This window comes from Pan paniscus, chromosome 17 (assembly GCF_029289425.2).
Source record: "Pan paniscus chromosome 17, NHGRI_mPanPan1-v2.0_pri, whole genome shotgun sequence".
Lineage (NCBI taxonomy): Eukaryota > Metazoa > Chordata > Mammalia > Primates > Hominidae > Pan > Pan paniscus.
The window spans coordinates 5,310,212-5,382,300 of record NC_073266.2 but is presented as its reverse complement, the minus strand read 5'-3'; positions in this window follow the sequence as shown (position 1 = coordinate 5,382,300).

Here is a 72,089-nt window from a genome sequence, read left to right as displayed (position 1 = left end):
ATGTATTTGGTGTACTTTCAGTTAATATTATATGTACAATATATGAAATAGATTTACTGTGCATTTTGATATTTAATGTACAGTATATAATATATATTTGGTGTACTTTTGATATTTTATGTAAATTATAAAATATATTTTTGGTGTAGTTTTGATATTTTAAATAGAATGTGTAATATATATTTACTGTAATTTTTGATATTTTATTAACAGTATATAATATACATTTTGAGTAATATTTGATATTTTATGTACAGTATATTAAATATAATTACTGCAGTTTTTATAGTTTATTTACAGTATATATAACACATATTTGGTGTACTTTTTGACATTTTATGTATAGTATGTAATATATATTTACTGTACTATTGGATATTTTATTTACAGTATATAAAATATATTTGGTGTACTTTTAGTTAATATTATGTGTACAATATATGAAATATATTTACTGTACTTTTTGATATTTCATGTACTGTATATAATATCTATTTGGTGTACTTTTGATATTTTATGTAAATTATATAATATATATTTGGCGTAGTTTTTGATATTTTACATAGAGTGTGTAATATATATTTACTGTAATTTTAGATTTTTTTTTACGGTATATAGTATACATTTCGTGTAATTTTTGATATTTTATGTACAGTATATTAAATATAATTACTGTAGTTTTTGATTGTTTATTTACAGTATATATAACACATATTTGGTGTACTTTTTGATATTTTATGTACAGTATGTAATATATATTTACTGTACTATTGGATTTTTTTTTACAGTATATAAAATGTATTTGGTGTACTTTTACTTAATATTATATGTACAATATATGAAATATATTTACTGTACTTTTTGATATTTTATGTACTGTATATAATATCTATTTGGTGTACTTTTGATATTTTATGTAAATTATATAATATATATTTGGCGTAGTGTTTGATATTTTACATAGAGTGTGCAATATATATTTAGTGTAATTTTAGATTTTTTTTACGGTATATAGTATACATTTCGTGTAATTTTTGATATTTTATGTACAGTATATTAAATATAATTTGTGTATTTTTTGATTGTTTATTTACAGTATATATAACACATATTTGGTGTACTTCTTGGTATTTTATGTACAGTATGTAATATATATTTACTGTGCTTTTGGACATTTTATTGACATTATATAAAATGTATTTGGTGTACTTTCAGTTAATATTATATGTACAATATATGAAATAGATTTACTGTGCATTTTGATATTTAATGTACAGTATATAATATATATTTGGTGTACTTTTGATATTTTATGTAAATTATAAAATATATTTTTGGTGTAGTTTTGATATTTTAAATAGAATGTGTAATATATATTTACTGTAATTTTTGATATTTTATTAACAGTATATAATATACATTTTGAGTAATTTTTGATATTTTATGTACAGTATATTAAATATAATTACTGTAGTTTTTATAGTTTATTTACAGTATATATAACACATATTTGGTGTACTTTTTGACATTTTATGTACAGTATGTAATATATATTTACTGTACTATTGGATATTTTATTTAGAGTATATAAAATATATTTGGTGTACTTTTAGTTAATATTATATGTACAATATATGAAATATATTTACTGTACTTTTTGATATTTCATGTACTGTATATAATATCTATTTGGTGTACTTTTGATATTTTATGTAAATTATATAATATATATTTGGCGTAGTTTTTGATATTTTACATAGAGTGTGTAATATATATTTACTGTAATTATAGATATTTTTTTTACGGTATATAGTATACATTTCGTGTAATTTTTGATATTTTATGTACAGTATATTAAATATAATTACTGTAGTTTTTGATTGTTTATTTACAGTATATATAACACATATTTGGTGTACTTTTTGATATTTTATGTACAGTATGTAATATATATTTACTGTACTATTGGATATTTTTTTACAGTATATAAAATGTATTTGGTGTACTTTTCCTTAATATTATATGTACAATATATGAAATATATTTACTGTACTTTTTGATATTTTATGTACTGTATATAATATCTATTTGGTGTACTTTTGATATTTTATGTAAATTATATAATATATATTTGGCGTAGTGTTTGATATTTTACATAGAGTGTGCAATATATATTTACTGTAATTTTAGATTTTTTTTACGGTATATAGTATACATTTCGTGTAATTTTTGATATTTTATGTACAGTATATTAAATATAATTAGTGTATTTTTTGATTGTTTATTTACAGTATATATAACACATATTTGGTGTACTTTTTGGTATTTTATGTACAGTATGTAATATATATTTACTGTGCTTTTGGACATTTTATTTACATTATATAAAATGTATTTGGTGTACTTTCAGTAAATATTATATGTACAATATATGGAATAGATTTACTGTGCATTTTGATATTTAATGTACAGTATATAATATATATTTGGTGTACTTTTGATATTTTATGTTAATTATAAAATATAGTTTTGGTGTAGTTTTGATATTTTAAATAGAATGTGTAATATATATTTACTGTAATTTTTGATATTTTATTAACAGTATATAATATACATTTTGAGTAATTTTGGTATTTTATGTACAGTTAATTAAATATAATTACTGTGGTTTTTATAGTTTATTTACAGTATATATAACACATATTTGGTGTACTTTTTGACATTTTATGTACAGTATGTAATATATATTTACTGTACTATTGGATATTTTCTTTACAGTATATAAAATATATTTGGTGTACTTTTAGTTAATATTATATGTACCATATATGAAATATATTTACTGTATTTTTGATATTTCATGTACTGTATATAATATCTATTTGGTATACTTTTGATATTTTATGTAAATTATATAATATATATTTGCCGTAGTTTTTGATATTTTACATAGAGTGTGTAATATATATTTACTGTAATTTTAGATTTTTTTTTACGGTATATAGTATACATTTCGTGTAATTTTTGATATTTTATGTTCAGTATATTAAATATAATTACTGTAGTTTTTGATTGTTTATTTACAGCATTTATAACACACATTTGGTGTACTTTTTGATATTTTACGTACAGTATGTAATATATATTTACTGTACTATTGGATACTTTATTTACAGTATATAAAATGTATTTGGTGTACTTTTAGTTAATATTATATGTACAATATATGAAATATATTTACTGTACTTTTTGATATTTTATGTACTGTATATAATATCTATTTGGTGTACTTTTGATATTTTATGTAAATTATATAATATATATTTGGCGTAGTTTTTGATATTTTACATAGAGTGTGCAACATATATTTACTGTAATTTTAGATATATTTTTTTACGGTATATAGTATACATTTCGTGTAATTTTTGATATTTTATGTACAGTATATTAAATATAATTAGTGAATTTTTTGATTGTTTATTTACAGTATATATAACACATATTTGGTGTACTTTTTGGTATTTTATGTACAGTATGTAATATATATTTACTGTGCTTTTGGACATTTTATTTACATTATATAAAATGTATTTGGTGTACTTTCAGTTAATATTATATGTACAATATATGAAATAGATTTACTGTGCATTTTGATATTTAATGTACAGTATATAATATATATTTGGTGTACTTTTGATATTTTATGTAAATTATAAAATATATTTTTGGTGTAGTTTTGATATTTTAAATAGAATGTGTAATATATATTTACTGTAATTTTTGATATTTAATTAACAGTATATAATATACATTTTGAGTAATTTTTGATATTTTATGTACAGTATATTAAATATAATTACTGTAGTTTTTATAGTTTATTTACAGTACATATAACACATATTTGGTGTACTTTTTGACATTTTATGTACAGTATGTAATATATATTTACTGTACTATTGGATATTTTATTTACAGTATATAAAATATATTTGGTGTACTTTTAGTTAATATTATATGTACAATCTATGAAATATATTTACTGTACTTTTTGGTATTTCATGTAGTGTATATAATATCTGTTTGGTGTACTTTTGATATTTTATGTAAATTATATAATATATATTTTGCGTAGTTTTTGATATTTTACATAGAGTGTGTAATATATATTCACTGTAATTTTAGATTTTTTTTACGGTATATAGTATACATTTCGTGTAATTTTTGATATTTTATGTACAGTATATTAAATATAATTACTGTAGTTTTTGATTATTTACAGTATATATAACACATATTTGGTGTACTTTTTGATATTTTATGTACAGTATGTAATATATATTTACTGTACTATTGGATATTTTATTTACAGTATATAAAATGTATTTGGTGTACTTTTAGTTAATATTATATGTACAATATATGAAATATATTTACTGTACTTTTTGATATTTTATGTACTGTTTATAATATCTATTTGGTGTACTTTTGATATTTTATGTAAATTATGTAATATATATTTGGCGTAGATTGTGATATTTTACATAGAGTGTGCAATATATATTCACTGTAATTTTACATATTTTTTTACGGTATATAGTGTACATTTCGTGTAATTTTTGATATTTTATGTACAGTATATTAAATATAATTAGTGTATTTTTTGATTGTTTATTTACAGTATATATAACACATATTTGGTGTACTTTTTGGTATTTTATGTACAGTATGTAATATATATTTACTGTGCTTTTGGACATTTTATTTACATTATATAAAATGTATTTGGTGTACTTTTAGTTAATATTATAAGTACAATATATGAAATAGATTTACTGTGCATTTTGATATTTAATGTACAGTATATAATATATATTTGGTGTACTTTTGATATTTTATGTAAATTATAAAATATATTTTTGGTGTAGTTTTGATATTTTAAATAGAATGTGTAATATATATTTACTGTAATTTTTGATATTTTATTAGCAGTATACAATATACATTTTGAGTAATTTTTGATATTTTATGTACAGTGTATTAATATAATTACTGTAGTTTTTATAGTATATTTACAGTATATATAACCCATATTTGGTGTACTTTTTGACATTTTATGTACAGTATGCAACATGTATTTACTGTACTATTGGATATTTTATTTACAGTATATAAAATGTATTTGGTGTACTTTTAGTTAATATTATATGTACAATATATGAAATATATTTACTGTACTTTTTGATATTTCATGTACTGTATATACTATCTGTTTGGTGTACTTTTGATATTTTATGTAAATTATATAATATATATTTTGCGTAGTTTTTGATATTTTACGTAGAGTGTGTAATATATATTTACTGTAATTTTAGATTTTTTTTTTACGGTATATAGTATACATTTCGTGTAATTTTTGATATTTTATGTACAGTATATTAAATATAATTACTGTAGTTTTTGATTGTTTATTTACAGTATATACAACACATATTTGGTGTACTTTTTGATATTTTATGTACAGTATGTAATATATATTTACTGTACTATTGGATACTTTATTTACAGTATATAAAATGTATTTGGTGTACTTTTAGTTAATATTATATGTACAATATATGAAATATATTTACTGTACTTTTTGATATTTTATATACTGTATATAATATCTATTTGGTGTACTTTTGATATTTTATGTAAATTATATAATATATATTTGGCGTAGTTCTTGATATTTTACGTAGAGTGTGCAATATATATTTACTGTAATTTTAGTTTTTTTTTTTTACAGTATATAGTATGCATTTCGTGTAATTTTTGATATTTTATGTACAGTATATTAAATATAATTAGTGTATTTTTTGATTGTTTATTTACAGTATATATAACACATATTTGGTGTACTTTTTGGTATTTTATGTACAGTATGTAATATATATTTACTGTGCTTTTGGTCATTTTATGTACATTATATAAAATGTATTTGGTGTACTTTCAGTTAATATTATATGTACAATATATGAAATAGATTTACTGTGCATTTTGATATTTAATGTACAGTATATAATAAATATTTGGTGTACTTTTGATATTTTATGTAAATTATAAAATATATTTTTGGTGTAGTTTTGATATTTTAAATAGAATGTGTAATATATATTTACTGTAATTTTTGATATTTTATTAACAGTATATAATATACATTTTGAGTAATTTTTGATATTTTATGTACAGTATATTAAATATAATTACTGTAGTTTTTATAGTTTATTTACAGTATGTATAACACATATTTGGTGTACTTTTTGACATTTTATGTACAGTATGTAATATATATTTACTGTACTATTGGATATTTTATTTACAGTATATAAAATATATTTGGTGTACTTTTAGTTAATATTATATGTACAATATATGAAATATATTTACTGTACTTTTTGATATTTCATGTACTGTATATAATATCTATTTGGTGTACTTTTGATATTTTATGTAAATTATATAATATATATTTGGCGTAGTTTTTGATATTTTACATAGTGTGTGTAATATATATTTACTGTAATTTTAGATTTTTTTTACGGTATATAGTATACATTTCGTGTAATTTTTGATATTTTATGTACAGTATATTAAATATAATTACTGTAGTTTTTGATTATTTACAGTATATATAACACATATTTGGTGTACTTTTTGATATTTTATGTACAGTATGTAATATATATTTACTGTACTATTGGATATTTTATTTACAGTATATAAAATGTATTTGGTGTACTTTTAGTTAATATTATATGTACAATATATGAAATATATTTACTGTACTTTTTGATATTTTATGTACTGTATATAATATCTATTTGGTGTACTTTGATATTTTATGTAAATTATGTAATATATATTTGGCGTAGTTTTTGATATTTTACATAGAGTGTGCAATATATATTTACTGTAATTTTAGATTTTTTTTACGTTATATAGTGTACATTTCGTGTAATTTTTGATATTTTATGTACAGTATATTAAATATAATTAGTGTATTTTTTGATTGTTTATTCACAGTATATATAACACATATTTGGTGTACTTTTTGGTATTTTATGTACAGTATGTAATATATATTTACTGTGCTTTTGGACATTTTATTTACATTATATAAAATGTATTTGGTGAACTTTTAGTTAATATTATATGTACAATATATGCAATAGATTTACTGTGCATTTTGATATTTAATGTACAGTATATAATATATATTTGGTGTACTTTTGATATTTTATGTAAATTATAAAATATATTTTTGGTGTAGTTTTGATATTTTAAATAGAATGTGTAATATATATTTACTGTAATTTTTGATATTTTATTAGCAGTATACAATATACATTTTGAGTAATTTTTGATATTTTATGTACAGTATATTAAATATAATTACAGTAGTTTTTATAGTATATTTACAGTATATATAACACATATTTGGTGTACTTTTTGACATTTTATGTACAGTATGCAATATATATTTACTGTACTATTGGATATTTTATTTACAGTATATAAAATGTATTTGGTGTACTTTCAGTTAATATTATATGTAGAATATATGAAATATATTTACTGTACTTTTTGATATTTTATGTACTGTATATAATATGTATTCGGTGTACTTTTGATATTTTATGTAAATTATATAATATATATTTGGTGTAGTTTTTGATATTTTACGTAGAGTGTGCAATATATATTTACTGTAATTTTAGATTTTTTTTTTACGGTATATAGTATACATTTCGTGTAATTTTTGATATTTTATGTACAGTATATTAAATATAATTAGTGTATTTTTTGATTGTTTATTTACAGTATATATAAAACATATTTGGTGTACTTTTTGGTCTTTTATGTACAGTATGTAATATATATTTACTGTGCTTTTGGACATTTTATTTACATTATATAAAATGTATTTGGTGTACTTTCAGTTAATATTATATGTACAATATATGAAATAGATTTACTGTGCATTTTGATATTTAATGTACAGTATATAATATATATTTGGTGTACTTTTGATATTTTATGTAAATTATAAACTATATTTTTGGTGTAGTTTTGATATTTTAAATAGAATGTGTAATATATGTTTACTGTAATTTTTGATATTTAATTAACAGTATATAATATACATTTTGTGTAATTTTTGATATTTTATGTACAGTATATTAAATATAATTACTGTAGTTTTTATAGTTTATTTACAGTATATATAACACATATTTGGTGTACTTTTTGACATTTTATGTACAGTATGTAATATATATTTACTGTACTATTGGATATTTTATTTACAGTATATAAAATATATTTGGTGTACTTTTAGTTAATATTATATGTACAATATATGAAATATATTTACTGTACTTTTTGATATTTCATGTACTGTATATAATATCTATTTGGTGTACTTTTGATATTTTATGTAAATTATATAATATATATTTGTCGTAGTTTTTGATATTTTACATAGTGTGTGTAATATATATTTACTGTAATTTTAGATATTTTTTTACGGTATATAGTATACATTACGTGTAATTTTTGATATTTTATGTACAGTATATTAAATATAATTACTGTAGTTTTTGATTATTTACAGTATATATAACACATATTTGGTGTACTTTTTGATATTTTATGTTCAGTATGTAATATATATTTACTGTACTCTTGGATATTTTATTTACAGTATATAAAATGTATTTGGTGTACTTAGTTAATATTATATGTACAATATATGAAATATATTTACTGTACTTTTTGATATTTTATGTACTGTATATAATATCTATTTGGTGTACTTTTGATATTTTATGGAAATTATGTAATATATATTTGGCGTAGTTTTTGATATTTTACATAGAGTGTGCAATATATATTTACTGTAATTTTAGATATTTTTTTACGTTATATAGTGTACATTTCGTGTAATTTTTGATATTTTATGTACAGTATATTAAATATAGTTAGTGTATTTTTTGATTGTTTATTTACAGTATATATAACACATATTTGGTGTACTTTTTGGTATTTTATGTACAGTATGTAATATATATTTACTGTGCTTTTGGACATTTTATTTACATTATATAAAATGTATTTGGTGAACTTTTAGTTAATATTATATGTACAATATATGCAATAGATTTACTGTGCATTTTGATATTTAATGTACAGTATATAATATATATTTGGTGTACTTTTGATATTTTATGTAAATTATAAAATATATTTTTGGTGTAGTTTTGATATTTTAAATAGAATGTGTAATATATATTTACTGTAATTTTTGATATTTTATTAGCAGTATACAATATACATTTTGAGTAATTTTTGATATTTTATGTACAGTATATTAAATATAATTACAGTAATTTTTATAGTATATTTACAGTATATATAACACATATTTGGTGTACTTTTTGACATTTTATGTACAGTATGCAATATATATTTACTGTACTATTGGATATTTTATTTACAGTATATAAAATGTATTTGGTGTACTTTTAGTTAATATTATATGTAGAATATATGAAATATATTTACTGTACTTTTTGATATTTTATGTACTGTATATAATATGTATTTTGTGTACTTTTGATATTTTATGTAAATTATATAATATATATTTGTCGTAGTTTTTGATATTTTACGTAGTGTGCAATATATATTTACTGTAATTTTAGATTTTTTTTTACGGTATATAGTATACATTTCGTGTAATTTTTGATATTTTATGTACAGTATATTAAATATAATTACTGTAGTTTTTATAGTTTATTTACATTATATATAACACATATTTGGTGTACTTTTTGACATTTTATGTACAGTATGTAATATATATTTACTGTACTATTGGATATTTTATTTACAGTATATAAAATGTATTTGGTGTACTTTTAGTTAATATTATATGTACAATATATGAAATATATTTACTGTACTTTTTGATATTTCATGTACTGTATATAATATCTATTTGGTGTACTTTTGATATTTTATGTAAATTATATAATATATATTTGGCGTAGTTTTTGATATTTTACATAGAGTGTGCAATATATATTTACTGTAATTTCAGATATATTTTTACGGTATATAGTATACATTTCGTGTAATTTTTGATATTTTATGTACAGTATATTAAATATAATTACTGTAGTTTTGATTGTTTATTTACAGTATATATAACACATATTTGGTGTACTTTTTGATATTTTATGTACAGTATGTAATATATATTTACTGTACTATTGGATATTTTTTTTACAGTATATAAAATGTATTTGGTGTACTTTTAGTTAATATTATATGTACAATATATGAAATAGATTTAATGTGCATTTTGATATTTAATGTACAGTATATAATATATATTTGGTGTACTTTTGATATTTTATGTAAATTATAAAATATATTTTTGGTTTAGTTTTGATATTTTAAATAGAATGTGTAATATATATTTACTGTAATTTTTGATATTTTATTAACTGTATATAATATACATTTTGAGTAATTTTTGATATTTTATGTACAGTATATTAAATATAATTACTGTAGTTTTTATAGTTTATTTACAGTATATATAACACATATTTGGTGTACTTTTTGACATTTTATGTACAGTATGTAATATATATTTACTGTACTATTGGATATTTTATTTACAGTATATAAAATGTATTTGGTGTACTTTTAGTTAATATTATATGTACAATATATGAAATATATTTAGTGTACTTTTTGATATTTTATGTACTGTATATAATATCTATTTGGTGTACTTTTGATATTTTATGTAAATTATATAATATATATTTGGCGTAGTTTTTGATATTTTACATAGAGTGTGCAATATATATTTACCGTAATTTTAGATTTTTTTTTACGGTATATAGTATACATTTCGTGTAATTTTTGATATTATATGTACAGTATATTAAATATAATTAGTGTATTTTTTGATTGTTTATTTACAGTATATATAACACATATTTGGTGTACTTTTTGGTATTTTATGTACAGTATGTAATATATATTTACTGTGCTTTTGGACATTTTATTTACATTATATAAAATGTATTTGGTGTACTTTCAGTTAATATTATATGTACAATATATGAAATAGATTTACTGTGCATTTTGATATTTAATGTACAGTATATAATATATATTTGGTGTACATTTGATATTTTATGTAAATTATAAAATATATTTTTGGTGTAGTTTTGATATTTTAAATAGAATGTGTAATATATATTTACTGTAATTTTTGATATTTTATTAACAGTATATAATATACATTTTGAGTAATTTTTGATATTTTATGTACAGTATATTAAATATAATTACTGTAGTTTTTATAGTTTATTTACAGTATGTATAACACATATTTGGTGTACTTTTTGACATTTTATGTACAGTATGTAATATATATTTACTGTACTATTGGATATTTTATTTACAGTATATAAAATATATTTGGTGTACTTTTAGTTAATATTATATGTACAATATATGAAATATATTTACTGTACTTTTTGATATTTCATGTACTGTATATAATATCTATTTGGTGTACTTTTGATATTTTATGTAAATTATATAATATATATTTGGCGTAGTTTTTGATATTTTACATAGTGTGTGTAATATATATTTACTGTAATTTTAGATTTTTTTTACGGTATATAGTATACATTTCGTGTAATTTTTGATATTTTATGTACAGTATATTAAATATAATTACTGTAGTTTTTGATTATTTACAGTATATATAACACATATTTGGTGTACTTTTTGATATTTTATGTACAGTATGTAATATATATTTACTGTACTATTGGATATTTTATTTACAGTATATAAAATGTATTTGGTGTACTTTTAGTTAATATTATATGTACAATATATGAAATATATTTACTGTACTTTTTGATATTTCATGTACTGTATATAATATCTATTTGGTGTACATTTGATATTTTATGTAAATTATATAATATATATTTGGCGTAGATTTTGATATTATACATAGAGTGTGTAATATATATTTACTGTAATTTTAGATTTTTTTTTACGGTATATAGTATACATTTCGTGTAATTTTTGATATTTTATGTACAGTATATTAAATATAATTACTGTAGTTTTTGATTGTTTATTTACAATATATACAACACACATTTGGTGTACTTTTTGATATTTTATGTACAGTATGTAATATATATTTACTGTACTATTGGATATTTATTTACAGTATATAAAATGTATTTGGTGTACTTTTAGTTAATATGATATGTACAATATATGAGATATATTTACTGTACTTTTGATATTTTATGTACTGTATATAATATCTATTTGGTGTACTTTTGATATTTTATGTAAATTATATAATATATATTTGGCGTAGTTTTTGATATTTTACATAGAGTGTGCAATATATATTTACTGTAATTTTAGATATTTTTTTTACGCTATAGTATACATTTCGTGTAATTTTTGATATTTTATGTACAGTATATTAAATAAAATTAGTGTATTTTTTGATTGTTTATTTACAGTATATATAAGACATATTTGGTGTACTTTTTGGTATTTTATGTACAGTATGTATTATATATTTACTGTGCTTTTGGACATTTTATTTACATTATATAAAATGTATTTGGTGTACTTTCAGTTAATATTATATGTACAATATATGAAATAGATTTACTGTGCATTTTGATATTTAATGTACAGTATATAATATATATTTGGTGTACTTTTGATATTTTATGTAAATTATAAAATATATTTTTGGTGTAGTTTTGATATTTTAAATAGAATGTGTAATATATATTTACTGTAATTTTTGATATTTAATTAACAGTATATAATATACATTTTTTGTAATTTTTGATATTTTATGAACAGTATATTAAATATAATTAGTGCATTTTTTGATTGTTTATTTACAGTATATATAACACATATTTGGTGTACTTTTTGACATTTTATGTACAGTATGTAATATATATTTACTGTACTATTGGATATTTTATTTACAGTATATAAAATATATTTGGTGTACTTTTAATTAATATATGTACAATATATGAAATATATTTACTGTACTTTTTGATATTTCATGTACTGTATATAATATCTATTTGGTGTACTTTTGATATTTTATGTAAATTATATAATATATATTTGGCGTAGTTTTTGATATTTTACATAGAGTGTGCAATATATATTTACTGTAATTTTAGATTTTTTTTTACGGTATATAGTATACATTTCGTGTAATTTTTGATATTTTATGTACTGTATATTAAATATAATTAGTGTTTTTTTTGATTGTTTATTTACAGTATATATAACACATATTTGGTGTACTTTTTGGTATTTTATGTACAGTATGTAATATATATTTACTGTGCTTTTGGACATTTTATTTACATTATATAAAATGTATTTGGTGTACTTTCAGTTAATATTATATGTACAATATATGAAATAGGTTTACTGTGCATTTTGATATTTAATGTACAGTATATAATATATATTTGGTGTACTTTTGATATTTTATGTAAATTATAAAATATATTTTTGGTGTAGTTTTGATATTTTAAATAGAATGTGTAATATATATTTACTGTAATTTTTGATATTTTATTAACAGTATATAATATACATTTTGAGTAATTTTTGATATTTTATGTACAGTATATTAAATAGAATTACTGTAGTTTTTATAGTTTATTTACAGTATATATAACACATATTTGGTGTACTTTTTGACATTTTATGTACAGTATGTAATATATATTTACTGTACTATTGGATACTTTATTTACAGTATATAAAATATATTTGGTGTACTTTTAGTTAATATTATATGTACAATATATGAAATATATTTACTGTACTTTTTGATATTTCATGTACTGTATATAATATCTATTTGGTGTACTTTTGATATTTTATGTAAATTATATAATATATATTTGGCGTAGTTTTTGATATTTTACATAGAGTGTGTAATATATATTTACTGTAATTTTAGATTTTTTTTACGGTATATAGTATACATTTCGTGTAATTTTTGATATTTTATGTACAGTATATTAAATATAATTGCTGTAGTTTTTGATTGTTTATTTACAGTATATATAACACATATTTGGTGTACTTTTTGATATTTTATGTACAGTATGTAATATATATTTACTGTACTATTGGATATATTTTTTACAGTATATAAATGTATTTGGTGTACTTTTACTTAATATTATATGTACAATATATAAAATATATTTACTGTAATTTTTGATATTTTATGTACTGTATATAATATCTATTTGGTGTACTTTTGATATTTTATGTAAATTATATAATATATATTTGGCGTAGTGTTTGATATTTTACATAGAGTGTGCAATATATATTTAGTGTAATTTTAGATTTTTTTTACGGTATATAGTATACATTTCGTGTAATTTTTGATATTTTATGTACAGTATATTAAATATAATTTGTGTATTTTTTGATTGTTTATTTACAGTATATATAACACATATTTGGTGTACTTCTTGGTATTTTATGTACAGTATGTAATATATATTTACTGTGCTTTTGGACATTTTATTTACATTATATAAAATGTATTTGGTGTACTTTCAGTTAATATTATATGTACAATATATGAAATAGATTTACTGTGCATTTTGATATTTAATGTACAGTATATAATATATATTTGGTGTACTTTTGATATTTTATGTAAATTATAAAATATATTTTTGGTGTAGTTTTGATATTTTAAATAGAATGTGTAATATATATTTACTGTAATTTTTGATATTTTATTAACAGTATATAATATACATTTTGAGTAATATTTGATATTTTATGTACAGTATATTAAATATAATTACTGCAGTTTTTATAGTTTATTTACAGTATATATAACACATATTTGGTGTACTTTTTGACATTTTATGTATAGTATGTAATATATATTTACTGTACTATTGGATATTTTATTTACAGTATATAAAATATATTTGGTGTACTTTTAGTTAATATTATGTGTACAATATATGAAATATATTTACTGTACTTTTTGATATTTCATGTACTGTATATAATATCTATTTGGTGTACTTTTGATATTTTATGTAAATTATATAATATATATTTGGCGTAGTTTTTGATATTTTACATAGAGTGTGTAATATATATTTACTGTAATTTTAGATTTTTTTTTACGGTATATAGTATACATTTCGTGTAATTTTTGATATTTTATGTACAGTATATTAAATATAATTACTGTAGTTTTTGATTGTTTATTTACAGTATATATAACACATATTTGGTGTACTTTTTGATATTTTATGTACAGTATGTAATATATATTTACTGTACTATTGGATTTTTTTTTACAGTATATAAAATGTATTTGGTGTACTTTTACTTAATATTATATGTACAATATATGAAATATATTTACTGTACTTTTTGATATTTTATGTACTGTATATAATATCTATTTGGTGTACTTTTGATATTTTATGTAAATTATATAATATATATTTGGCGTAGTGTTTGATATTTTACATAGAGTGTGCAATATATATTTAGTGTAATTTTAGATTTTTTTTACGGTATATAGTATACATTTCGTGTAATTTTTGATATTTTATGTACAGTATATTAAATATAATTTGTGTATTTTTTGATTGTTTATTTACAGTATATATAACACATATTTGGTGTACTTCTTGGTATTTTATGTACAGTATGTAATATATATTTACTGTGCTTTTGGACATTTTATTGACATTATATAAAATGTATTTGGTGTACTTTCAGTTAATATTATATGTACAATATATGAAATAGATTTACTGTGCATTTTGATATTTAATGTACAGTATATAATATATATTTGGTGTACTTTTGATATTTTATGTAAATTATAAAATATATTTTTGGTGTAGTTTTGATATTTTAAATAGAATGTGTAATATATATTTACTGTAATTTTTGATATTTTATTAACAGTATATAATATACATTTTGAGTAATTTTTGATATTTTATGTACAGTATATTAAATATAATTACTGTAGTTTTTATAGTTTATTTACAGTATATATAACACATATTTGGTGTACTTTTTGACATTTTATGTACAGTATGTAATATATATTTACTGTACTATTGGATATTTTATTTAGAGTATATAAAATATATTTGGTGTACTTTTAGTTAATATTATATGTACAATATATGAAATATATTTACTGTACTTTTTGATATTTCATGTACTGTATATAATATCTATTTGGTGTACTTTTGATATTTTATGTAAATTATATAATATATATTTGGCGTAGTTTTTGATATTTTACATAGAGTGTGTAATATATATTTACTGTAATTATAGATATTTTTTTTACGGTATATAGTATACATTTCGTGTAATTTTTGATATTTTATGTACAGTATATTAAATATAATTACTGTAGTTTTTGATTGTTTATTTACAGTATATATAACACATATTTGGTGTACTTTTTGATATTTTATGTACAGTATGTAATATATATTTACTGTACTATTGGATATTTTTTTACAGTATATAAAATGTATTTGGTGTACTTTTCCTTAATATTATATGTACAATATATGAAATATATTTACTGTACTTTTTGATATTTTATGTACTGTATATAATATCTATTTGGTGTACTTTTGATATTTTATGTAAATTATATAATATATATTTGGCGTAGTGTTTGATATTTTACATAGAGTGTGCAATATATATTTACTGTAATTTTAGATTTTTTTTACGGTATATAGTATACATTTCGTGTAATTTTTGATATTTTATGTACAGTATATTAAATATAATTAGTGTATTTTTTGATTGTTTATTTACAGTATATATAACACATATTTGGTGTACTTTTTGGTATTTTATGTACAGTATGTAATATATATTTACTGTGCTTTTGGACATTTTATTTACATTATATAAAATGTATTTGGTGTACTTTCAGTAAATATTATATGTACAATATATGGAATAGATTTACTGTGCATTTTGATATTTAATGTACAGTATATAATATATATTTGGTGTACTTTTGATATTTTATGTTAATTATAAAATATAGTTTTGGTGTAGTTTTGATATTTTAAATAGAATGTGTAATATATATTTACTGTAATTTTTGATATTTTATTAACAGTATATAATATACATTTTGAGTAATTTTGGTATTTTATGTACAGTTAATTAAATATAATTACTGTGGTTTTTATAGTTTATTTACAGTATATATAACACATATTTGGTGTACTTTTTGACATTTTATGTACAGTATGTAATATATATTTACTGTACTATTGGATATTTTCTTTACAGTATATAAAATATATTTGGTGTACTTTTAGTTAATATTATATGTACCATATATGAAATATATTTACTGTATTTTTGATATTTCATGTACTGTATATAATATCTATTTGGTATACTTTTGATATTTTATGTAAATTATATAATATATATTTGCCGTAGTTTTTGATATTTTACATAGAGTGTGTAATATATATTTACTGTAATTTTAGATTTTTTTTTACGGTATATAGTATACATTTCGTGTAATTTTTGATATTTTATGTTCAGTATATTAAATATAATTACTGTAGTTTTTGATTGTTTATTTACAGCATTTATAACACACATTTGGTGTACTTTTTGATATTTTACGTACAGTATGTAATATATATTTACTGTACTATTGGATACTTTATTTACAGTATATAAAATGTATTTGGTGTACTTTTAGTTAATATTATATGTACAATATATGAAATATATTTACTGTACTTTTTGATATTTTATGTACTGTATATAATATCTATTTGGTGTACTTTTGATATTTTATGTAAATTATATAATATATATTTGGCGTAGTTTTTGATATTTTACATAGAGTGTGCAACATATATTTACTGTAATTTTAGATATATTTTTTTACGGTATATAGTATACATTTCGTGTAATTTTTGATATTTTATGTACAGTATATTAAATATAATTAGTGAATTTTTTGATTGTTTATTTACAGTATATATAACACATATTTGGTGTACTTTTTGGTATTTTATGTACAGTATGTAATATATATTTACTGTGCTTTTGGACATTTTATTTACATTATATAAAATGTATTTGGTGTACTTTCAGTTAATATTATATGTACAATATATGAAATAGATTTACTGTGCATTTTGATATTTAATGTACAGTATATAATATATATTTGGTGTACTTTTGATATTTTATGTAAATTATAAAATATATTTTTGGTGTAGTTTTGATATTTTAAATAGAATGTGTAATATATATTTACTGTAATTTTTGATATTTAATTAACAGTATATAATATACATTTTGAGTAATTTTTGATATTTTATGTACAGTATATTAAATATAATTACTGTAGTTTTTATAGTTTATTTACAGTACATATAACACATATTTGGTGTACTTTTTGACATTTTATGTACAGTATGTAATATATATTTACTGTACTATTGGATATTTTATTTACAGTATATAAAATATATTTGGTGTACTTTTAGTTAATATTATATGTACAATCTATGAAATATATTTACTGTACTTTTTGGTATTTCATGTAGTGTATATAATATCTGTTTGGTGTACTTTTGATATTTTATGTAAATTATATAATATATATTTTGCGTAGTTTTTGATATTTTACATAGAGTGTGTAATATATATTCACTGTAATTTTAGATTTTTTTTACGGTATATAGTATACATTTCGTGTAATTTTTGATATTTTATGTACAGTATATTAAATATAATTACTGTAGTTTTTGATTATTTACAGTATATATAACACATATTTGGTGTACTTTTTGATATTTTATGTACAGTATGTAATATATATTTACTGTACTATTGGATATTTTATTTACAGTATATAAAATGTATTTGGTGTACTTTTAGTTAATATTATATGTACAATATATGAAATATATTTACTGTACTTTTTGATATTTTATGTACTGTTTATAATATCTATTTGGTGTACTTTTGATATTTTATGTAAATTATGTAATATATATTTGGCGTAGATTGTGATATTTTACATAGAGTGTGCAATATATATTCACTGTAATTTTACATATTTTTTTACGGTATATAGTGTACATTTCGTGTAATTTTTGATATTTTATGTACAGTATATTAAATATAATTAGTGTATTTTTTGATTGTTTATTTACAGTATATATAACACATATTTGGTGTACTTTTTGGTATTTTATGTACAGTATGTAATATATATTTACTGTGCTTTTGGACATTTTATTTACATTATATAAAATGTATTTGGTGTACTTTTAGTTAATATTATAAGTACAATATATGAAATAGATTTACTGTGCATTTTGATATTTAATGTACAGTATATAATATATATTTGGTGTACTTTTGATATTTTATGTAAATTATAAAATATATTTTTGGTGTAGTTTTGATATTTTAAATAGAATGTGTAATATATATTTACTGTAATTTTTGATATTTTATTAGCAGTATACAATATACATTTTGAGTAATTTTTGATATTTTATGTACAGTGTATTAATATAATTACTGTAGTTTTTATAGTATATTTACAGTATATATAACCCATATTTGGTGTACTTTTTGACATTTTATGTACAGTATGCAACATGTATTTACTGTACTATTGGATATTTTATTTACAGTATATAAAATGTATTTGGTGTACTTTTAGTTAATATTATATGTACAATATATGAAATATATTTACTGTACTTTTTGATATTTCATGTACTGTATATACTATCTGTTTGGTGTACTTTTGATATTTTATGTAAATTATATAATATATATTTTGCGTAGTTTTTGATATTTTACGTAGAGTGTGTAATATATATTTACTGTAATTTTAGATTTTTTTTTTACGGTATATAGTATACATTTCGTGTAATTTTTGATATTTTATGTACAGTATATTAAATATAATTACTGTAGTTTTTGATTGTTTATTTACAGTATATACAACACATATTTGGTGTACTTTTTGATATTTTATGTACAGTATGTAATATATATTTACTGTACTATTGGATACTTTATTTACAGTATATAAAATGTATTTGGTGTACTTTTAGTTAATATTATATGTACAATATATGAAATATATTTACTGTACTTTTTGATATTTTATATACTGTATATAATATCTATTTGGTGTACTTTTGATATTTTATGTAAATTATATAATATATATTTGGCGTAGTTCTTGATATTTTACGTAGAGTGTGCAATATATATTTACTGTAATTTTAGTTTTTTTTTTTTACAGTATATAGTATGCATTTCGTGTAATTTTTGATATTTTATGTACAGTATATTAAATATAATTAGTGTATTTTTTGATTGTTTATTTACAGTATATATAACACATATTTGGTGTACTTTTTGGTATTTTATGTACAGTATGTAATATATATTTACTGTGCTTTTGGTCATTTTATGTACATTATATAAAATGTATTTGGTGTACTTTCAGTTAATATTATATGTACAATATATGAAATAGATTTACTGTGCATTTTGATATTTAATGTACAGTATATAATATATATTTGGTGTACTTTTGATATTTTATGTAAATTATAAAATATATTTTTGGTGTAGTTTTGATATTTTAAATAGAATGTGTAATATATATTTACTGTAATTTTTGATATTTTATTAACAGTATATAATATACATTTTGAGTAATTTTTGATATTTTATGTACAGTATATTAAATATAATTACTGTAGTTTTTATAGTTTATTTACAGTATGTATAACACATATTTGGTGTACTTTTTGACATTTTATGTACAGTATGTAATATATATTTACTGTACTATTGGATATTTTATTTACAGTATATAAAATATATTTGGTGTACTTTTAGTTAATATTATATGTACAATATATGAAATATATTTACTGTACTTTTTGATATTTCATGTACTGTATATAATATCTATTTGGTGTACTTTTGATATTTTATGTAAATTATATAATATATATTTGGCGTAGTTTTTGATATTTTACATAGTGTGTGTAATATATATTTACTGTAATTTTAGATTTTTTTTACGGTATATAGTATACATTTCGTGTAATTTTTGATATTTTATGTACAGTATATTAAATATAATTACTGTAGTTTTTGATTATTTACAGTATATATAACACATATTTGGTGTACTTTTTGATATTTTATGTACAGTATGTAATATATATTTACTGTACTATTGGATATTTTATTTACAGTATATAAAATGTATTTGGTGTACTTTTAGTTAATATTATATGTACAATATATGAAATATATTTACTGTACTTTTTGATATTTTATGTACTGTATATAATATCTATTTGGTGTACTTTTGATATTTTATGTAAATTATGTAATATATATTTGGCGTAGTTTTTGATATTTTACATAGAGTGTGCAATATATATTTACTGTAATTTTAGATTTTTTTTACGTTATATAGTGTACATTTCGTGTAATTTTTGATATTTTATGTACAGTATATTAAATATAATTAGTGTATTTTTTGATTGTTTATTCACAGTATATATAACACATATTTGGTGTACTTTTTGGTATTTTATGTACAGTATGTAATATATATTTACTGTGCTTTTGGACATTTTATTTACATTATATAAAATGTATTTGGTGAACTTTTAGTTAATATTATATGTACAATATATGCAATAGATTTACTGTGCATTTTGATATTTAATGTACAGTATATAATATATATTTGGTGTACTTTTGATATTTTATGTAAATTATAAAATATATTTTTGGTGTAGTTTTGATATTTTAAATAGAATGTGTAATATATATTTACTGTAATTTTTGATATTTTATTAGCAGTATACAATATACATTTTGAGTAATTTTTGATATTTTATGTACAGTATATTAAATATAATTACAGTAGTTTTTATAGTATATTTACAGTATATATAACACATATTTGGTGTACTTTTTGACATTTTATGTACAGTATGCAATATATATTTACTGTACTATTGGATATTTTATTTACAGTATATAAAATGTATTTGGTGTACTTTCAGTTAATATTATATGTAGAATATATGAAATATATTTACTGTACTTTTTGATATTTTATGTACTGTATATAATATGTATTCGGTGTACTTTTGATATTTTATGTAAATTATATAATATATATTTGGCGTAGTTTTTGATATTTTACGTAGAGTGTGCAATATATATTTACTGTAATTTTAGATTTTTTTTTTACGGTATATAGTATACATTTCGTGTAATTTTTGATATTTTATGTACAGTATATTAAATATAATTAGTGTATTTTTTGATTGTTTATTTACAGTATATATAAAACATATTTGGTGTACTTTTTGGTATTTTATGTACAGTATGTAATATATATTTACTGTGCTTTTGGACATTTTATTTACATTATATAAAATGTATTTGGTGTACTTTCAGTTAATATTATATGTACAATATATGAAATAGATTTACTGTGCATTTTGATATTTAATGTACAGTATATAATATATATTTGGTGTACTTTTGATATTTTATGTAAATTATAAACTATATTTTTGGTGTAGTTTTGATATTTTAAATAGAATGTGTAATATATGTTTACTGTAATTTTTGATATTTAATTAACAGTATATAATATACATTTTGTGTAATTTTTGATATTTTATGTACAGTATATTAAATATAATTACTGTAGTTTTTATAGTTTATTTACAGTATATATAACACATATTTGGTGTACTTTTTGACATTTTATGTACAGTATGTAATATATATTTACTGTACTATTGGATATTTTATTTACAGTATATAAAATATATTTGGTGTACTTTTAGTTAATATTATATGTACAATATATGAAATATATTTACTGTACTTTTTGATATTTCATGTACTGTATATAATATCTATTTGGTGTACTTTTGATATTTTATGTAAATTATATAATATATATTTGGCGTAGTTTTTGATATTTTACATAGTGTGTGTAATATATATTTACTGTAATTTTAGATATTTTTTTACGGTATATAGTATACATTACGTGTAATTTTTGATATTTTATGTACAGTATATTAAATATAATTACTGTAGTTTTTGATTATTTACAGTATATATAACACATATTTGGTGTACTTTTTGATATTTTATGTTCAGTATGTAATATATATTTACTGTACTCTTGGATATTTTATTTACAGTATATAAAATGTATTTGGTGTACTTAGTTAATATTATATGTACAATATATGAAATATATTTACTGTACTTTTTGATATTTTATGTACTGTATATAATATCTATTTGGTGTACTTTTGATATTTTATGGAAATTATGTAATATATATTTGGCGTAGTTTTTGATATTTTACATAGAGTGTGCAATATATATTTACTGTAATTTTAGATATTTTTTTACGTTATATAGTGTACATTTCGTGTAATTTTTGATATTTTATGTACAGTATATTAAATATAGTTAGTGTATTTTTTGATTGTTTATTTACAGTATATATAACACATATTTGGTGTACTTTTTGGTATTTTATGTACAGTATGTAATATATATTTACTGTGCTTTTGGACATTTTATTTACATTATATAAAATGTATTTGGTGAACTTTTAGTTAATATTATATGTACAATATATGCAATAGATTTACTGTGCATTTTGATATTTAATGTACAGTATATAATATATATTTGGTGTACTTTTGATATTTTATGTAAATTATAAAATATATTTTTGGTGTAGTTTTGATATTTTAAATAGAATGTGTAATATATATTTACTGTAATTTTTGATATTTTATTAGCAGTATACAATATACATTTTGAGTAATTTTTGATATTTTATGTACAGTATATTAAATATAATTACAGTAATTTTTATAGTATATTTACAGTATATATAACACATATTTGGTGTACTTTTTGACATTTTATGTACAGTATGTAATATATATTTACTGTACTATTGGATATTTTATTTACAGTATATAAAATGTATTTGGTGTACTTTTAGTTAATATTATATGTAGAATATATGAAATATATTTACTGTACTTTTTGATATTTTATGTACTGTATATAATATGTATTTTGTGTACTTTTGATATTTTATGTAAATTATATAATATATATTTGTCGTAGTTTTTGATATTTTACGTAGTGTGCAATATATATTTACTGTAATTTTAGATTTTTTTTTACGGTATATAGTATACATTTCGTGTAATTTTTGATATTTTATGTACAGTATATTAAATATAATTACTGTAGTTTTTATAGTTTATTTACATTATATATAACACATATTTGGTGTACTTTTTGACATTTTATGTACAGTATGTAATATATATTTACTGTACTATTGGATATTTTATTTACAGTATATAAAATGTATTTGGTGTACTTTTAGTTAATATTATATGTACAATATATGAAATATATTTACTGTACTTTTTGATATTTCATGTACTGTATATAATATCTATTTGGTGTACTTTTGATATTTTATGTAAATTATATAATATATATTTGGCGTAGTTTTTGATATTTTACATAGAGTGTGCAATATATATTTACTGTAATTTCAGATATATTTTTACGGTATATAGTATACATTTCGTGTAATTTTTGATATTTTATGTACAGTATATTAAATATAATTACTGTAGTTTTGATTGTTTATTTACAGTATATATAACACATATTTGGTGTACTTTTTGATATTTTATGTACAGTATGTAATATATATTTACTGTACTATTGGATATTTTTTTTACAGTATATAAAATGTATTTGGTGTACTTTTAGTTAATATTATATGTACAATATATGAAATAGATTTAATGTGCATTTTGATATTTAATGTACAGTATATAATATATATTTGGTGTACTTTTGATATTTTATGTAAATTATAAAATATATTTTTGGTTTAGTTTTGATATTTTAAATAGAATGTGTAATATATATTTACTGTAATTTTTGATATTTTATTAACTGTATATAATATACATTTTGAGTAATTTTTGATATTTTATGTACAGTATATTAAATATAATTACTGTAGTTTTTATAGTTTATTTACAGTATATATAACACATATTTGGTGTACTTTTTGACATTTTATGTACAGTATGTAATATATATTTACTGTACTATTGGATATTTTATTTACAGTATATAAAATGTATTTGGTGTACTTTTAGTTAATATTATATGTACAATATATGAAATATATTTAGTGTACTTTTTGATATTTTATGTACTGTATATAATATCTATTTGGTGTACTTTTGATATTTTATGTAAATTATATAATATATATTTGGCGTAGTTTTTGATATTTTACATAGAGTGTGCAATATATATTTACCGTAATTTTAGATTTTTTTTTACGGTATATAGTATACATTTCGTGTAATTTTTGATATTATATGTACAGTATATTAAATATAATTAGTGTATTTTTTGATTGTTTATTTACAGTATATATAACACATATTTGGTGTACTTTTTGGTATTTTATGTACAGTATGTAATATATATTTACTGTGCTTTTGGACATTTTATTTACATTATATAAAATGTATTTGGTGTACTTTCAGTTAATATTATATGTACAATATATGAAATAGATTTACTGTGCATTTTGATATTTAATGTACAGTATATAATATATATTTGGTGTACATTTGATATTTTATGTAAATTATAAAATATATTTTTGGTGTAGTTTTGATATTTTAAATAGAATGTGTAATATATATTTACTGTAATTTTTGATATTTTATTAACAGTATATAATATACATTTTGAGTAATTTTTGATATTTTATGTACAGTATATTAAATATAATTACTGTAGTTTTTATAGTTTATTTACAGTATGTATAACACATATTTGGTGTACTTTTTGACATTTTATGTACAGTATGTAATATATATTTACTGTACTATTGGATATTTTATTTACAGTATATAAAATATATTTGGTGTACTTTTAGTTAATATTATATGTACAATATATGAAATATATTTACTGTACTTTTTGATATTTCATGTACTGTATATAATATCTATTTGGTGTACTTTTGATATTTTATGTAAATTATATAATATATATTTGGCGTAGTTTTTGATATTTTACATAGTGTGTGTAATATATATTTACTGTAATTTTAGATTTTTTTTACGGTATATAGTATACATTTCGTGTAATTTTTGATATTTTATGTACAGTATATTAAATATAATTACTGTAGTTTTTGATTATTTACAGTATATATAACACATATTTGGTGTACTTTTTGATATTTTATGTACAGTATGTAATATATATTTACTGTACTATTGGATATTTTATTTACAGTATATAAAATGTATTTGGTGTACTTTTAGTTAATATTATATGTACAATATATGAAATATATTTACTGTACTTTTTGATATTTTATGTACTGTATATAATATCTATTTGGTGTACTTTTGATATTTTATGTAAATTATGTAATATATATTTGGCGTAGTTTTTGATATTTTACATAGAGTGTGCAATATATATTTACTGTAATTTTAGATTTTTTTTACGTTATATAGTGTACATTTCGTGTAATTTTTGATATTTTATGTACAGTATATTAAATATAATTAGTGTATTTTTTGATTGTTTATTCACAGTATATATAACACATATTTGGTGTACTTTTTGGTATTTTATGTACAGTATGTAATATATATTTACTGTGCTTTTGGACATTTTATTTACATTATATAAAATGTATTTGGTGAACTTTTAGTTAATATTATATGTACAATATATGCAATAGATTTACTGTGCATTTTGATATTTAATGTACAGTATATAATATATATTTGGTGTACTTTTGATATTTTATGTAAATTATAAAATATATTTTTGGTGTAGTTTTGATATTTTAAATAGAATGTGTAATATATATTTACTGTAATTTTTGATATTTTATTAGCAGTATACAATATACATTTTGAGTAATTTTTGATATTTTATGTACAGTATATTAAATATAATTACAGTAGTTTTTATAGTATATTTACAGTATATATAACACATATTTGGTGTACTTTTTGACATTTTATGTACAGTATGCAATATATATTTACTGTACTATTGGATATTTTATTTACAGTATATAAAATGTATTTGGTGTACTTTCAGTTAATATTATATGTAGAATATATGAAATATATTTACTGTACTTTTTGATATTTCATGTACTGTATATAATATCTATTTGGTGTACTTTTGATATTTTATGTAAATTATATAATATATATTTGGCGTAGTTTTTGATATTTTACATAGTGTGTGTAATATATATTTACTGTAATTTTAGATATTTTTTTACGGTATATAGTATACATTACGTGTAATTTTTGATATTTTATGTACAGTATATTAAATATAATTACTGTAGTTTTTGATTATTTACAGTATATATAACACATATTTGGTGTACTTTTTGATATTTTATGTTCAGTATGTAATATATATTTACTGTACTCTTGGATATTTTATTTACAGTATATAAAATGTATTTGGTGTACTTAGTTAATATTATATGTACAATATATGAAATATATTTACTGTACTTTTTGATATTTTATGTACTGTATATAATATCTATTTGGTGTACTTTTGATATTTTATGGAAATTATGTAATATATATTTGGCGTAGTTTTTGATATTTTACATAGAGTGTGCAATATATATTTACTGTAATTTTAGATATTTTTTTACGTTATATAGTGTACATTTCGTGTAATTTTTGATATTTTATGTACAGTATATTAAATATAGTTAGTGTATTTTTTGATTGTTTATTTACAGTATATATAACACATATTTGGTGTACTTTTTGGTATTTTATGTACAGTATGTAATATATATTTACTGTGCTTTTGGACATTTTATTTACATTATATAAAATGTATTTGGTGAACTTTTAGTTAATATTATATGTACAATATATGCAATAGATTTACTGTGCATTTTGATATTTAATGTACAGTATATAATATATATTTGGTGTACTTTTGATATTTTATGTAAATTATAAAATATATTTTTGGTGTAGTTTTGATATTTTAAATAGAATGTGTAATATATATTTACTGTAATTTTTGATATTTTATTAGCAGTATACAATATACATTTTGAGTAATTTTTGATATTTTATGTACAGTATATTAAATATAATTACAGTAATTTTTATAGTATATTTACAGTATATATAACACATATTTGGTGTACTTTTTGACATTTTATGTACAGTATGCAATATATATTTACTGTACTATTGGATATTTTATTTACAGTATATAAAATGTATTTGGTGTACTTTTAGTTAATATTATATGTAGAATATATGAAATATATTTACTGTACTTTTTGATATTTTATGTACTGTATATAATATGTATTTTGTGTACTTTTGATATTTTATGTAAATTATATAATATATATTTGTCGTAGTTTTTGATATTTTACGTAGTGTGCAATATATATTTACTGTAATTTTAGATTTTTTTTTACGGTATATAGTATACATTTCGTGTAATTTTTGATATTTTATGTACAGTATATTAAATATAATTACTGTAGTTTTTATAGTTTATTTACATTATATATAACACATATTTGGTGTACTTTTTGACATTTTATGTACAGTATGTAATATATATTTACTGTACTATTGGATATTTTATTTACAGTATATAAAATGTATTTGGTGTACTTTTAGTTAATATTATATGTACAATATATGAAATATATTTACTGTACTTTTTGATATTTCATGTACTGTATATAATATCTATTTGGTGTACTTTTGATATTTTATGTAAATTATATAATATATATTTGGCGTAGTTTTTGATATTTTACATAGAGTGTGCAATATATATTTACTGTAATTTCAGATATATTTTTACGGTATATAGTATACATTTCGTGTAATTTTTGATATTTTATGTACAGTATATTAAATATAATTACTGTAGTTTTGATTGTTTATTTACAGTATATATAACACATATTTGGTGTACTTTTTGATATTTTATGTACAGTATGTAATATATATTTACTGTACTATTGGATATTTTTTTTACAGTATATAAAATGTATTTGGTGTACTTTTAGTTAATATTATATGTACAATATATGAAATAGATTTAATGTGCATTTTGATATTTAATGTACAGTATATAATATATATTTGGTGTACTTTTGATATTTTATGTAAATTATAAAATATATTTTTGGTTTAGTTTTGATATTTTAAATAGAATGTGTAATATATATTTACTGTAATTTTTGATATTTTATTAACTGTATATAATATACATTTTGAGTAATTTTTGATATTTTATGTACAGTATATTAAATATAATTACTGTAGTTTTTATAGTTTATTTACAGTATATATAACACATATTTGGTGTACTTTTTGACATTTTATGTACAGTATGTAATATATATTTACTGTACTATTGGATATTTTATTTACAGTATATAAAATGTATTTGGTGTACTTTTAGTTAATATTATATGTACAATATATGAAATATATTTAGTGTACTTTTTGATATTTTATGTACTGTATATAATATCTATTTGGTGTACTTTTGATATTTTATGTAAATTATATAATATATATTTGGCGTAGTTTTTGATATTTTACATAGAGTGTGCAATATATATTTACCGTAATTTTAGATTTTTTTTTACGGTATATAGTATACATTTCGTGTAATTTTTGATATTATATGTACAGTATATTAAATATAATTAGTGTATTTTTTGATTGTTTATTTACAGTATATATAACACATATTTGGTGTACTTTTTGGTATTTTATGTACAGTATGTAATATATATTTACTGTGCTTTTGGACATTTTATTTACATTATATAAAATGTATTTGGTGTACTTTCAGTTAATATTATATGTACAATATATGAAATAGATTTACTGTGCATTTTGATATTTAATGTACAGTATATAACATATATTTGGTGTACTTTTGATATTTTATGTAAATTATAAAATATATTTTTGGTGTAGTTTTGATATTTTAAATAGAATGTGTAATATATATTTACTGTAATTTTTGATATTTTATTAACAGTATATTAAATATAATTACTGTAGTTTTTATACTTTATTTACAGTATATATAACACATATTTGGTGTACTTTTTGATATTTTATGTACAGTATGTAATGTATATTTACTGTACTATTGGATATTTTATTTACAGTATATAAAATATATTTGGTGTACTTTTAGTTAATATTATATGTACAATATATGAAATATATTTACTGTACTTTTTGATATTTCATGTACTGTATATAATATCTATTTGGTGTACTTTTGATATTTTATGTAAATTATATAATAAATATATGGCGTAGTTTTTGATATTTTACATAGAGTGTGCAATATATATTTACTGTAATTTTAGATATTTTTTTACGGTATATAGTATACATTTCGTGTAATTTTTGATATTTTATGTACAGTATATTAAATATAATGAGTGTATTTTTTGATTGTTTATTTACAGTATATATAACACATATTTGGTGTACTTTTTGGTATTTTATGTACAGTATGTAATATATATTTACTGTGCTTTTGGACATTTTATTTACATTATATAAAATGTATTTGGTGTACTTTCAGTTAATATAATATGTACAATATATGAAATAGATTTACTGTGCATTTTGATATTTAATGTACAGTATATAATATATATTTGGTGTACTTTTGATATTTTATGTAAAGTATAAAATATATTTTTGGTGTAGTTTTGATATTTGAAATAGAATGTGTAATATATATTTACTGTAATTTTTGATATTTTATTAACAGTATATAATATACATTTTGAGTAATTTTTGATATTTTATGTACAGTATATTAAATATAATTACTGTAGTTTTTATAGTTTATTTACAGTATATATAACACATATTTGGTGTACATTTTGACATTTTATGTACAGTATGTAATATATATTTACTGTACCATTGGATATTTTATTTACAGTATATAAAATGTATTTGGTGTACTTTTAGTTAATATTATATGTACAATATATGAAATATATTTACTGTACTTTTTGATATTTTATGTACTGTATATAATATCTATTTGGTGTACTTTTGATATTTTATGTAAATTATATAATATATATTTGGCGTAGTTTTTGATATTTTACATAGAGTGTGCAATATATATTTACTGTAATTTTAGATTTTTTTTACGGTGTATAGTATACATTTCGTGTAATTTTTGATATTTTATGTACAGTATATTAAATATAATTACTGTAGTTTTTGATTGTTTATTTACAGTATATATAACACATATTTTGTGTACTTTTTGATATTTTATGTACAGTATGTAATATATATTCACTGTACTATTGGATATTTTTTTTACAGTATATAAAATGTATTTGGTGTACTTTTACTTAATATTATATGTACAATATATGAAATATATTTAGTGTGCTTTTTGATATTTTATGTACTGTATATAATATCTACTTGGTGTACTTTTGATATTTTATGTAAATTATATAATATATATTTGGCGTAGTGTTTGATATTTTACATAGAGTGTGCAATATATATTTACTGTAATTTTAGATTTTTTTTACGGTATATAGTATACATTTCGTGTAATTTTTGATATTTTATGTACAGTATATTAAATATAATTAGTGTATTTTTTGATTGTTTATTTACAGTATATATAACACATATTTGGTGTACTTTTTGGTATTTTATGTACAGTATGTAATATATATTTACTGTGCTTTTGGACATTTTATTTACATTATATAAAATGTATTTGGTGTACTTTCAGTTAATATTATATGTACAATATATGAAATAGATGTACTGTGCATTTTGATATTTAATGTACAGTATATAATATATATTTGGTGTACTTTTGATATTTTATGTAAATTATAAAATATATTTTTGGTGTAGTTTTGATATTTTAAATAGAATGTGTAATATATATTCACTGTAATTTTTGATATTTAATTAACAGTATATAATATACATTTTCTGTAATTTTTGACATTTTATGAACAGTATATTAAATATAATTAGTGTATTTTTTGATTGTTTATTTACAGTATATATAACACATATTTGGTGTACTTTTTGACATTTTATGTACAGTATGTAATATATATTTACTGTTCTATTGGATATTTTATTTACAGTATATAAAATATATTTGGTGTACTTTTAGTTAATATTATATGTACAATATATGAAATATATTTACTGTACTTTTTGATATTTCATGTAATGTATATAATATCTATTTGGTGTACTTTTGATATTTTATGTAAATTATATAATATATATTTGGCGTAGTTTTTGATATTTTACATAGAGTGTGTAATATATATTTACTGTAATTTTAGATATTTTTTTTACGGTATATAGTATACATTTCGTGTAATTTTTGATATTTATTGTACAGCATATTAAATAAAATACTGTAGTTTTTGATTGTTTATTTACAGTATATATAACACATATTTGGTGTACTATTTGATATTTTATGTACAGTATGTAATATATATTTACTGTACCATTGGATATTTTATTTACATTATATAAAATGTATTTGGTGTACTTTTAGTTAATATTATATGTACAATATATGAAATATATTTAGTGTACTTTTTGATATTTTATGTACTGTATATAATATCTGTTTGGTGTACTTTTGATATTTTATGTAAATTATATAATATATATTTGGCGTAGTTTTTGATATTTTACATAGAGTGTGCAATATATATTTACTGTAATTTTAGATTTTTTTTTACGGTATATAGTATACATTTCGTGTAATTTTTGATATTTTATGTACAGTATATTAAATATAATTAGTGTATTTTTTGATTGTTTATTTACAGTATATATAACACATATTTGGTGTACTTTTTGGTGTTTTATGTACAGTATGTAATATATATTTACTGTGCTTTTGGACATTTTATTTACATTATATAAAATGTATTTGGTGTACTTTCAGTTAATATTATATGTACAATATATGAAATAGATTTACTGTGCATTTTGATATTTAATGTACAGTATATAATATATATTTGGTGTACTTTTGATATTTTATGTAAATTATAAAATATATTTTTGGTGTAGTTTTGATATTTTAAATAGAATGTGTAATATATATTTACTGTAATTTTTGATATTTAATTAACCGTATATAATATACATTTTGAGTAATTTTTGATATTTTATGTACAGTATATTAAATATAATTACTGTAGTTTTTATAGTTTATTTACAGTATATATAACACATATTTGGTGTACTTTTTGACATTTTATGTACAGTATGTAATATATATTTACTGTACTGTTGGATATTTTATTTACAGTATATAAAATATATTTGGTGTACTTTTAGTTAATATTATATGTACAATATATGAAATATATTTACTGTACTTTTTGATATTTCATGTACTGTATATAATATCTATTTGGTGTACTTTTGATATTTTATGTAAATTATATAATATATATTTGGCGTAGTTTTTGATATTTTACATAGAGTGTGTAATATATATTTACTGTAATTTTAGATTTTTTTTATGATATATAGTATACATTTCGTGTAATTTTTGATATTTTATGTACAGTATATTAAGTATAGTTACTGTAGTTTTTGATTGTTTATTTACAGTATATATAACACATATTTCGTGTAATTTTTGATATTTTATGTACAGTATGTAATATATATTTACTGTACTATTGGATTTTTTTTTACAGTATATAAAATGTATTTGGTGTACTTTTACTTAATATGATATATACAATATATGAAATATATTTACTGTACTTTTTGATATTTCATGTACTGTATATAATATCTATTTGGTGTACTTTTGATATTTTATGTAAATTATATAATATATATTTGGCGTATTTTTTGATATTTTACATAGAGTGTGCAACATATATTTACTGTAATTTTAGATATTTTTTTACGGTATAAAGTATACATTTCGTGTAATTTTTGATATTTTATGTACAGTATATTAAATATAATTAGTGTATTTTTTGATTGTTTATTTACAGTATATATAACACATATTTGGTGTACTTTTTGGTATTTTATGTACAGTATGTAATATATATTTACTGTGCTTTTGGACATTTTATTTACATTATATAAAATGTATTTGGTGTACTTTCAGTTAATATTATATGTACAATATATGAAATAGATTTACTGTGCATTTTGATATTTAATGTACAGTATATAATATATATTTGGTGTACTTTTGATATTTTATGTAAATTATAAAATATATTTTTGGTGTAGTTTTGATATTTTAAATAGAATGTGTAATATATATTTACTGCAATTTTTGATAATTTATTAACTGTATATAATATACATTTTGAGTAATTTTTGATATTTTATGTACAGTATATTAAATATAATTACTGTAGTTTTTATAGTTTATTTACAGTATATATAACACATATTTGGTGTACTTTTTGACATTTTATGTACAGTATGTAATATATATTTACTGTACTATTGGATATTTATTTACAGTATATAAAATATATCTGGTGTACTTTTAGTTAATATTATATGTACAATATATGAAATATATTTACTGTACTTTTTGATATTTCATGTACTGTATATAATATCTATTTGGTGTACTTTTGATATTTTAGGTAAATTATATAATATATACTTGGCGTAGTTTTTGATATTTTACATAGAGTGTGTAATATATATTTACTGTAATTTTAGATTTTTTTTTACGGTATATAGTATACATTTCGTGTAATTTTTGATATTTTATGTACAGTATATTAAATATAATTACTGTAGTTTTTGATTGTTTATTTACAGTATATATAACACACATTTGGTGTACTTTTTTATATTTAATGTACAGTATGTAATATATATTTACTCTACTGTTGGATATTTTATTTACAGTATATAAAATGTATTTGGTGTACGTTTAGTTAATATTATATGTACAATATATGGAATATATTTACTGTAATTTTTGATAATTTATGTACTGTATATAATATCTATTTGGTGTACTTTTGATATTTTATGTAAATTATATAATATATATTTGGCGTAGTTTTTGATATTTTACATAGAGTGTGCAATATATATTTACTGTAATTTTAGATTTTTTTACGGTATATAGTATACATTTCGTGTAATTTTTGATATTTTATGTACAGTATATTAAATATAATTAGTGTATTTTTTGATTGTTTATTTACAGTATATATAACACATATTTGGTGTACTTTTTGGTATTTTATGTACAGTATGTAATATATATTTACTGTGCTTTTGGACATTTTATTTACATTATATAAAATGTATTTGGTGTACTTTCAGTTAATCTTATATGTACAATATATGAAATAGATTTACTGTGCATTTTGACATTTAATGTACAGTATATAATATATATTTGGTGTACTTTTGATATTTTATGTAAATTATGAAATATATTTTTGGTGTAGTTTTGATATTTTAAATAGAATGTGTAATATATATTTACTGTAATATTTGATAATTAATTAACAGTATATAATATACATTTTGAGTAATTTTTGATATTTTATGTACAGTATATTAAATATAATTACTGTAGTTTTTATAGTTTATTTACCGTATATATAACACATATTTGGTGTACTTTTTGACATTTTATGTACAGTATGTAATATATATTTACTGTACTATTGGATATTTTCTTTACAGTATATAAAATATATTTGGTGTACTTTTAGTTAATATTATATGTACAATATATGAAATATATTTACTGTACTTTTTGATATTTCATGTACTGTATATAATATCTATCTGGTGTACTTTTGATATTTTATGTAAATTATATAATACATATTTGGTGTAGTTTTTGATATTTTACATAGAGTGTGCAATATATATTTAATGTAATTTTAGATTTTTTTTACGGTATATAGTATACATTTCGTGTAATTTTTGATATTTTATGTACAGTATATTAAATATAATTAGTGTATTTTTTGATTGTTTATTTACAGTATTTATAACACATATTTGGTGTACTTTTTGGTATTTTATGTACAGTATGTAATATATATTTACTGTGCTTTTGGACATTTTATTTACATTATATAAATCGTGTTTGGTGTACTTTCAGTTAATATTATATGTACAATATATGAAATAGATTTACTGTGCATTTTGATATTTAATGTACAGTATATAATATACATTTGGTGTACTTTTGATATTTTATGTAAATTATAAAATATATTTTTGGTGTAGTTTTGATATTTAAAATAGAGTGTGTAATATATATTTACTGTAATTTTTCATATTTTATTAACAGTATATAATATACATTCTGAGTAATTTTTGATACTTTATGTACAGTATATTAAATATAATTACTGTAGTTTTTATAGTTTATTTACAGTATATATAACACATATTTGGTGTACTTTTTGACATTTTATGTACAGTATGTAATATATATTTACTGTACTATTGGATATTTTATTTACAATATATAAAATATATTTGGTGTACTTTTAGTTAATATTATATGTACAATATATGAAATATATTTACTGTACTTTTTGATATTTCATGTACTGTATATAATATCTATTTGGTGTACTTTTGATATTTTATGTAAATTATATAATATATATTTGGCGTAGTTTTTGATATTTTACATAGAGTGTGTAATATATATTTACTGTAATTTTAGATATTTTTTTTACGGTATATAGTATACATTTCGTGTAATTTTTGATCTTTTATGTACAGTATATTAAATATAATTACTGTAGTTTTTGATTGTTTATTTACAGTATATATAACACATATTTGGTGTACTTTTTGATATTTTATGTACAGTATGTAATATATATTTACTGTACTATTGGATATTTTATTTACAGTATATAAAATGTATTTGGTGTACTTTTAGTTAATATTATATGTACAATATATGAAATATATTTACTGTACTTTTTGATAATTTATGTACTGTATATAATATCTATTTGGTGTACTTTTGATATTTTATGTAAATTATATAATATATATTTGGCGTAGTTTTTGATATTTTACATAGAGTGTGTAATATATATTTACTGTAATTTTAGATAATTTTTTATGGTATATAGTATACATTTCGTGTAATTTTTGATATTTTATGTACAGTATATTAAATATAATTACTGTAGTTTTTGATTGTTTATTTACAGTATATGTAACACATATTTGGTGTACTTTTTGATATTTTATGTACAGTATGTAATATATATTTACTGTACTATTGGATATTTTATTTACAGTATATAAAATGAATTTGGTGTACTTTTAGTTAATAATATATGTACAATATATGAAATATATTTACTGTACTTTTTGATATTTTATGTACTGTATATAATATCTGTTTGGTGTACTTTTGATATTTTATGTAAATTATATAATATATATTTGGCGTATTTTTTGATATTTTACATAGAGTGTGCAATATATATTTAATGTAATTTTAGATTTTTTTTACGGTATATAGTATACATTTCGTGTAATTTTTGATATTTTATGTACAGTATATTAAATATAATTAGTGTATTTTTTGATTGTTTATTTACAGTATATATAACACATATTTGGTGTACTTTCTGGTATTTTATCTACAGTATGTAATATATATTTACTGTGCTTTTGGACATTTTATTTACATTATATAAAATGTATTTGGTGTACTTTCAGTTAATATTATATGTACAATATATGAAATAGTTTTACTGTGCATTTCGATATTTAATGTACACTATATAATATATATTTGGTGTACCTTTGATATTTTATTTAAATTATAAAATATATTTTTGGTGTTGTTTTGATATTTTTAATAGAATGTGTAATATATATTTACTGTAATTTTTGATATTTTATTAACAGTATATAATATACATTTTGAGTAATTTTTGATGTTTTATGTACAGTATATTAAATATAATTACTGTAGTTTTTATAGTTTATTTACAGTATATATAACACATATTTGGTGTACTTTTTGACATTTTATGTACAGTTTGTAATAAATATTTACTGTACTATTTGATATATTATTTACAATATATAAAATATATTTGGTGTACTTTTAGTTAATATTATATGTACAATATATGAAATATATTTACTGTACTTTTTGATATTTCATGTAATGTATATAATATCTATTTGGTGTACTTTTGATATTTTATGTAAATTATATAATATATATTTGGCGTAGTTTTTGATATTTTACATAGAGTGTGTAATATATATTTACTGTAATTTTAGATTTTTTTTTACGGTATATAGAATACATTTCGTGTAATTTTTGATCTTTTATGTACAGTATATTAAATATAATTACTGTAGTTTTTGATTGTTTATTTACAGTATATATAACACACATTTGGTGTACTTTTTGATATTTCACGTTCAGTATGTAATATATATTTACTGTACTATTGGATATATTATTTACAGTATAAAAAATGTATTTGGTGTACTTTTAGTTAATATTATATGTACAATATATGAGATATATTTACTGTACTTTTTGATATTTTATGTACTGTATATAATATCTATTTGGTGTACTTTTGATATTTTATGTAAATTTTATAATATATATTTGGCGTAGTTTTTGATATTTTACATAGAGTGTGCAATATATATTTACTGTAACTTTAGATTTTTTTTACGGTATATAGTATACATTTCGTGTATTTTTTGATATTTTATGTTCAGTATATTAAATGTAATTAGTGTATTTTTTGATTGTTTATTTACAGTATATATAACACATATTTGGTGTACTTTTTGGTATTTTATGTACAGTATGTAATATATATTTACTGTGCTTTTGGACATTTTATTTACATTATATAAAGTGTATTTGGTGTACTTTCAGTTAATATTATATGTACAATATATGAAATAGATTTACTGTGCATTTTGATATTTAATGTACAGTATATAATATATATTTGGTGTACTTTTGATATTTTATGTAAATTGTAAAATATATTTTTGGTGTAGTTTTGATATTTGAAATAGAATGTGTAATATATATTTACTGTAATTTTTGATATCTTATTAACAGTATATAATATACATTTTGAGTAATTTTTGATATTTTATGTACAGTATATTAAATATAATTACTGTAGTTTTTATAGTTTATTTACAGTATATATAACACATATTTGGTGTACTATTTGACATTTTATGTACAGTATGTAATATATATTTACTGTACTATTGGATATTTTATTTACAGTATATAAAATGTATTTGGTGTACTTTTAGTTAATATTATATGTACAATATATGAAATATATTTACTGTACTTTTTGATATTTCATGTACTGTATATAATATCTATTTGGTGTACTTTTTATATTTTATGTAAATTATATAATATATATATGGCGTAGTTTTTGATATTTTACATAGAGTGTGCAATATATATTTACTGTAATTTTAGATATTTTTTTACGGTATATAGTATACATTTCGTGTAATTTTTGATATTTTATGTACAGTATATTAAATATAATGAGTGTATTTTTTGATTGTTTATTTACAGTATATATAACACATATTTGGTGTACTTTTTGGTATTTTATGTACAGTATGTAATATATATTTACTGTGCTTTTGGACATTTTATTTACATTATATAAAATGTATTTGGTGTACTTTCAGTTAATATTATATGTACAATATATGAAATAGATTTACTGTGCATTTTGATATTTAATGTACAGTATATAATATATATTTGGTGTACTTTTGATATTTTATGTAAAATATAAAATATATTTTTGGTGTAGTTTTGATATTTTAAATAGAATGTGTAATATATATTTACTGTAATTTTTGATATTTTATTAACAGTATATAATATACATTTTGAGTAATTTTTGATATTTTATGTACAGTATATTAAATATAATTACTCTAGTTTTTATAGTTTATTTACAGTATGTATAACACATATTTGGTGTACTTTTTGACATTTTATGTACAGTATGTAATATATATTTACTGTACTATTGGATATTTTATTTACAGTATATAAAATATATTCGGTGTACTTTTAGTTAATATTATATGTAAAATATATGAAATATATTTACTGTACTTTTTGATATTTCATGTACTGTATATAATATCTATTTGGTGTACTTTTGATATTTTATGTAAATTATATAACATATATTTGGTGTAGTTTTTGATATTTTACATAGAGTGTGTAATATATATTTACTGTAATTTTAGATATTTTTTTTACGGTATATAGTATACATTTCGTGTAATTTTTGATATTTTACGTACAGTATATTAACTATAATTACTGTAGTTTTTGATTGTTTATTTACAGTATATATAACACATATTTGGTGTACTTTTTGATATTTTATGTACAGTATGTAATATATATTTACCGAACTATTGGATATTTTATTTACAGTATATAAAATGTATTTGGTGTACTTTCAGTTAATATTATATGTACAATATATGAAATATATTTACTGTACTTTTTGATATTTTATGTACTATATATAATATCTATTTGATGTACTTTTGATATTTTATGTAAATTATATAATATATATTTGGCGTAGTTTTTGATATTTTACATAGAGTGTGCAATATATATTTACTGTAATTTTAGATTTTTTTTTACGGTATATAGTATACATTTCGTGTAATTTTTGATATTTTATGTACAGTATATTTAATATAATTAGTGTATTTTTTGATTGTATTTACAGTATATATAACACATATTTGGTGTACTTTTTGGTATTTTATGTACAGTATGTAATATATATTTACTGTGCTTTTGGACATTTTATTTACATTATATAAAATGTATTTGGTGTACTTTCAGTTAATATTATATGTACAATATATGAAATAGATTTACTGTGCATTTTGATATTTAATGTACAGTATATAATATATATTTGGTGTACTATTGATATTTTATGTAAATTACAAAATATATTTTTGGTGTAGTTTTGATATTTTAAATAGAATGTGTAATATATATTTACTGTAATTTTTGATATTTTATTAACAGTATATAATATACATTTTGAGTAATTTTTGATATTTTATGTACAGTATATTAAATATAATTACTGTAGTTTTTATAGTTTATTTACAGTATATATAACACATATTTGGTGTACTTTTTGACATTTTATGTACAGTATGTAATATATATTTACTGTACTATTGGATATTTTATTTACAGTATATAAAATATATTTGGTGTACTTTTAGTTAATATTATATGTACAATATATGAAATATATTTACTGTACTTTTTGATATTTCATGTACTGTATATAATATCTATTTGGTGTACTTTTGATATTTTATGTAAATTATATAATATATATTTGGCGTAGTTTTTGATATTTTACATAGAGTGTGCAATATATATTTACTGTAATTTTAGATATATTTTTACGGTATATAGTATACATTTCGTGTAATTTTTGATATTTTATGTACAGTATATTAAATATAATTACTGTAGTTTTTGATTGTTTATTTACAGTATATATAACACATATTTGGTGTACTTTTTGATATTTTATGTACAGTATGTAATATATATTTACTGTATTATTGGATATTTTTTTACAGTATATAAAATGTATTTGGTGTACTTTTAGTTAATATTATATGTACAATATATGAAATAGATTTACTGTGCATTTTGATATTTAATGTACAGTATATAATATATATTTGGTGTACTTTTGATATTTTATGTAAATTATAAAATATATTTTTGGTGTAGTTTTGATATTTTAAATAGAATGTGTAATATATATTTACTGTAATTTTTCATATTTTATTAACTGTATATAATATACATTTTGAGTAATTTTTGATATTTTATGTACAGTATATTAAATATAATTACTGTAGTTTTTATAGTTTATTTACAGTATATATAACACATATTTGGTGTACTTTTTGACATTTTATGTACAGTATGTAATATATATTTACTGTACTATTGGATATTTTATTTACAGTATATAAAATGTATTTGGTGTACTTTTAGTTAATATTATATGTACAATATATGAAATATATTTAGTGTACTTTTTGATATTTTATGTACTGTATATAATATCTATTTGGTGTACTTTTGATATTTTATGTAAATTATATAATATATATTTGGCGTAGTTTTTGATATTTTACATAGAGTGTGCAATATATATTTACCGTAATTTTAGTTTTTTTTTACGGTATATAGTATACATTTCGTGTAATTTTTGATATTATATGTACAGTATATTAAATATAATTAGTGTATTTTTTGATTGTTTATTTACAGTATATATAACACATATTTGGTGTACTTTTTGGTATTTTATGTACAGTATGTAATATATATTTACTGTGATTTTGGACATTTTATTTACATTATATAAAATGTATTTGGTGTACTTTCAGTTAATATTATATGTACAATATATGAAATAGATTTACTGTGCATTTTGATATTTAATGTACAGTATATAACATATATTTGGTGTACTTTTGATATTTTATGTAAATTATAAAATATATTTTTGGTGTAGTTTTGATATTTTAAATAGAATGTGTAATATATATTTACTGTAATTTTTGATATTTTATGTACAGTATATTAAATATAATTACTGTAGTTTTTATAGTTTATTTACCGTATATATAACACATATTTGGTGTACTTTTTGATATTTTATGTACAGTATGTAATGTATATTTACTGTACTATTGGATATTTTATTTACAGTATATAAAATATATTTGGTGTACTTTTAGTTAATATTATATGTACAATATATGAAATATATTTACTGTACTTTTTGATATTTCATGTACTGTATATAATATCTATTTGGTGTACTTTTGATATTTTATGTAAATTATATAATAAATATATGGCGTAGTTTTTGATATTTTACATAGAGTGTGCAATATATATTTACTGTAATTTTAGATATTTTTTTACGGTATATAGTATACATTTCGTGTAATTTTTGATATTTTATGTACAGTATATTAAATATAATGAGTGTATTTTTTGATTGTTTATTTACAGTATATATAACACATATTTGGTGTACTTTTTGGTATTTTATGTACAGTATGTAATATATATTTACTGTGCTTTTGGACATTTTATTTACATTATATAAAATGTATTTGGTGTACTTTCAGTTAATATTATATGTACAATATATGAAATAGATTTACTGTGCATTTTGATATTTAATGTACAGTATATAATATATATTTGGTGTACTTTTGATATTTTATGTAAAGTATAAAATATATTTTTGGTGTAGTTTTGATATTTTAAATAGAATGTGTAATATATATTTACTGTAATTTTTGATATTTTATTAACAGTATATAATATACATTTTGAGTAATTTTTGATATTTTATGTACAGTATATTAAATATAATTCCTGTAGTTTTTATAGTTTATTTACAGTATATATAACACATATTTGGTGTACATTTTGACATTTTATGTACAGTATGTAATATATATTTACTGTACTATTGGATATTTTATTTACAGTATATAAAATGTATTTGGTGTACTTTTAGTTAATATTATATGTACAATATATGAAATATATTTACTGTACTTTTTGATATTTTATGTACTGTATATAATATCTATTTGGTGTACTTTTGATATTTTATGTAAATTATATAATATATATTTGGCGTAGTTTTTGATATTTTACATAGAGTGTGCAATATATATTTACTGTAATTTTAGATATTTTTTTACGGTATATAGTATACATTTCGTGTAATTTTTGATATTTTATGTACAGTATATTAAATATAATTACTGTAGTTTTTATAGTTTATTTACAGTATATATAACACATATTTGGTGTACTTTTTGACATTTTATGTACAGTATGTAATATATATTTACTGTACTATTGGATATTTTATTTACAGTATATAAAATGTATTTGGTGTACTTTTAGTTAATATTATATGTACAATATATGAAATATATTTAGTGTACTTTTTGATATTTTATGTACTGTATATAATATCTATTTGGTGTACTTTTGATATTTTATGTAAATTATATAATATATATTTGGCGTAGTTTTTGATATTTTACATAGAGTGTGCAATATATATTTACCGTAATTTTAGTTTTTTTTTACGGTATATAGTATACATTTCGTGTAATTTTTGATATTATATGTACAGTATATTAAATATAATTAGTGTATTTTTTGATTGTTTATTTACAGTATATATAACACATATTTGGTGTACTTTTTGGTATTTTATGTACAGTATGTAATATATATTTACTGTGATTTTGGACATTCTATTTACATTATATAAAATGTATTTGGTGTACTTTCAGTTAATATTATATGTACAATATATGAAATAGATTTACTGTGCATTTTGATATTTAATGTACAGTATATAATATATATTTGGTGTACTATTGATATTTTATGTAAATTACAAAATATATTTTTGGTGTAGTTTTGATATTTTAAATAGAATGTGTAATATATATTTACTGTAATTTTTGATATTTTATTAACAGTATATAATATACATTTTGAGTATTTTTTGATATTTTATGTACAGTATATTAAATATAATTACTGTAGTTTTTATAGTTTATTTACAGTATATATAACACATATTTGGTGTACTTTTTGACATTTTATGTACAGTATGTAATATATATTTACTGTACTATTGGATATTTTATTTACAGTATATAAAATATATTTGGTGTACTTTTAGTTAATATTATATGTACAATATATGAAATATATTTACTGTACTTTTTGATATTTCATGTACTGTATATAATATCTATTTGGTGTACTTTTGATATTTTATGTAAATTATATAATATATATTTGGCGTAGTTTTTGATATTTTACATAGAGTGTGCAATATATATTTACCGTAATTTTAGTTTTTTTTTACGGTATATAGTATACATTTCGTGTAATTTTTGATATTATATGTACAGTATATTAAATATAATTAGTGTATTTTTTGATTGTTTATTTACAGTATATATAACACATATTTGGTGTACTTTTTGGTATTTTATGTACAGTATGTAATATATATTTACTGTGATTTTGGACATTTTATTTACATTATATAAAATGTATTTGGTGTACTTTCAGTTAATATTATATGTACAATATATGAAATAGATTTACTGTGCATTTTGATATTTAATGTACAGTATATAACATATATTTGGTGTACTTTTGATATTTTATGTAAATTATAAAATATATTTTTGGTGTAGTTTTGATATTTTAAATAGAATGTGTAATATATATTTACTGTAATTTTTGATATTTTATGTACAGTATATTAAATATAATTACTGTAGTTTTTATAGTTTATTTACCGTATATATAACACATATTTGGTGTACTTTTTGATATTTTATGTACAGTATGTAATGTATATTTACTGTACTATTGGATATTTTATTTACAGTATATAAAATATATTTGGTGTACTTTTAGTTAATATTATATGTACAATATATGAAATATATTTACTGTACTTTTTGATATTTCATGTACTGTATATAATATCTATTTGGTGTACTTTTGATATTTTATGTAAATTATATAATAAATATATGGCGTAGTTTTTGATATTTTACATAGAGTGTGCAATATATATTTACTGTAATTTTAGATATTTTTTTACGGTATATAGTATACATTTCGTGTAATTTTTGATATTTTATGTACAGTATATTAAATATAATGAGTGTATTTTTTGATTGTTTATTTACAGTATATATAACACATATTTGGTGTACTTTTTGGTATTTTATGTACAGTATGTAATATATATTTACTGTGCTTTTGGACATTTTATTTACATTATATAAAATGTATTTGGTGTACTTTCAGTTAATATTATATGTACAATATATGAAATAGATTTACTGTGCATTTTGATATTTAATGTACAGTATATAATATATATTTGGTGTACTTTTGATATTTTATGTAAAGTATAAAATATATTTTTGGTGTAGTTTTGATATTTTAAATAGAATGTGTAATATATATTTACTGTAATTTTTGATATTTTATTAACAGTATATAATATACATTTTGAGTAATTTTTGATATTTTATGTACAGTATATTAAATATAATTCCTGTAGTTTTTATAGTTTATTTACAGTATATATAACACATATTTGGTGTACATTTTGACATTTTATGTACAGTATGTAATATATATTTACTGTACTATTGGATATTTTATTTACAGTATATAAAATGTATTTGGTGTACTTTTAGTTAATATTATATGTACAATATATGAAATATATTTACTGTACTTTTTGATATTTTATGTACTGTATATAATATCTATTTGGTGTACTTTTGATATTTTATGTAAATTATATAATATATATTTGGCGTAGTTTTTGATATTTTACATAGAGTGTGCAATATATATTTACTGTAATTTTAGATTTTTTTTACGGTATATAGTATGCATTTCGTGTAATTTTTGATATTTTATGTACAGTATATTAAATATAATTACTGTAGTTTTTATAGTTTATTTACAGTATATATAACACATATTTGGTGTACTTTTTGACATTTTATGTACAGTATGTAATATATATTTACTGTACTATTGGATATTTTATTTACAGTATATAAAATGTATTTGGTGTACTTTTAGTTAATATTATATGTACAATATATGAAATATATTTAGTGTACTTTTTGATATTTTATGTACTGTATATAATATCTATTTGGTGTACTTTTGATATTTTATGTAAATTATATAATATATATTTGGCGTAGTTTTTGATATTTTACATAGAGTGTGCAATATATATTTACCGTAATTTTAGTTTTTTTTTACGGTATATAGTATACATTTCGTGTAATTTTTGATATTATATGTACAGTATATTAAATATAATTAGTGTATTTTTTGATTGTTTATTTACAGTATATATAACACATATTTGGTGTACTTTTTGGTATTTTATGTACAGTATGTAATATATATTTACTGTGATTTTGGACATTTTATTTACATTATATAAAATGTATTTGGTGTACTTTCAGTTAATATTATATGTACAATATATGAAATAGATTTACTGTGCATTTTGATATTTAATGTACAGTATATAATATATATTTGGTGTACTATTGATATTTTATGTAAATTACAAAATATATTTTTGGTGTAGTTTTGATATTTTAAATAGAATGTGTAATATATATTTACTGTAATTTTTGATATTTTATTAACAGTATATAATATACATTTTGAGTATTTTTTGATATTTTATGTACAGTATATTAAATATAATTACTGTAGTTTTTATAGTTTATTTACAGTATATATAACACATATTTGGTGTACTTTTTGACATTTTATGTACAGTATGTAATATATATTTACTGTACTATTGGATATTTTATTTACAGTATATAAAATATATTTGGTGTACTTTTAGTTAATATTATATGTACAATATATGAAATATATTTACTGTACTTTTTGATATTTCATGTACTGTATATAATATCTATTTGGTGTACTTTTGATATTTTATGTAAATTATATAATATATATTTGGCGTAGTTTTTGATATTTTACATAGAGTGTGCAATATATATTTACTGTAATTTTAGATATATTTTTACGGTACATAGTATACATTTCGTGTAATTTTTGATATTTTATGTACAGTATATTAAATATAATTACTGTAGTTTTTGATTGTTTATTTACAGTATATATAACACATATTTGGTGTACTTTTTGATATTTTATGTACAGTATGTAATATATATTTACTGTACTATTGGATATTTTTTTACAGTATATAAAATGTATTTGGTGTACTTTTAGTTAATATTATATGTACAATATATGAAATAGATTTACTGTGCATTTTGATATTTAATGTACAGTATATAATATATATTTGGTGTACTTTTGATATTTTATGTAAATTATAAAATATATTTTTGGTGTAGTTTTGATATTTTAAATAGAATGTGTAATATATATTTACTGTAATTTTTGATATTTTATTAACTGTATATAATATACATTTTGAGTAATTTTTGATATTTTATGTACAGTATATTAAATATAATTACTGTAGTTTTTATAGTTTATTTACAGTATATATAACACATATTTGGTGTACTTTTTGACATTTTATGTACAGTATGTAATATATATTTACTGTACTATTGGATATTTTATTTACAGTATATAAAATGTATTTGGTGTACTTTTAGTTAATATTATATGTACAATATATGAAATATATTTAGTGTACTTTTTGATATTTTATGTACTGTATATAATATCTATTTGGTGTACTTTTGATATTTTATGTAAATTATATAATATATATTTGGCGTAGTTTTTGATATTTTACATAGAGTGTGCAATATATATTTACCGTAATTTTAGTTTTTTTTTACGGTATATAGTATACATTTCGTGTAATTTTTGATATTATATGTACAGTATATTAAATATAATTAGTGTATTTTTTGATTGTTTATTTACAGTATATATAACACATATTTGGTGTACTTTTTGGTATTTTATGTACAGTATGTAATATATATTTACTGTGATTTTGGACATTTTATTTACATTATATAAAATGTATTTGGTGTACTTTCAGTTAATATTATATGTACAATATATGAAATAGATTTACTGTGCATTTTGATATTTAATGTACAGTATATAACATATATTTGGTGTACTTTTGATATTTTATGTAAATTATAAAATATATTTTTGGTGTAGTTTTGATATTTTAAATAGAATGTGTAATATATATTTACTGTAATTTTTGATATTTTATGTACAGTATATTAAATATAATTACTGTAGTTTTTATAGTTTATTTACCGTATATATAACACATATTTGGTGTACTTTTTGATATTTTATGTACAGTATGTAATGTATATTTACTGTACTATTGGATATTTTATTTACAGTATATAAAATATATTTGGTGTACTTTTAGTTAATATTATATGTACAATATATGAAATATATTTACTGTACTTTTTGATATTTCATGTACTGTATATAATATCTATTTGGTGTACTTTTGATATTTTATGTAAATTATATAATAAATATATGGCGTAGTTTTTGATATTTTACATAGAGTGTGCAATATATATTTACTGTAATTTTAGATATTTTTTTACGGTATATAGTATACATTTCGTGTAATTTTTGATATTTTATGTACAGTATATTAAATATAATGAGTGTATTTTTTGATTGTTTATTTACAGTATATATAACACATATTTGGTGTACTTTTTGGTATTTTATGTACAGTATGTAATATATATTTACTGTGCTTTTGGACATTTTATTTACATTATAGAAAATGTATTTGGTGTACTTTCAGTTAATATTATATGTACAATATATGAAATAGATTTACTGTGCATTTTGATATTTAATGTACAGTATATAATATATATTTGGTGTACTTTTGATATTTTATGTAAAGTATAAAATATATTTTTGGTGTAGTTTTGATATTTTAAATAGAATGTGTAATATATATTTACTGTAATTTTTGATATTTTATTAACAGTATATAATATACATTTTGAGTAATTTTTGATATTTTATGTACAGTATATTAAATATAATTCCTGTAGTTTTTATAGTTTATTTACAGTATATATAACACATATTTGGTGTACATTTTGACATTTTATGTACAGTATGTAATATATATTTACTGTACTATTGGATATTTTATTTACAGTATATAAAATGTATTTGGTGTACTTTTAGTTAATATTATATGTACAATATATGAAATATATTTACTGTACTTTTTGATATTTTATGTACTGTATATAATATCTATTTGGTGTACTTTTGATATTTTATGTAAATTATATAATATATATTTGGCGTAGTTTTTGATATTTTACATAGAGTGTGCAATATATATTTACTGTAATTTTAGATTTTTTTTACGGTATATAGTATACATTTCGTGTAATTTTTGATATTTTATGTACAGTATATTAAATATAATTACTGTAGTTTTTATAGTTTATTTACAGTATATATAACACATATTTGGTGTACTTTTTGACATTTTATGTACAGTATGTAATATATATTTACTGTACTATTGGATATTTTATTTACAGTATATAAAATGTATTTGGTGTACTTTTAGTTAATATTATATGTACAATATATGAAATATATTTAGTGTACTTTTTGATATTTTATGTACTGTATATAATATCTATTTGGTGTACTTTTGATATTTTATGTAAATTATATAATATATATTTGGCGTAGTTTTTGATATTTTACATAGAGTGTGCAATATATATTTACCGTAATTTTAGTTTTTTTTTACGGTATATAGTATACATTTCGTGTAATTTTTGATATTATATGTACAGTATATTAAATATAATTAGTGTATTTTTTGATTGTTTATTTACAGTATATATAACACATATTTGGTGTACTTTTTGGTATTTTATGTACAGTATGTAATATATATTTACTGTGATTTTGGACATTTTATTTACATTATATAAAATGTATTTGGTGTACTTTCAGTTAATATTATATGTACAATATATGAAATAGATTTACTGTGCATTTTGATATTTAATGTACAGTATATAACATATATTTGGTGTACTTTTGATATTTTATGTAAATTATAAAATATATTTTTGGTGTAGTTTTGATATTTTAAATAGAATGTGTAATATATATTTACTGTAATTTTTGATATTTTATGTACAGTATATTAAATATAATTACTGTAGTTTTTATAGTTTATTTACCGTATATATAACACATATTTGGTGCACTTTTTGATATTTTATGTACAGTATGTAATGTATATTTACTGTACTATTGGATATTTTATTTACAGTATATAAAATATATTTGGTGTACTTTTAGTTAATATTATATGTACAATATATGAAATATATTTACTGTACTTTTTGATATTTCATGTACTGTATATAATATCTATTTGGTGTACTTTTGATACTTTATGTAAATTATATAATAAATATATGGCGTAGTTTTTGATATTTTACATAGAGTGTGCAATATATATTTACTGTAATTTTAGATATTTTTTTACGGTATATAGTATACATTTCGTGTAATTTTTGATATTTTATGTACAGTATATTAAATATAATGAGTGTATTTTTTGATTGTTTATTTACAGTATATATAACACATATTTGGTGTACTTTTTGGTATTTTATGTACAGTATGTATTATATATTTACTGTGCTTTTGGACATTTTATTTACATTATATAAAATGTATTTGGTGTACTTTCAGTTAATATTATATGTACAATATATGAAATAGATTTACTGTGCATTTTGATATTTAATGTACAGTATATAATATATATTTGGTGTACTTTTGATATTTTATGTAAATTATAAAATATATTTTTGGTGTAGTTTTGATATTTTAAATAGAATGTGTAATATATATTTACTGCAATTTTTGATAATTTATTAACTGTATATAATATACATTTTGAGTAATTTTTGATATTTTATGTACAGTATATTAAATATAATTACTGTAGTTTTTATAGTTTATTTACAGTATATATAACACATATTTGGTGTACTTTTTGACATTTTATGTACAGTATGTAATATATATTTACTGTACTATTGGATATTTATTTACAGTATATAAAATATATCTGGTGTACTTTTAGTTAATATTATATGTACAATATATGAAATATATTTACTGTACTTTTTGATATTTCATGTACTGTATATAATATCTATTTGGTGTACTTTTGATATTTTAGGTAAATTATATAATATATATTTGGCGTAGTTTTTGATATTTTACATAGAGTGTGTAATATATATTTACTGTAATTTTAGATTTTTTTTTACAGTATATAGTATACATTTCGTGTAATTTTTGATATTTTATGTACAGTATATTAAATATAATTACTGTAGTTTTTGATTGTTTATTTACAGTATATATAACACACATTTGGTGTACTTTTTTATATTTAATGTACACTATGTAATATATATTTACTCTACTGTTGGATATTTTATTTACAGTATATAAAATGTATTTGGTGTACGTTTAGTTAATATTATAAGTACAATATATGAAATATATTTACTGTAGTTTTTGATAATTTATGTACTGTATATAATGTCTATTTGGTGTACTTTTGATATTTTATGTAAATTATATAATATATATTTGGCGTAGTTTTTGATATTTTACATAGAGTGTGCAATATATATTTACTGTAATTTTAGATTTTTTTACGGTATATAGTATACATTTCGTGTAATTTTTGATATTTTATGTACAGTATATTAAATATAATTAGTGTATTTTTTGATTGTTTATTTACAGTATATATAACACATATTTGGTGTACTTTTTGGTATTTTATGTACAGTATGTAATATATATTTACTGTGCTTTTGGACATTTTAATTACATTATATAAAATGTATTTGGTGTACTTTCAGTTAATCTTATATGTACAATATATGAAATAGATTTACTGTGCATTTTGACATTTAATGTACAGTATATAATATATATTTGGTGTACTTTTGATATTTTATGTAAATTATGAAATATATTTTTGGTGTAGTTTTGATATTTTAAATAGAATGTGTAATATATATTTACTGTAATATTTGATAATTAATTAACAGTATATAATATACATTTTGAGTAATTTTTGATATTTTATGTACAGTATATTAAATATAATTACTGTAGTTTTTATAGTTTATTTACCGTATATATAACACATATTTGGTGTACTTTTTGACATTTTATGTACAGTATGTAATATATATTTACTGTACTATTGGATATTTTATTTACAGTATATAAAATATATTTGGTGTACTTTTAGTTAATATTATATGTACAATATATGAAATATATTTACTGTACTTTTTGATATTTCATGTACTGTATATAATATCTATTTGGTGTACTTTTGATATTTTATGTAAATTATATAATATATATTTGGCGTAGTTTTCGATATTTTACATAGAGTGTGTAATATATATTTACTGTAATTTTAGATGTTTTTTTTACGGTATATAGTATACATTTCGTGTAATTTTTGATCTTTTATGTACAGTATATTAAATATAATTACTGTAGTTTTTGATTGTTTATTTACAGTATATATAACACATATTTGGTGTACTTTTTGATATTTTATGTACAGTATGTAATATATATTTACTGTACTATTGGATATTTTATTTACAGTATATAAAATGTATTTGGTGTACTTTTAGTTAATATTATATGTACAATATATGAAATATATTTACTGTACTTTTTGATATTTTATGTACTGTATATAATATCTGTTTGGTGTACTTTTGATATTTTATGTAAATTATATAATATATATTTGGCGTAGTTTTTGATATTTTACATAGAGTGTGTAATATATATTTACTGTAATTTTAGATATTTTTTTATGGTATATAGTATACATTTCGTGTAATTTTTGATATTTTATGCACAGTACATTAAATATAATTACTGTAGTTTTTTATTGTTTATTTACAGTATATATAACACATATTTGGTGTACTTTTTGATATTTTATGTACAGTATGTAATATATATTTACTGTACTATTGGATATTTTATTTACAGTATATAAAATGTATTTGGTGTACTTTTAGTTAATATTATATGTAGAATATATGAAATATATTTACTGTACTTTTTGATATTTTATGTACTGTATATTGTATCTATTTGGTGTACTTTTGATATTTAATGTAAATTATATAATATATATTTGGCGTAGTTTTTGACATTTTACATAGAGTGTGCAATATATATTTACTGTAATTTTAGATATTTTTTTACTGTATATAGTATGGATTTCGTGTAATTTTTGATATTTTATGTACAGTATATTAAATATAATTAGTGTATTTTTTGATTGTTTATTTACAGTATATATAACACATATTTGGTGTACTTTTTGGTATTTTATGTACAGTATGTAATATATATTTACTGTGCTTTTGGACATTTTTTTACATTATATAAAATATATTTGGTGTACTTTCAGTTAATATTATATGTACAATATATGAAATAGATTTACTGTGCATTTTGATATTTAATGTACAGTATATAATATATATTTGGTGAACTTTTGATATTTTATGTAAATTATAAAATATATTTTTGGTTTAGTTTTGATATTTTAAATAGAATGTGTAATGTATATTTACTTTAATTTTTGATATTTTATTAACAGTATATAATATACATTTTGAGTAATTTTTGATATTTTATGTACAGTATATTAAATATAATTACTGTAGTTTTTATAGTTTATTTACAGTATATATAACACATATTTGGTGTGCTTTTTGACATTTTATATACAGTATGTAATATATATTTACTGTACTATTGGATATTTTATTTACAGTATAGAAAATATATTTGGTGTACTTTTAGTTAATATTATATGTACAATATATGAAATATATTTACTGTACTTTTTGATATTTCATGTAGTGTATATAATATCTATTTCGTGTACTTTTGATATTTTATGTAAATTATATAATATATATTCGGCGTAGTTTTTGATATTTTACATAGAGTGTGTAATATATATTTACTGTAATTTTAGATATTTTTTTTACGGTATATAGTATACATTTCGTATAATTTTTGATATTTTATGTACAGTATATTAAATATAATTACTGTAGTTTTTATAGTTTATTTACTGTATATATAACACATAATTGGTGTACTTTTTGACATTTTATGTACAGTATGTAATATATATTTACTGTACTATTGGATATTTTATTTACAGTATATAAAATGTATTTGGTGTATTTTAGTTAATATATGTACAAGATATGAAATATATTTACTGTACTTTTTTATATTTTATGTACCTTATATAATATCTATTTGGTGTACTTTTGATATTTTATGTAAATTATATAATATATATTTGGCGTAGTTTTTGATATTTTACATAGAGTGTGCAATATATATTTAATGTAATTTTAGATTTTTTTTTACGGTATATAGTATACATTTCGTGTAATTTTTGATATTTTATGTACAGTATATTAAATATAATTAGTGTATTTTTTGATTGTTTATTTACAGTATATATAACACATATTTGGTGTACTTTTTGGTATTTTATGTACAGTATGTAACATATATTTACTGTGCTTTTGGACATTTTATTTACATTATATAAATTGTGTTTGGTGTACTTTCAGTTAATATTATATGTACAATATATGAAATAGATTTACTGTGCATTTTGATATTTAATGTACAGTATATAATATACATTTGGTGTACTTTTGATATTTTATGTAAATTATAAAATATATTTTTGGTGTAGTTTTGATATTTTAAATAGAGTGTGTAATATATATTTACTGTAATTTTTGATATTTTATTAACAGTATATAATATACATTCTGAGTAATTTTTGATATTTTATGTACAGTATATTAAATATAATTACTGTAGTTTTTATAGTTTATTTACAGTATATATAACACATATTTGGTGTACTTTTTGACATTTTATGTACAGTATGTAATATATATTTACTGTACTATTGGATATTTTATTTACAGTATATAAAATATATTTGGTGTACTTTTAGTTAATATTATATGTACAATATATGAAATATATTTACTGTACATTTTGATATTTCATGTACTGTATATAATATCTATTTGGTGTACTTTTGATATTTTATGTAAATTATATAATATATATTTGGCGTAGTTTTTGATATTTTACATAGAGTGTGTAATATATATTTACTGTAATTTTAGATATTTTTTTACGGTATATAGTATACATTTCGTGTAATTTTTGATATTTTATGTACAGTATGTTAAATATAATTACTGTAGTTTTTGATTGTTTATTTACAGTATATATAACACATATTTGGTGTACTTTTTGATATTTTATGTACAGTATGTAATATATATTTACTGTACAATCGGATATTTTATTTACAGTATATAAAATGTAATTGGTGTACTTTTAGTTAATATTATATGTACAATATATGAAATATATTTACTGTACTTTTTGATATTTTATGTACTGTATATAATATCTATTTGGTGTACTTTTGATATTTTATATAAATTATATAATATATATTTGGCGTAGTTTTTGATATTTTACATAGAGTGTGCAATATATATTTAATGTAATTTTAGATTTTTTTTTACGGTATATAGTATACATTTCGTGTAATTTTTGATATTTTATGTACAGTATATTAAATATAATTAGTGTATTTTTTGATTGTTTATTTACAGTATATATAACACATATTTGGTGTACTTTTTGGTATTTTATGTACAGTATGTAACATATATTTACTGTGCTTTTGGACATTTTATTTACATTATATAAATTGTGTTTGGTGTACTTTCAGTTAATATTATATGTACAATATATGAAATAGATTTACTGTGCATTTTGATATTTAATGTACAGTATATAATATACATTTGGTGTACTTTTGATATTTTATGTAAATTATAAAATATATTTTTGGTGTAGTTTTGATATTTTAAATAGAGTGTGTAATATATATTTACTGTAATTTTTGATATTTTATTAACAGTATATAATATACATTCTGAGTAATTTTTGATATTTTATGTACAGTATATTAAATATAATTACTGTAGTTTTTATAGTTTATTTACAGTATATATAACACATATTTGGTGTACTTTTTGACATTTTATGTACAGTATGTAATATATATTTACTGTACTATTGGATATTTTATTTACAGTATATAAAATATATTTGGTGTACTTTTAGTTAATATTATATGTACAATATATGAAATATATTTACTGTACATTTTGATATTTCATGTACTGTATATAATATCTATTTGGTGTACTTTTGATATTTTATGTAAATTATATAATATATATTTGGCGTAGTTTTTGATATTTTACATAGAGTGTGTAATATATATTTACTGTAATTTTAGATATTTTTTTACGGTATATAGTATACATTTCGTGTAATTTTTGATATTTTATGTACAGTATGTTAAATATAATTACTGTAGTTTTTGATTGTTTATTTACAGTATATATAACACATATTTGGTGTACTTTTTGATATTTTATGTACAGTATGTAATATATATTTACTGTACAATCGGATATTTTATTTACAGTATATAAAATGTAATTGGTGTACTTTTAGTTAATATTATATGTACAATAAATGAAATATATTTACTGTACTTTTTGATATTTTATGTACTGTATATAATATCTATTTGGTGTACTTTTGATATTTTATATAAATTATATAATATATATTTGGCGTAGTTTTTGATATTTTACATAGAGTGTGCAATATATATTTAATGTAATTTTAGATTTTTTTTTACGGTATATAGTATACATTTCGTGTAATTTTTGATATTTTATGTACAGTATATTAAATATAATTAGTGTATTTTTTGATTGTTTATTTACAGTATATATAACACATATTTGGTGTACTTTTTGGTATTTTATGTACAGTATGTAACATATATTTACTGTGCTTTTGGACATTTTATTTACATTATATAAATTGTGTTTGGTGTACTTTCAGTTAATATTATATGTACAATATATGAAATAGATTTACTGTGCATTTTGATATTTAATGTACAGTATATAATATACATTTGGTGTACTTTTGATATTTTATGTAAATTATAAAATATATTTTTGGTGTAGTTTTGATATTTTAAATAGAGTGTGTAATATATATTTACTGTAATTTTTGATATTTTATTAACAGTATATAATATACATTCTGAGTAATTTTTGATATTTTATGTACAGTATATTAAATATAATTACTGTAGTTTTTATAGTTTATTTACAGTATATATAACACATATTTGGTGTACTTTTTGACATTTTATGTACAGTATGTAATATATATTTACTGTACTATTGGATATTTTATTTACAGTATATAAAATATATTTGGTGTACTTTTAGTTAATATTATATGTACAATATATGAAATATATTTACTGTACATTTTGATATTTCATGTACTGTATATAATATCTATTTGGTGTACTTTTGATATTTTATGTAAATTATATAATATATATTTGGCGTAGTTTTTGATATTTTACATAGAGTGTGTAATATATATTTACTGTAATTTTAGATATTTTTTTACGGTATATAGTATACATTTCGTGTAATTTTTGATATTTTATGTACAGTATATTAAATATAATTAGTGTATTTTTTGATTGTTTATTTACAGTATATATAACACATATTTGGTGTACTTTTTGGTATTTTATGTACAGTATGTAACATATATTTACTGTGCTTTTGGACATTTTATTTACATTATATAAATTGTGTTTGGTGTACTTTCAGTTAATATTATATGTACAATATATGAAATAGATTTACTGTGCATTTTGATATTTAATGTACAGTATATAATATACATTTGGTGTACTTTTGATATTTTATGTAAATTATAAAATATATTTTTGGTGTAGTTTTGATATTTTAAATAGAGTGTGTAATATATATTTACTGTAATTTTTGATATTTTATTAACAGTATATAATATACATTCTGAGTAATTTTTGATATTTTATGTACAGTATATTAAATATAATTACTGTAGTTTTTATAGTTTATTTACAGTATATATAACACATATTTGGTGTACTTTTTGACATTTTATGTACAGTATGTAATATATATTTACTGTACTATTGGATATTTTATTTACAGTATATAAAATATATTTGGTGTACTTTTAGTTAATATTATATGTACAATATATGAAATATATTTACTGTACATTTTGATATTTCATGTACTGTATATAATATCTATTTGGTGTACTTTTGATATTTTATGTAAATTATATAATATATATTTGGCGTAGTTTTTGATATTTTACATAGAGTGTGTAATATATATTTACTGTAATTTTAGATATTTTTTTACGGTATATAGTATACATTTCGTGTAATTTTTGATATTTTATGTACAGTATATTAAATATAATTAGTGTATTTTTTGATTGTTTATTTACAGTATATATAACACATATTTGGTGTACTTTTTGGTATTTTATGTACAGTATGTAACATATATTTACTGTGCTTTTGGACATTTTATTTACATTATATAAATTGTGTTTGGTGTACTTTCAGTTAATATTATATGTACAATATATGAAATAGATTTACTGTGCATTTTGATATTTAATGTACAGTATATAATATACATTTGGTGTACTTTTGATATTTTATGTAAATTATAAAATATATTTTTGGTGTAGTTTTGATATTTTAAATAGAGTGTGTAATATATATTTACTGTAATTTTTGATATTTTATTAACAGTATATAATATACATTCTGAGTAATTTTTGATATTTTATGTACAGTATATTAAATATAATTACTGTAGTTTTTATAGTTTATTTACAGTATATATAACACATATTTGGTGTACTTTTTGACATTTTATGTACAGTATGTAATATATATTTACTGTACTATTGGATATTTTATTTACAGTATATAAAATATATTTGGTGTACTTTTAGTTAATATTATATGTACAATATATGAAATATATTTACTGTACATTTTGATATTTCATGTACTGTATATAATATCTATTTGGTGTACTTTTGATATTTTATGTAAATTATATAATATATATTTGGCGTAGTTTTTGATATTTTACATAGAGTGTGTAATATATATTTACTGTAATTTTAGATATTTTTTTACGGTATATAGTATACATTTCGTGTAATTTTTGATATTTTATGTACAGTATATTAAATATAATTAGTGTATTTTTTGATTGTTTATTTACAGTATATATAACACATATTTGGTGTACTTTTTGGTATTTTATGTACAGTATGTAACATATATTTACTGTGCTTTTGGACATTTTATTTACATTATATAAATTGTGTTTGGTGTACTTTCAGTTAATATTATATGTACAATATATGAAATAGATTTACTGTGCATTTTGATATTTAATGTACAGTATATAATATACATTTGGTGTACTTTTGATATGTTATGTAAATTATAAAATATATTTTTGGTGTAGTTTTGATATTTTAAATAGAGTGTGTAATATATATTTACTGTAATTTTTGATATTTTATTAACAGTATATAATATACATTCTGAGTAATTTTTGATATTTTATGTACAGTATATTAAATATAATTACTGTAGTTTTTATAGTTTATTTACAGTATATATAACACATATTTGGTGTACTTTTTGACATTTTATGTACAGTATGTAATATATATTTACTGTACTATTGGATATTTTATTTACAGTATATAAAATATATTTGGTGTACTTTTAGTTAATATTATATGTACAATATATGAAATATATTTACTGTACATTTTGATATTTCATGTACTGTATATAATATCTATTTGGTGTACTTTTGATATTTTATGTAAATTATATAATATATATTTGGCGTAGTTTTTGATATTTTACATAGAGTGTGTAATATATATTTACTGTAATTTTAGATATTTTATTAACAGTATATAGTATACATTTCGTGTAATTTTTGATATTTTATGTACAGTATATTAAATATAATTAGTGTATTTTTTGATTGTTTATTTACAGTATATATAACACATATTTGGTGTACTTTTTGGTATTTTATGTACAGTATGTAACATATATTTACTGTGCTTTTGGACATTTTATTTACATTATATAAATTGTGTTTGGTGTACTTTCAGTTAATATTATATGTACAATATATGAAATAGATTTACTGTGCATTTTGATATTTAATGTACAGTATATAATATACATTTGGTGTACTTTTGATATTTTATGTAAATTATAAAATATATTTTTGGCGTAGTTTTTGATATTTTACATAGAGTGTGTAATATATATTTACTGTAATTTTTGATATTTTATTAACAGTATATAATATACATTCTGAGTAATTTTTGATATTTTATGTACAGTATATTAAATATAATTACTGTAGTTTTTATAGTTTATTTACAGTATATATAACACATATTTGGTGTACTTTTTGACATTTTATGTACAGTATGTAATATATATTTACTGTACTATTGGATATTTTATTTACAGTATATAAAATATATTTGGTGTACTTTTAGTTAATATTATATGTACAATATATGAAATATATTTACTGTACATTTTGATATTTCATGTACTGTATATAATATCTATTTGGTGTACTTTTGATATTTTATGTAAATTATATAATATATATTTGGCGTAGTTTTTGATATTTTACATAGAGTGTGTAATATATATTTACTGTAATTTTAGATATTTTTTTACGGTATATAGTATACATTTCGTGTAATTTTTGATATTTTATGTACAGTATATTAAATATAATTAGTGTATTTTTTGATTGTTTATTTACAGTATATATAACACATATTTGGTGTACTTTTTGGTATTTTATGTACAGTATGTAACATATATTTACTGTGCTTTTGGACATTTTATTTACATTATATAAATTGTGTTTGGTGTACTTTCAGTTAATATTATATGTACAATATATGAAATAGATTTACTGTGCATTTTGATATTTAATGTACAGTATATAATATACATTTGGTGTACTTTTGATATTTTATGTAAATTATAAAATATATTTTTGGCGTAGTTTTTGATATTTTACATAGAGTGTGTAATATATATTTACTGTAATTTTTGATATTTTATTAACAGTATATAATATACATTCTGAGTAATTTTTGATATTTTATGTACAGTATATTAAATATAATTACTGTAGTTTTTATAGTTTATTTACAGTATATATAACACATATTTGGTGTACTTTTTGACATTTTATGTACAGTATGTAATATATATTTACTGTACTATTGGATATTTTATTTACAGTATATAAAATATATTTGGTGTACTTTTAGTTAATATTATATGTACAATATATGAAATATATTTACTGTACATTTTGATATTTCATGTACTGTATATAATATCTATTTGGTGTACTTTTGATATTTTATGTAAATTATATAATATATATTTGGCGTAGTTTTTGATATTTTACATAGAGTGTGTAATATATATTTACTGTAATTTTAGATATTTTTTTACGGTATATAGTATACATTTCGTGTAATTTTTGATATTTTATGTACAGTATATTAAATATAATTAGTGTATTTTTTGATTGTTTATTTACAGTATATATAACACATATTTGGTGTACTTTTTGGTATTTTATGTACAGTATGTAACATATATTTACTGTGCTTTTGGACATTTTATTTACATTATATAAATTGTGTTTGGTGTACTTTCAGTTAATATTATATGTACAATATATGAAATAGATTTACTGTGCATTTTGATATTTAATGTACAGTATATAATATACATTTGGTGTACTTTTGATATTTTATGTAAATTATAAAATATATTTTTGGTGTAGTTTTGATATTTTAAATAGAGTGTGTAATATATATTTACTGTAATTTTTGATATTTTATTAACAGTATATAATATACATTCTGAGTAATTTTTGATATTTTATGTACAGTATATTAAATATAATTACTGTAGTTTTTATAGTTTATTTACAGTATATATAACACATATTTGGTGTACTTTTTGACATTTTATGTACAGTATGTAATATATATTTACTGTACTATTGGATATTTTATTTACAGTATATAAAATATATTTGGTGTACTTTTAGTTAATATTATATGTACAATATATGAAATATATTTACTGTACATTTTGATATTTCATGTACTGTATATAATATCTATTTGGTGTACTTTTGATATTTTATGTAAATTATATAATATATATTTGGCGTAGTTTTTGATATTTTACATAGAGTGTGTAATATATATTTAGTGTAATTTTAGATATTTTATTAACAGTATATAGAATACATTTCGTGTAATTTTTGATATTTTATGTACAGTATATTAAATATAATTAGTGTATTTTTTGATTGTTTATTTACAGTATATATAACACATATTTGGTGTACTTTTTGGTATTTTATGTACAGTATGTAACATATATTTACTGTGCTTTTGGACATTTTATTTACATTATATAAATTGTGTTTGGTGTACTTTCAGTTAATATTATATGTACAATATATGAAATAGATTTACTGTGCATTTTGATATTTAATGTACAGTATATAATATACATTTGGTGTACTTTTGATATTTTATGTAAATTATAAAATATATTTTTGGCGTAGTTTTTGATATTTTACATAGAGTGTGTAATATATATTTACTGTAATTTTTGATATTTTATTAACAGTATATAATATACATTCTGAGTAATTTTTGATATTTTATGTACAGTATATTAAATATAATTACTGTAGTTTTTATAGTTTATTTACAGTATATATAACACATATTTGGTGTACTTTTTGACATTTTATGTACAGTATGTAATATATATTTACTGTACTATTGGATATTTTATTTACAGTATATAAAATATATTTGGTGTACTTTTAGTTAATATTATATGTACAATATATGAAATATATTTACTGTACATTTTGATATTTCATGTACTGTATATAATATCTATTTGGTGTACTTTTGATATTTTATGTAAATTATATAATATATATTTGGCGTAGTTTTTGATATTTTACATAGAGTGTGTAATATATATTTACTGTAATTTTAGATATTTTTTTACGGTATATAGTATACATTTCGTGTAATTTTTGATATTTTATGTACAGTATATTAAATATAATTAGTGTATTTTTTGATTGTTTATTTACAGTATATATAACACATATTTGGTGTACTTTTTGGTATTTTATGTACAGTATGTAACATATATTTACTGTGCTTTTGGACATTTTATTTACATTATATAAATTGTGTTTGGTGTACTTTCAGTTAATATTATATGTACAATATATGAAATAGATTTACTGTGCATTTTGATATTTAATGTACAGTATGTAATATACATTTGGTGTACTTTTGATATTTTATGTAAATTATAAAATATATTTTTGGTGTAGTTTTGATATTTTAAATAGAGTGTGTAATATATATTTACTGTAATTTTTGATATTTTATTAACAGTATATAATATACATTCTGAGTAATTTTTGATATTTTATGTACAGTATATTAAATATAATTACTGTAGTTTTTATAGTTTATTTACAGTATATATAACACATATTTGGTGTACTTTTTGACATTTTATGTACAGTATGTAATATATATTTACTGTACTATTGGATATTTTATTTACAGTATATAAAATATATTTGGTGTACTTTTAGTTAATATTATATGTACAATATATGAAATATATTTACTGTACATTTTGATATTTCATGTACTGTATATAATATCTATTTGGTGTACTTTTGATATTTTATGTAAATTATATAATATATATTTGGCGTAGTTTTTGATATTTTACATAGAGTGTGTAATATATATTTACTGTAATTTTAGATATTTTTTTACGGTATATAGTATACATTTCGTGTAATTTTTGATATTTTATGTACAGTATATTAAATATAATTAGTGTATTTTTTGATTGTTTATTTACAGTATATATAACACATATTTGGTGTACTTTTTGGTATTTTATGTACAGTATGTAACATATATTTACTGTGCTTTTGGACATTTTATTTACATTATATAAATTGTGTTTGGTGTACTTTCAGTTAATATTATATGTACAATATATGAAATAGATTTACTGTGCATTTTGATATTTAATGTACAGTATATAATATACATTTGGTGTACTTTTGATATTTTATGTAAATTATAAAATATATTTTTGGTGTAGTTTTGATATTTTAAATAGAGTGTGTAATATATATTTACTGTAATTTTTGATATTTTATTAACAGTATATAATATACATTCTGAGTAATTTTTGATATTTTATGTACAGTATATTAAATATAATTACTGTAGTTTTTATAGTTTATTTACAGTATATATAACACATATTTGGTGTACTTTTTGACATTTTATGTACAGTATGTAATATATATTTACTGTACTATTGGATATTTTATTTACAGTATATAAAATATATTTGGTGTACTTTTAGTTAATATTATATGTACAATATATGAAATATATTTACTGTACATTTTGATATTTCATGTACTGTATATAATATCTATTTGGTGTACTTTTGATATTTTATGTAAATTATATAATATATATTTGGCGTAGTTTTTGATATTTTACATAGAGTGTGTAATATATATTTACTGTAATTTTAGATATTTTTTTACGGTATATAGTATACATTTCGTGTAATTTTTGATATTTTATGTACAGTATATTAAATATAATTAGTGTATTTTTTGATTGTTTATTTACAGTATATATAACACATATTTGGTGTACTTTTTGGTATTTTATGTACAGTATGTAACATATATTTACTGTGCTTTTGGACATTTTATTTACATTATATAAATTGTGTTTGGTGTACTTTCAGTTAATATTATATGTACAATATATGAAATAGATTTACTGTGCATTTTGATATTTAATGTACAGTATATAATATACATTTGGTGTACTTTTGATATTTTATGTAAATTATAAAATATATTTTTGGTGTAGTTTTGATATTTTAAATAGAGTGTGTAATATATATTTACTGTAATTTTTGATATTTTATTAACAGTATATAATATACATTCTGAGTAATTTTTGATATTTTATGTACAGTATATTAAATATAATTACTGTAGTTTTTATAGTTTATTTACAGTATATATAACACATATTTGGTGTACTTTTTGACATTTTATGTACAGTATGTAATATATATTTACTGTACTATTGGATATTTTATTTACAGTATATAAAATATATTTGGTGTACTTTTAGTTAATATTATATGTACAATATATGAAATATATTTACTGTACATTTTGATATTTCATGTACTGTATATAATATCTATTTGGTGTACTTTTGATATTTTATGTAAATTATATAATATATATTTGGCGTAGTTTTTGATATTTTACATAGAGTGTGTAATATATATTTACTGTAATTTTAGATATTTTTTTACGGTATATAGTATACATTTCGTGTAATTTTTGATATTTTATGTACAGTATATTAAATATAATTAGTGTATTTTTTGATTGTTTATTTACAGTATATATAACACATATTTGGTGTACTTTTTGGTATTTTATGTACAGTATGTAACATATATTTACTGTGCTTTTGGACATTTTATTTACATTATATAAATTGTGTTTGGTGTACTTTCAGTTAATATTATATGTACAATATATGAAATAGATTTACTGTGCATTTTGATATTTAATGTACAGTATATAATATACATTTGGTGTACTTTTGATATTTTATGTAAATTATAAAATATATTTTTGGTGTAGTTTTGATATTTTAAATAGAGTGTGTAATATATATTTACTGTAATTTTTGATATTTTATTAACAGTATATAATATACATTCTGAGTAATTTTTGATATTTTATGTACAGTATATTAAATATAATTACTGTAGTTTTTATAGTTTATTTACAGTATATATAACACATATTTGGTGTACTTTTTGACATTTTATGTACAGTATGTAATATATATTTACTGTACTATTGGATATTTTATTTACAGTATATAAAATATATTTGGTGTACTTTTAGTTAATATTATATGTACAATATATGAAATATATTTACTGTACATTTTGATATTTCATGTACTGTATATAATATCTATTTGGTGTACTTTTGATATTTTATGTAAATTATATAATATATATTTGGCGTAGTTTTTGATATTTTACATAGAGTGTGTAATATATATTTACTGTAATTTTAGATATTTTTTTACGGTATATAGTATACATTTCGTGTAATTTTTGATATTTTATGTACAGTATATTAAATATAATTAGTGTATTTTTTGATTGTTTATTTACAGTATATATAACACATATTTGGTGTACTTTTTGGTATTTTATGTACAGTATGTAACATATATTTACTGTGCTTTTGGACATTTTATTTACATTATATAAATTGTGTTTGGTGTACTTTCAGTTAATATTATATGTACAATATATGAAATAGATTTACTGTGCATTTTGATATTTAATGTACAGTATATAATATACATTTGGTGTACTTTTGATATTTTATGTAAATTATAAAATATATTTTTGGTGTAGTTTTGATATTTTAAATAGAGTGTGTAATATATATTTACTGTAATTTTTGATATTTTATTAACAGTATATAATATACATTCTGAGTAATTTTTGATATTTTATGTACAGTATATTAAATATAATTACTGTAGTTTTTATAGTTTATTTACAGTATATATAACACATATTTGGTGTACTTTTTGACATTTTATGTACAGTATGTAATATATATTTACTGTACTATTGGATATTTTATTTACAGTATATAAAATATATTTGGTGTACTTTTAGTTAATATTATATGTACAATATATGAAATATATTTACTGTACATTTTGATATTTCATGTACTGTATATAATATCTATTTGGTGTACTTTTGATATTTTATGTAAATTATATAATATATATTTGGCGTAGTTTTTGATATTTTACATAGAGTGTGTAATATATATTTACTGTAATTTTAGATATTTTTTTACGGTATATAGTATACATTTCGTGTAATTTTTGATATTTTATGTACAGTATATTAAATATAATTAGTGTATTTTTTGATTGTTTATTTACAGTATATATAACACATATTTGGTGTACTTTTTGGTATTTTATGTACAGTATGTAACATATATTTACTGTGCTTTTGGACATTTTATTTACATTATATAAATTGTGTTTGGTGTACTTTCAGTTAATATTATATGTACAATATATGAAATAGATTTACTGTGCATTTTGATATTTAATGTACAGTATATAATATACATTTGGTGTACTTTTGATATTTTATGTAAATTATAAAATATATTTTTGGTGTAGTTTTGATATTTTAAATAGAGTGTGTAATATATATTTACTGTAATTTTTGATATTTTATTAACAGTATATAATATACATTCTGAGTAATTTTTGATATTTTATGTACAGTATATTAAATATAATTACTGTAGTTTTTATAGTTTATTTACAGTATATATAACACATATTTGGTGTACTTTTTGACATTTTATGTACAGTATGTAATATATATTTACTGTACTATTGGATATTTTATTTACAGTATATAAAATATATTTGGTGTACTTTTAGTTAATATTATATGTACAATATATGAAATATATTTACTGTACATTTTGATATTTCATGTACTGTATATAATATCTATTTGGTGTACTTTTGATATTTTATGTAAATTATATAATATATATTTGGCGTAGTTTTTGATATTTTACATAGAGTGTGTAATATATATTTACTGTAATTTTAGATATTTTTTTACGGTATATAGTATACATTTCGTGTAATTTTTGATATTTTATGTACAGTATATTAAATATAATTAGTGTATTTTTTGATTGTTTATTTACAGTATATATAACACATATTTGGTGTACTTTTTGGTATTTTATGTACAGTATGTAACATATATTTACTGTGCTTTTGGACATTTTATTTACATTATATAAATTGTGTTTGGTGTACTTTCAGTTAATATTATATGTACAATATATGAAATAGATTTACTGTGCATTTTGATATTTAATGTACAGTATATAATATACATTTGGTGTACTTTTGATATTTTATGTAAATTATAAAATATATTTTTGGTGTAGTTTTGATATTTTAAATAGAGTGTGTAATATATATTTACTGTAATTTTTGATATTTTATTAACAGTATATAATATACATTCTGAGTAATTTTTGATATTTTATGTACAGTATATTAAATATAATTACTGTAGTTTTTATAGTTTATTTACAGTATATATAACACATATTTGGTGTACTTTTTGACATTTTATGTACAGTATGTAATATATATTTACTGTACTATTGGATATTTTATTTACAGTATATAAAATATATTTGGTGTACTTTTAGTTAATATTATATGTACAATATATGAAATATATTTACTGTACATTTTGATATTTCATGTACTGTATATAATATCTATTTGGTGTACTTTTGATATTTTATGTAAATTATATAATATATATTTGGCGTAGTTTTTGATATTTTACATAGAGTGTGTAATATATATTTACTGTAATTTTAGATATTTTTTTACGGTATATAGTATACATTTCGTGTAATTTTTGATATTTTATGTACAGTATATTAAATATAATTAGTGTATTTTTTGATTGTTTATTTACAGTATATATAACACATATTTGGTGTACTTTTTGGTATTTTATGTACAGTATGTAACATATATTTACTGTGCTTTTGGACATTTTATTTACATTATATAAATTGTGTTTGGTGTACTTTCAGTTAATATTATATGTACAATATATGAAATAGATTTACTGTGCATTTTGATATTTAATGTACAGTATATAATATACATTTGGTGTACTTTTGATATTTTATGTAAATTATAAAATATATTTTTGGTGTAGTTTTGATATTTTAAATAGAGTGTGTAATATATATTTACTGTAATTTTTGATATTTTATTAACAGTATATAATATACATTCTGAGTAATTTTTGATATTTTATGTACAGTATATTAAATATAATTACTGTAGTTTTTATAGTTTATTTACAGTATATATAACACATATTTGGTGTACTTTTTGACATTTTATGTACAGTATGTAATATATATTTACTGTACTATTGGATATTTTATTTACAGTATATAAAATATATTTGGTGTACTTTTAGTTAATATTATATGTACAATATATGAAATATATTTACTGTACATTTTGATATTTCATGTACTGTATATAATATCTATTTGGTGTACTTTTGATATTTTATGTAAATTATATAATATATATTTGGCGTAGTTTTTGATATTTTACATAGAGTGTGTAATATATATTTACTGTAATTTTAGATATTTTTTTACGGTATATAGTATACATTTCGTGTAATTTTTGATATTTTATGTACAGTATGTTAAATATAATTACTGTAGTTTTTGATTGTTTATTTACAGTATATATAACACATATTTGGTGTACTTTTTGATATTTTATGTACAGTATGTAATCTAAATTTACTGTACAATCGGATATTTTATTTACAGTATATAAAATGTAATTGGTGTACTTTTAGTTAATATTATATGTACAATATATGAAATATATTTACTGTACTTTTTGATATTTTATGTACTGTATATAATATCTATTTGGTGTACTTTTGATATTTTATATAAATTATATAATATATATTTGGCGTAGTTTTTGATATTTTACATAGAGTGTGCAATATATATTTAATGTAATTTTAGATTTTTTTTTACGGTGTATAGTATACATTTCGTGTAATTTTTGATATTTTATGTACAGTATATTAAATATAATTAGTGTATTTTTTGATTGTTTATTTACAGTATATATAACACATATTTGGTGTACTTTTTGGTATTTTATGTACAGTATGTAACATATATTTACTGTGCTTTTGGACATTTTATTTACATTATATAAATTGTGTTTGGTGTACTTTCAGTTAATATTATATGTACAATATATGAAATAGATTTACTGTGCATTTTGATATTTAATGTACAGTATATAATATACATTTGGTGTACTTTTGATATTTTATGTAAATTATAAAATATATTTTTGGTGTAGTTTTGATATTTTAAATAGAGTGTGTAATATATATTTACTGTAATTTTTGATATTTTATTAACAGTATATAATATACATTCTGAGTAATTTTTGATATTTTATGTACAGTATATTAAATATAATTACTGTAGTTTTTATAGTTTATTTACAGTATATATAACACATATTTGGTGTACTTTTTTACATTTTATGTACAGTATGTAATATATATTTACTGTACTATTGGATATTTTATTTACAATATATAAAATATATTTGGTGTACTTTTAGTTAATATTATATGTACAATATATGAAATGTATTTAATGTACTTTTTGATATTTCATGTACTGTATATAATATCTATTTGGTGTACTTTTGATATTTTATGTAAATTATATAATATATATTTGGCGTAGTTTTTGATATTTTACATAGAGTGTGTAATATATATTTACTGTAATTTTAGATATTTTTTTATGGTATATAGTATACATTTCGTGTAATTTTTGATATTTTATGTACAG